The sequence below is a fragment of the Neopelma chrysocephalum genome, unplaced genomic scaffold (assembly GCF_003984885.1).
Source record: "Neopelma chrysocephalum unplaced genomic scaffold, ASM398488v2 Primary Assembly neopelma1_45, whole genome shotgun sequence".
Lineage (NCBI taxonomy): Eukaryota > Metazoa > Chordata > Aves > Passeriformes > Pipridae > Neopelma > Neopelma chrysocephalum.
Window position 1 is genome coordinate 4,434,015 of NW_020897704.1, and position 60,092 is coordinate 4,494,106.

Consider the following 60,092-nt stretch of genomic DNA (forward strand, 5'->3'; position numbering starts at 1 on the left):
TTTAAAGAGATACTGAGACATAACAACATTTAAAGCTGTAAGGAAATTTAAACAGTTTAGTAGGATTATTTTACACTCCCACTCTTTTCACAGATCCTGATTTAGGATCCTGCCAACTACATCAATTTGTCCCAAATGAGTAGTTTAGGTTGCTTAAAAAATCACTGTCAAAGGTACTAGCAAAAGTATGTTTAATACAAACTTGTGAAAGTGAGACTTTAAGTTCAAGGGCAAGGTTCACTATACTACTTACTACATGGACGTAACATACAAGAAGAAAATCAAGTTAGAATTGAGCCAAAACAAATTTACAGAGAGACTGAAGAGGCAAAAGGGGAAGGGAGACTCTCCCATTGGGAGACAATTTGCTTTAGGCATCAGTCAATTTCCATCCTGGCCGTAATCCAAAACAGTAATTACTGGAATTTTCCAAAAGTCCAGTAACAATGGTGCTGTTTCACTCAGGCTCCGATTTAGGTAAAGAATGTTCCAAGATTTTCAGGGGATGACTGATTATCTCTTGTTCCCCTCCTTGGTCAGACAACAGAAGTTCCTGGTATGGACAGTGCCATCCTCACCTTAGCAATGCAAGGGTTCCTGGTATGGTCAAGGGACACTTCATCAGCCAACTCATTACACAAAGGCTAAGGCTTAACAGGAATGCCTGAAATCACAAAGCGGCCCCAAGGATGTATCACCACAACTCGTCACCACATGCTGGAAGGACACCCTTCCTCACAGCCTAGCACATTTTCCTTATTATTACTATTAGGAAAAAAGCGCCAATTATTTAAATAATCAAAATACCTACATTTTAACAAGTCTAGTAAAACTAAGATGAATTGTTTCAGAATCTGTGAAAGAATGTTCTCTTTTGGTAGTTGCAAAAAACCAATTTTGCTTTTAAAAAGAGTCTTTTTATTATTAAGATTTAGAATACTCATTATTCTGGTATCTGAGCTCCAGATGTGCAGCACAATACTTGACACCTTGAAGCTATTTTATTTAAAGGAAAGAAGTCTATTAAACTTCCATAATATTGTCAAATCAAGGCTGCAGAAGACAGTAAATAGTGGGTGCAGTTGCCTGCATATTCTGAATTTCCTTTCTTGCCCCACTGATACAATGTCCTTACTGGGATAATGTGCTCTATGGAAAAGACACGATCACACAAGACGTTGAATACAGGTTGTAGCTACAGCCTCCATTTTTTTTCCACTTCAAGTGTAGACTGAGCACTTTACAGGAGGAGGAAAGACAGAAAGAATTAACAGGGCTTTCATCCTGCATTATCTGGAAAAGTAACACAGCCTATCCCTGAAGCCTGATCAGTGTGGCACTGAACACAGCCATGCATCTGTCTTGGACTACAGAGCTGGTATGACTTGAATAATTAGATTCATGTCAGAGGGCCACAGTTAAATCTTCAAAATGTTGCTTTGCAGTTGATAGGAATGTAACATTCACTAGATAGAGCACAGTATAAACAGCTGCTATGAAAAAGATGTGGAACTAACAGTAATAACAAATGAAACATTAAAAGTACTTGGCCAGTAACTCCTTCATCAACCAGCGACTTAGTGTGACCTGACCTACACAGCACCACACAGACAGATGAACAATAGTAATTTAAGGGGAACTTAAAAATATTTAGAAATAGTCAGTGGAATACTATAATAAACAATAGGAGAGAATGCCACTCTAATAAAGCTTTTACATTCTAAAATACTATTAGAAGTACATACTTTTACTTATGATCTAAATGCAGTCACCTACTAGGTAAGGTACTTGTTTGAAAAAGCAAATACCATTTATTAAGGGAACTCTTGGTGCCATGGCACAGAATTCAGACTTTGGGAGTGCTGAGACTGCTACAATGCAGAAGATACTTCTCAGACATTTGCTACTGTTTTAAGCATACTGTGGAAGCAAGAACCTGTTCAGTGTTCAGCTGAGCACTACATGCTTTGATTCTGGCAAGGAAACCTCTGATGTTTTCTGACTGTCTTTTGAAGGTATTTTTTAAATTTCAACTCTTAATTGCTCATGTCAAATGATTCAGGAATCATCTGCTTCACAGATTACCTCTTTCTCACTCTATTGTTTTTCTTGAGCTCACAATGTCTAATACAATATTTGGAGGGAAGCAGGGAAAGAAATCTGTAATAGTGTTCCCGTGTTCTCTGACTTGATCTACCTCTGATGTGCTCCTTGAGATGTGGTGTAGCCTCCCCTCTGGCTTTTGTAATTTCTTAGTAAGGTAAGGAATTCATAAATCAGAAACAGCCATGACAGAGGTTTATTTTTTTTCTTTTTCTGAGGGAAGAGACTGTTCCTGTAACCAGAACTGAGCATCTGCAACATGGTTTTCATGCAAAGTAAGGCTTAGTTCAACTGTCTGTAAAAGAAAGAAACTGACTCTAAAGTGACTCTGTCATTGCTTCTTTTGTATGCAGTGGCTGATTCTCTTTTTTTGCATACCCCAAAAGACATTTATGTACATTTTTCTGTCATAAGAAAAATGGAAGACCATTTCAACTTCTTAATCCAGAGGGTGGTTACTACAACAGGCTCCCCAGGGAAGTGGTCACAGCACCAAGCCTTTCAACTCAGGATATTTTATGACTCTAACCAATAGCGAACACTGTTTTATCCCCTTTTCTTCATTCCAGCCCATCAGGCCCTGTCTTCATGAAAGAAATGACTAGAAAGCTAACACCTCTGGAACAACCAGCTCTCCCTGTGCATCAAGCTGCCAGAAGGAACTGTTCTAAAGGTGTAAGCACTGCTTAATCCTGTACAATTCCACAGGGTAGGTCTCTCTTCAAACAAGGTTTTCAGTAGCAGCTGTGTAGGCAGATATGAGAAACACTGCAAGATAAGGAGGAAGACAAAGTTGGTTTATATCACACAGAACAACTCAGTCACTCATAAGCAGGAACATGCAGGGTGAGGTGAAAGGGTTAGAGAAAAAATGTAGTTTTAAATGTATAACAATAGATCTAGAAACAGAATCACCCTTCTCCCCATTCATCAACATAAAATGAGTACAAGCTTCTCTGGAACCAGTTTTTAAGACTGTCAGAGACTATTCTTAGTAACTCGGGGAAAAGGCTGTGGACAATATGAGTAACAGAAAGAACAGTTACCAGTGAAAAGAGTACATGAGTTTCTCCAGTTGCAAAATGTTGCTGTTGGATGAAAGACGTTTTGTTTTCTTCACTCAAAATTGTGTACTTGCTCTTTAAACTAAGAACTCTTCTAGAAAAACCAATACCACATATGATAATAGGTATTGGTCATCTGAATTTTGCTGAGTATCAAGTAGTTCATCTTTGTAGAAACTGATGTCAACATGCAAACTATTACAGTTAAAAGATTATTAAATTGTAGCTATTAAGTATCACAACATAAACAGTCCTCTGCTACTTTGCTATGCAAAGGTCATGGAAATACTAATCAGAAGTTCTGGATTGTATCTTGCAATAAAGGAAGCATTATCCATCTCCATTACGATTTCTTCCCTGTTCCCTCAAGAGAGCATGAGCACACTGACAAAAACCAAGGCTGGCAGCAGTGGTTTATGAGATGTGGTATGTCATAACACAATCCTGAAGCAAGACGTCTTTCAGGAGGCAACAACTAGGACAGATCTTAACGAAACAAATTCTTCAGTTGGATGTAGAATATTGGCATTGCATCATCAATGCTGGTATTTTTAGAACCATACTGCAACAACACACATACCATCTATCCTGGCCTGTCATGAGTGAAAGCAATTTAAGCAGCATAAAATCATGACAAAGTGACTGGGCTGCTCAAATGCAGTGGAGTGCTGCTCAAATGCAGCTGTGAGTCACCCTAGACACAATCACACAGTGTAGTCTGGGTGAGAGGTAGTTCCAGGCACTCCATTCTGTCATGGTACAATGAACCTACCCTTATGTTGTGCCTGTCTTTGATGTTTTACCACACTTGCTGTCCTGGAAGCTGCTGTATCTACATACTGTGCATTGCAAAGGAAAGAAGTACAGTGCACACCAGGAATGGAAGTGATATGAGTGGACTGTAAACAAGCAAACAAAAGCTTGATATCTTTTCCCCCCTCCATTTGTTTCTCTGTAGCCTATAGTCCTATCTAAAATGCTTCTGCCTGTTATGGAAAGCCACCTTGTTGTGCAGAGAGTTTATAAACACAGTGTTTAGTTGTCCAACTGTTCCTAAAGTGCTGTGTGGCAGGACTTAATACCAAGGAAAGGACAAGGAATAGAGAAAAACGCTGTTTAATGGAAAGCACAGTGCAAAATGAAGCCAAGAGCTAAACCACCAGTTATTTAATTTTGCCAAAATAAAACAAGGTACTTTATTCTACAGTGTGTTTATAGAAAGAAAAACACATTTTCTATTTTTTTTTTGTTTTGTTTTGTTTTTATTTTAATCCACCACTTAAGGCATTGTTCTGACATACACCATAGCAGATGGCTGGACTGCAGTGGAAACTAAACAAAGGCCTTAAAAACTTGGAGTATTTAAACATGCTTGGCTTAAGGTACTTGACATCAGTTGCGAGATGTTAATGTATCATTCCAGTTCACATTGTAGAAATATTAATGTAACACTCCCATGACAATGACACCACACATATATGTTCTTGGGACAAAACAGTTTTAGGTGGCACTACACAAGTCAGAGAAAAACCAAGAAGCTGAAACAATTATAGAATAAGGAAAAGCTTATGTAAGAGTTCTTCAATATTTTTCTTCTGAAACCTGGAGGATTCAGGCATACAGTTACAGATTCAGGCATATTCTTCTTTGTAGAGGCCCAGTCATGTACATTTTAAACACAAAAGCAAGTAAGTTGCCACTACTGTTTTATACTACTAATTTCAACTTTTTCACTTCTTAAGAAAATAAAAATCTTGTATGCAGAAACTTTCATCCATTTCAGACCATGTGCCTCTCCCTGAGGACAAAAAATGCTTCATTTGCTCCAGGCTAAATTTCTGTTAAGTATTCTTAGTTTCAAAACAGATGAGGACTGAATGCATCTTGAACACCGAAAAACTAGTCACACCTGTCAATTAAGGGGAGTAAGATAAAAATCTTGCTTACCTTTCCATAAACAACAGTTTTGATTAAAAAAAAAAGTAGTATCATCTAGTACATAATACCCATTTAACATTGTATTACATGTTATAAGGGACATATTTAAATCAAATTTCAAGCAATTTTTTTTAATTACAGTGAAATAACCTTAAACAGTTTCCCTTTCCACACCCCCCCTTCATGGTCATCAAATATGTCATCATCGTTTGGGGATACAGAAGATACCAAAGTCAACAGCAGCTGTGATTTAATAATTAATGCTCCGATTCTTCTTATGGGGTCGGAGAAAATATGGCTACATTACATGTCATTATATTTACACAATGTTTTCTTAGGAATGCAAAATCCAATCACACTATGATATCACGTGTTGTTATATTGATCAATCTTTCCAATAACACTAGCTTTAAAAAGTATTGTAATCTGATCCATATCTAGCAAGGTTAAAGTGAAGACCAGAACTTACTTCTGCAGGCATTCCAGCTCCGAGGGCAGGTCACAACCTACATAAACTCTATTCATTAAACTATATTCTAACAGTGCACAAAAACAGGGATCCTACAAGAGAACATTAATATATAATTGCAGTCATGCTGCTCTGTGAAATGAATTTTCAAACAATTAACAAGGCACATGAATGTAAGAGATTTAACATGACTTCTTCAAGAAACAGAACTCTAAAAATGGTGCAAACATGGTGTAACATGGGAGGATGACACCTATAGCTCTCTAATTTACATATGTTACGTGTAGGTGTAGGGGACTAAACTTTCTATTCAGGCCATTTGTGGAATATTGCTTTCCTTCTTATTTGTAAAGTTAGACATAACATCAGATATTAAGAAAAGCTCAGCTTACTCCCATGAAAGGACCATGCACAGGTTCAAAAGGAAACCACCTTCCTGGCAGCTGCTGCATTAATTGGGAACAATCACTTCTGCCACCCTCCATTTAAAAAGTGAAGTAACTGCGTTTTTTGTGAAGAATCTGACTGTGTGAGGTTATTCAGAACATGCTTCCTGGACTTGCAGGCTGCTGGAGAACTTCAGCCTTGAGGCTCTGACCTCTTCTAGAGACAAAAAGGACTATGAGCCTGTATGCACAGAGTACCATTTCCTTTGTGCTTGGAAATCTACTGTGTAGATGCCTGAACTATCTATACTTACAGGAACCCACGGTGTTCATATCTTCCCAAATGCAGACTGAGGACAAAGTACAAACTCTTAACATATTCCAATGCTCCCTCAGATCAGATTAACACACAGAACCATTCAATTACTGTGGCAAATAACACATGCAATTCAAAGATATAAAACCAAAACTTACTTTCACAAGAACATGAGGATTTCCCACGACAATCAGCAAAGCTTTTGCTCTAGTAATTGCTACATTAAATCTCTTTGGGTTACAGAGAAAGCCCAAACAGTATTTTTCATCATCAATTAAGTCTTCCTGAGATCGCACCTGAAATAAATTAAGGATGATTTTAGAAACAGAATAACAAGAACACAACTTACCTAGCCATAGTGTAACTTAATATTTCCTGACTGCAATGATCCACTCAGTTGAATGACAATTCACAATGTGTCTTTTCTGGAAGCCTTCTTAAGCAGTCTCATCAGTGTGCTTTGACTTAGCTTAGAAAAAACAGCCAAAGCAACTAGTGTGCTGTAACTATTGCTGAGTTGTTTTTCACTTTTACTTTGTCTATATTTGAACCTATCTTTAAAAAATGAAAATTTTCATGACCTAAATAATGAGTTCTTCTAAATAGCAGCATAGTACATACCGAGAACTACTTTAAGAGAATACAATGCTGGACTGAAAAGCTATGGTATGAGGGGGAACAAAGAAAGAAAGTAAGCATTGTACCACTGCCCTCAGGAAAAAAAAAAGTGAGAAAATCCCACAGACTCTTCCCTCAAACCACAAAGGTAACTACTCAGTACCATAATTTAAACAGAAAGCAACAGATTTTTAATAATCCAGATTTTAAAGAGAAGAATAACTCTACATGCATGCACCTAAAAATAAGCTCTACCTTCAAACACTGTGACAGACTGACAAAAATACAGCTTGTAATTTTTTTAAAGGCCTATATCTAAAAGGAAACATAGAGAATTAGACACGTATAAAACCACAACAATAAATATACGTACTGTTGATAAGATGATAACTGTATACTCCTGGCCTTGAAACTCTTCTACTGTGCCAACTTTAATGTCTGCCAAATCAATACTTCTCAGAAGAAATTTAATTTTTTCCACCTACCATAAAATAAAAAAAATGTTTGAAGAAATTTAGTTTTACATTTGAGAGTGGATTACTTTAAAACCAAAACAACACCACATATACAAGTATGAGTTTTAACATGGAAATGTCAAAAGGAATGCCTACACCAAGCTTAGCCACCATCCACTACTAAGATTTTAAAATAAAACAGTAATTTTTCCTCAGAAATATCACACTTATTACACAACTTAGAAGATAAAGTACTTCCTACCATAATTTAAACAGAAACCAAGAGATTTCTAATAATCCAGATTTTCAAGACAAGGATAATTTAGCTCCATAAACCCTTTTCTTCCAATGTGCATCATATCCAAAACCATGCATACCACAGATGTGGTAGGGCAAGCAGCTTCCTCCAGCCCCTCAAGAAGACTGTACAGAGATTCCACCTTTACTTACCAGGTGCATCATACAGAGTGAAAGACAGAGGTGAGATATGATCTTAAGTATCCTCACAGAGCCTCATGCACTGAGATTCTCGCATATGTGGGATAACTATACTGCCATCTGCTAAAAGCTGTTTGGAGATTATACCTGAAGTGCTCCAATAAATTTAAGAAGGTATCATGCCTGGCTAAGATGAGAATTAGCGTCAAAGACTACTTTCTAATCAGTGTTCCCACAATACAAAGTGACTTTCTTGAAGCAGACACTACTATCACATGCCTTGCATCACAGGCAGATGAAAGGCACAGTCACATTAAACCATGTGAAATCATCATTTAGGGAGTGTAAGAGATTCAGTCACTTCAATACTACATATAAATATATAAAAAACAAGTAGTAATTGTAAATATGGGCAGGTGCAGACACCTGACCAGATGGATCAGTACAAGCAGAGCTTTAATTTGCAAGTGAGATTTCTTCACAAGGGCTTGGTCTTTTCCTCACACCTCACAGTGTTTCTCCCAAGCCACATATACAAGGTTATAAATACTGAGATGTGAACACCAAGAAGAACTATGTGCACACTCTTCAGGACCTCCTCTGGAACTGAAAGGGTATTAATTTTATTTCTAAAATGAAAGTAAACATCACATTAAATATAAATACTTTTAAAAATAAAGCACAGCATTTGATGTTCAGCATTATCTAGAGGTTTAAATAGCAGCCCAAACTTCAAGTGTGACTACAAGTCAGCTAAGAAGTCACAATTTCTCTAGTCTCTTCTAAGTCATAACAAGGTGACATGCCACCTACTTAACTACATTTCCCTTTTGTTCTGGTCCTCAGTACTGAGACTGACAGAACCAGATTGCTGTTCCAGCTATTGGATACTAAATTCTTGACTTGCCCTCTTTACTTCTAACAACTGAAAAATCTGCTTCTGTCTCCAAATCTATCTCCTTAATAATTTCCTGATTTTTAAAACTAAAAAACCAGTAGAATGACATTATTGTTTTCTTTAACTCTATATTTCAATGGCAGCATCATTAATGATTGATAACACAATGTGTAACATGACACACTACAGTGAAATTTTAAGATATGCCTCCCTGCTTTAACAAACAACAGCCACAATATAAAACCACAAGATGAAATACAGCAACTTTGAAGCTCTTAAGATATTAGACCTGTTAAACATTATACCTGTTTACGATATGGTGTAATCACTCCAATATCTGTCACTGACACTGCAGCGTTTTCATTTTTAGCAAGGTGGCAACAGTACTGCATCACTTGAACTGCTTCAGCTGGATTAAACCATGAAGGACTGTGACCTTCACGAGTTTCAGTGCCCTATATTAGGGGAAGGGAAATGAGATGATGGGGATCAGGTGCAGAAATGTATTTATTAATACATTATTCTTATACATCCCGAATGCAAAAAAGAGTGATGGAATGTTATATATAATTTCTCTTCCTCTCTATACACCCTATCCAATGAACAAGTATCACCTAATGTTTTATAATATTTTTTATACGTATATGAAGAGAATTGATAGGACAACAGTACTTTAAGTGTGCAACAAAGGAGTTAAATCTCAACTAAAGAATAACATGTGTTACCAAGTTGCTTTTGTGCAAGGTAGAAGAGTTCAAAACCAAGCCTCTCCAAGCAGGGGATATTACCACTTTTTACTAACTTCTTAGAAGACTAAGGAAAAACTTTTTTTCCAAGGTAGTATTTTTTCCCCTGCTCACTTAAGCCTTAATAATCCTTTAGTTTTAGAGGATTGTATCCATTTTAATGTAGCAAACTCTCATCAAAAGCAAGCTAAAGGCAGCTGACGGTAACTCCATCTTGGTCTTCTGCTATGAATTAGAACTTGTATCAAAATGTCTCCCAGAACACACCTCAACAGGCAGCTGCTCAAGTTCTTGGCAAATATTTGACTTCAGTAGTTGTTTCTAAAACCAGATGCTCAGGAAGTCACATTACTTGCAAAAGGCAGTTTATTCTTTTTTCATATTCTTTCTAGAATTCATTCTAAAGAAAACTCTTCCACAACATCAGCAAACTGCTATCAGGCCTATATAGTTCACTATATGAACATTTTACATACCTTTATTCCATGAAAAATTAATGGAAATCCCTTCCTGGGCAATTTACCCCAATTCAACAAAGAAGTTACTACTGAAGCGTCTGCACAAACTTCTAGCTCCTTATGATAAAACAATTTAGATGGCAAGGCAAGCAATGCAGAATGTGACCTGTAGTTCTTCGTGAGTTTTGTGATCTGCAAAGTCAAACCCCAAAATCCAAAACTGAAACAGGTAATTCATCAGACTTCTCAGAACACAGCTCCCAAGCAGATACTACCTTACCATCTTCTAGCATTTAGCATTTCTAAAGCTGCCAAAAAACTGTACTCAAGGCAAAAACTGCAGGTTGATCTAAAAACTGGATCAAAGCAGTTTTTTGAAGGACCATCTCTTTCCTCTCCAAAGGAGAAATAAAAGGAATTGAATGTACATGATAGATGAATTGGTCATTCTTTGTTTTTTAAAAACATTTGATCTGTAGGCATATTATCTTTTTTTAAGAGTTTGACTATTTTCATGGAGTTTCCATGGGTGTAACTTGTTATTGTGAGGAAGTCTTGACAGGCAAAAAGGGAGCATCAGAACAGCTGACAGAAGCTGGCCTTAAGACACTGAAATGTATTTGTCTTTAAATGAAAGAATAGTCTTAATGAAGCATTCTAGACAGTAATAACCAGCTTGAAAAAAAATATGTCCCGTAAAAAGGATAACATAGGATATTCCAGTCCAAACGTATCCCTAAAGCCCTCACACTTCCTGCTCTCTCACTATGCCAATTGTCCTTAAGCACTGTATAAGGAACACAACAACAAAAGTTTGCTGTAACAGATTTTAGGAGGAAGCATGCCATAAGAATAGGACGGCATCTTAGGAAGTTTGGCTTTAGCCCTATTTTTCAGATTCAGACAGTAATTTAAAGCAGCTGGAACATCTGTGCTTGTTTATATACTACGCTACCTCTGCCACTTAACATAGACTTTAGGTACTTCACCATACAAGAGTTTGGGGAAGCTATCCTACAGAGGAAGAGATGATAAAGAAACCAGAACAGTTTCTCTTTTTCCCTTCCTGAAACATGACATTTACAAATCCTTAAACAGGAGACTTTATTTGTCTTTTTATGTTAAAAACAGAAGTTGTACTTGTTCATCTGTGGAGAATTAAGTTATGAAGTTATGGTAAATGTGGTCAATGAAGATGAAAAGAAATTTTAAGCTATTATTTACAATTGTGCTTTGTGCACCCTATTTGACTTATTCTGCTTAAGAATAGAGGACCCCTTCAAAGAAAGGTTTTAACATGCTGGAGGGCTCAGCATCCTTACTATTCATACTATATATGCAAAATAATCAAGCTTTTATAAGAACTAATGCTCAAGCTAGACTTATCACTAAGCATCAGGGAGCAAAATGGTGGTAAGGAAACAGCAGGAACCACAATTTCTCCTTTTTTTGATTCAACTGAAAAATGTTAATGGAAAGTTTAACTCACCAATAAAGGATTATATGCTCCACAGGCACCAAAAGCATCCTCATCTCTCAGATACAGCTCTCTTGATGTCAGTCTTTCCAGCAAGGACACACTTAATCCAAAAGTCAGCGCAAGTTTAGATTTTATTACCGGCCCTAACTGCTTTGGATCTCCAACAAGAACTATCTGCATATGCAATTAAAAAAATCCATTTCACATTAGAACAGTGGTTATCAAAACTACCTTTTTTAATGACATACTTCAGAATTCAGAGATAAATTCATATCAAGGATTCTGCTTTCCTTCAAACATCTGTTTGCAAAGGAGGGTTAGCCCCAGGAGAGCAGTATGTTGTTGTCTTAAACTAAGAACGCATATTTTTATTTTGACATCTTCCACACACTGATCCAGTCCTACACAGACTTGTTTTTAACGTAAAAGAACTCGTTTAAGTGTTGGGAATTGATACGGTGCGTGAGTAAGATCTATTAAAAATACTCAGAATTTCATACTCATTACCAGAAAATGGCTGCTTGAATTCTACACCATTCACAAAAATGAAAACAATAAGCCAACTTTTTTCCTTTCAGTAAATGATGTTAAGAGAACTACCTGTCCATGAGCTTCTGAAATCAATCCAATAGGAATCAGGCTCTCCGGTTCACTTGCTTGCCCTGCTTCATCCAGAATCACATGAGTGAAGTGTCCAAGCCTATAATTAAATAACATTAACCTGAAACAGGGCTGTTTTCAGATTAGTTCATTCTGCCACCCTGTGGTTGACCTCAGCAATTCTGTGAACATCCTTGTCAAGTGTGCCAGGCAACTCCACACACAGAGCAAAGACAGATATTTTTAATAGGAAATACAGAAAAAACAACAGTGTAACTTTAATTTTTAATTTTTGACTTTACTTACACACTCTGATATACACAACCACCAGTTATCTTAAAGTGTTGTTTATACCAAGATTAGGATACTTAGAAAAGCTTGCCTTATTTTCAATTTCCTTCAGCTATTGAATTAGAACAATGCACTGTGGTGTAGCAAAGACAACCCCCAAGCTTTGTTTCTACCAAACAGCTCAAGATAGTAAAGCTTCAGTGTCCTTTTACAAAGTTAAAATCAAAATCAGAGAAATCTTTGTTTAACAGCACTTGACATGGTAGTTGTTCACAATTAGTAAAGGTGACTTTGTCACAAACACAATATAATTTTTAGTATGACAATCATTTTGAGCCAAAGTGATTGTCAACAGACATATAATTTCCACTGGTGGCAGAGGAGAAGTTAATGCGTAAAAAATTTTAAGCATTAATCAAGATAATTCTTAAATTTATTATGGAGAAAGTTTCTGCTAGAACATTACTAAAACCAAGTGTTTTGCTCTATTTCACAGTAGAGACACATGCCATGAACTGTACTAAAACAGCCTAAGTTATAGCATGGTCTCTAAAAGCTCTGGGGCTTGTATCATCCGGCTATCTCCGTGATATTCCTATCTATAGTACTCTACCGTGTATCTGCTTGATAAAACAATCCTGCACTGCTGCATGTTGTAATTACTATCCTGGACCACAATGCTTTCTGAATATCATCACCATCTTTGCAGTAAGGTTTCACCATGTCATCAATCTGCTGCAGAAACAAAAAGGTATTTTGTAAAACAAAATGCCAGAAAAGCTCTCTGAAAACTATTTTAGAAGCTGAGCAAAACACACAGATTTAGACCCATTCATACACCAAAACAAAGTAGTACATATGCGAGACATCTGTGCTTTTTTGTAAGGAACAAAGTGCAACATTTACGTGTTTCATGTATATGTAACATATACATGTTATATATCTATATGTATACACACACACGCATATATATACATATATATATACACATATGTATTTATGTGTGTATATATATCCATACATACCTACACACATATATACATATAAATATATATGCATACGTAATGAAGCCACAATGTGTGTGTCCTGCATAAAGATGACAATCCTACTTGTTTACTTTCTATGTAAGTAGTCTCAACTCGGACTGATAAAATAATTTAAAAATTAAATCAAATGAAAAATCCCCAACAATACTATTTGCTGCTTGTAGAGTTAAGCACTGCAAAAAAGATGTTAAGATTCTATGCTCATACAATCAAACTAAGGATTATGATCAACATTTTCCAGTTAATCTTCTGGAAAAGTTAAAGTAATGCAATGCTTTGGATCGTAAGCAAGCCTAAGCAGCCTAACAGCGACTGACAGTTACAATAGCAAATCGGTATTTTAAGATAAAAATATTAAAATGGAAATATTAACTGGCAGGTATCTATAATATTTACCTCTGCTGACCTGAAGGCAGCATTAACTCGGACCATAGCTCCTGGTTTTAAGAGACTGCTTTGATGCAGCCGCAAGCAAATCAGATCTGTTGCAGCATTTGATGGCGCACATACCAAAATGCGACTATCCGATAGAGTATAATGTATCTACGTTAAAGAAAAGCGATATTTAAAAAGGTTATTTAGAGAAGTACCAAGAGCTCAAACATTCCCATTTTATTTCACTGAATAGAAAATCCAGAAGAGTTTCGCATACACGTTATACTCATTCTTTTGCAGTTCAGTAACACTCGTGTTCACAGTCAAGACTAAGTACTCTCAAACCGAGTGTACCCACAGCAGAATTAATTCATGGTTATCATATTAATGTATATCTGTGCTTCATGAATACATTATGCACTACTGGAATCACAAGTTGGATACTGTTCACTGAAGCTTTAAAGACAAAGACAAGAAGACTTGAAAATAAGGCATTCTCAACTCTGTCAAATGCATGTGAAGATGGGTTTTCCTCTTTCATGGAGCTACACAAAATGATCTGAAATAGAGTATTTTGAAAACACCTTGGGAAAAAAATATGATGATACTTACAGAAATACTGTAAGTATATTGAAAAGATTAGAGATGACTGATTTGTCATTCACCACTACCTGTAAAATAGCTTCAATTACTGTTACTGTTTTTCCAGTTCCTGGTGGTCCAAAGAGAATATAAGGTGTTGGGCGACATTCACCACTCAGTATCCTTTTCACTGCCAGTTTCTGTTGCACATTCAGCATCGGATTGAAAAATTCACCAGCTCTCTCTTTAAGTGCCATAGGTTCACCAACTATAATCAAGACATCCATATATTAGAACTTTACATAAATATTTGTAACATATGTAGATTAAAGCAATTTCAATTCACAATATGCTTCTGAAAATTTTTATTTTCCTGAATTTCTCAAAAATTCAGTTTTCATAGAATATAATGTAGAAAATAAGCCATTAATATTTCCAAAGTGTACTGGATCTTTACTGAAGGCCAAAAAAAGATTGTGATTATGTAACCCAACAATCTATAAAAACTACTTCAAATTATTGAAAGTAACTTGAGCATCAAGATCACTTTTTGGTCCTAGAACAGCAAAACTGATCACTAGTAAATTACAACTATTGGAATTTTTTTCTTAATCCTGTCTGAATTAGTCTAGCTTTAGCTTTCGACAGCAGAATCTTATTACCCCTTGGATAGAAGTGCATTCTAGCTAATCTAATCAGTAGTTCTTTAGGCATCCTACTGATACAAAATGACACAATCACCCTTTTCAGCATTCAAGTACACTGATATTTAAAGTCACACTTTCCAAAAAAGTGTAGCAATGATCTCAGCTACCTGAAAAAGTTTAAGCATCTTTGGCAAAGAAGCTCTCCCAGGATGAGAGACAGCATTCCAGTAATTGCAAACTCTGAATATGACCAAAGATTTTTGAATGAACTACTGTAAAATGATAATTAACTAAAAATATATCACCAGATGTTTGCTGCCCCCTCCGTAGAAACATTCAAGGCAAGGCTGGATAGAACTCTGAGCAACCTTGTCTAGTGGAAGGTGTCCCTGCCCACAGCCCAGGGGTTGGAACTAGATGATCTTTAAGGTTCCTTCCAACCCAGACCATTCTAGGATTCTGTGAACTAGCGATGTTGAAGTAATGCACATAAAGCCTCCACAGAAACCTCCCGCTAGTAGTTCTAGAATTTGTCTTTAAAAGACAGAGCACAAAGACATCTTACAGGCATCTTACTCAGCCCTGGCTTACTGAAGTAATTGCAATCCTGAACTGTAATACTTTATATTCAAGTACAGAAAGTATACCAAGTTGGCTTGTTGGCAGAGTTACTTTCACCATATCCTGTACGTTCACCTCCCTTGATGTCATGCCTTTTGCCTTTTTGTTCTTCTTTTTTTTGACCTGAAAACAGCAAGTGAATATAAATGCATTCACAATCTTCTTCACGAAAACTTCTGAAGTTAAGTTTTAATTTTTTCCCCACCAAATACCATTATCCCATTAAATAGAGTATCTACTGTGAAAACAGAAAGATAGGAGTAGTAGAAGAAGGTGCTAGGAATTCCCACATTAAATTTAAGATTTCTAATAGTTTTGCTTCTGTTAACATTAAACATTTATTTCACAAATAATTTGCAGCTCAGATTTTGAAGCCATGGCTGAATAACTTGTTTCCTTCCACAAAAGCATTCACGTTCCATACCACTAAGCAAGATACATGGACACATGCTTCTTCCTTAGCGGACACACGTCCTTTCAGATCGTAGCATGGAAGAAAACTGCTTGTAGGGGATGCAGTATTGGTAAAGTTCTGGACAAGATACCTCAGTCATCTTAATAACACTGATTCCAACTCAGTGAAGTGATGAATATTAAGGGTTGATTACTCCCTGTACAGGACAGAGGTATCATCCAGAGATCTTTGTTGCTTCTACAGAGCCACGATGTCATGGAAAGACTGCAATGCTCATTTTTAGTCCTCCTGACTACTGCCTTTGCTGCTCACCCGTATAGGTACTAGTGACACTTTAGAGCAAGGGGAGGAGCATTTAGGTCTGGAGTAAAAGCATGAGTGGTCCAGGTGATATTCTCCACCATCCTTCTAGTCAAACAGAAAGGTCCCAGTAGAATCAGACATCTTGCAGAACAATAACTGAGAGCAGCAGCCTGAGGACATACTAGCTGGATCAATAGACAGATAGGATGAGTTGAAAAACTGACTGAACTTCTGGGCTTAAAGAGTATTAATCAATAGCTTGATGCTCAGCTGGAGCATATCTGGATGCTAGAACTGTATATGAGCCATTATAATGTTCTGAAGTGGAGAGGCTGAGAGCTTGGATTTTTAGTTTGGCCATGAGAAGATGCCGAGGCATTCTAACAGCACATGATGGCTTATATCAGAGTTACAAAAAATGAGAGACAAACTCTTCTTTGTAGTCACAAATGATATAACAAGGTACCACATCAACAAATTGCAGGTGGAAGATTCATACTTGGAATTAGGGAAAAATGAGTGTAAAGCTGGTTATGCAGATGCTGTGGAAACTGTAGACAAAAATAAAGAATTGTGCCCACTTGATTTAGTGGTAGTGACATTCCTGCTTCAAACAGGAAGAGGACCAGGCAACCTCCTGAAGTCCTTTCTAAGAAAAATTATATTAAGAAAATGTAGAAATCTAAGTGGCAGTTAAGTCTGGGTGAATCTACTCAGAACAGGATGATTACCTTCTATCACAAAATTATTTCCTGCTGCAGTAACAGAACTTAAGCATTTACTCAACAGTAGCTACGAAAACTAGTTTAAGGCAAATCTCACAATTCCCATTACAATCACACACTTTTTTTTATAAGCACTTTCCATTTGAGGTGGGAGTGCTTAACAGTATCAATTATCATAAAATTCTCCATCCCCAGGCAGCAAACAAAACTTCTGTCATCAGAATGCAGCAGATTACAACTCTTTGATATTCCATTATGCAATTCCTTTTTAACAATAGCTGCACAGTAGGTATCTGTTACCAATCTGAATGAAGGTTATAATTTTAAGGAATATTTACAGAATAGATACCTTACTTTCCTGTTGTGAAGATTGTTTAAGGCCATCATCAACACCACAATACTCAGTAGTATTCTGTGTCTTGATAGCTTGTGGTGATTGCAAGACAAGCCTTTCCGGAAATAACACTTCAAATTTAGCAGGGAAAGAGAAAGTAGAGAAATTTGGAAGTCACACAAACACTTTTCATGTTTCACTAATTAACATTACTGCTGATATATTAGCTTACTCTGAGCTGCTAAAATTGGTTTATCAGAATGAATATGGTAAAGACCTGCGTAAAGTTCATATGGATCGTTCAACTCAACCATACAACAGGAAACCAGCACTTTTCAATAAATTCTGAGGTAACAAAAAACATGGCCATTTCATTTGCTATTATTAAAGCAGTATAATTTCTACAGTTCTTACTGGCTCAAACAGTTCACAAAAGTTTGCTTCCATTTCTCTTCCCTGTTATGGCCAACAGATGAAATCATTCTGATGAAATGTTCTATAGATTCAGAAAGCTGCTTTTTGATTTTCAAAACAAAACCAAAACAAAACATAAAAAGCCCCCAACAAACACATGGAAAACTCCTCTAAGAACAAATTACAATGCATTCTTCTCAGTATGCTCTGATGTGAAAGAAATATAAAACACAAGACTCCCCACAAAGAAACTCCTCTAGACAGTTTAAGTCAACCGAAGTGTACCTTTTTCACCCAGGTAGGAAGCTTGCTGAATTGCCAACTGGCATCGCCTGCTAGGAATCCTGTTACCAGAATACAGATTTGTAGATTACAGTAAAATCTTACATTTCCACACTACAACAGCACACATGTACTAGGTATCTGGTACTTTTTGCTATGCACCAGTGCATATAAAAATAAGAGTTTTATATAAAACTACTTTTTTTTTTTAAAGCATCTATTGAGAAATACGCTGCAGAAATGTCAACAGCTTTGCTATGAACAGTATTGATACACATATCCTCTAGCTCTTCAGTGATACAAAGACAGCCTAGTGTTCAATGCTTAGTCTTTCAAGGAACTTCTCTTCAAAGCTAAATTTACAGAGAAGATTATGTAACTCCAAACAGTTAACAATATTCCATGAATAAAACAAAAGTATAAAAGGACGGGTGGTTAACATCAGCTTTTTTTTTTTTTGCATAATCTTGTAACCATAGTGGTATAGTTTTTTTTCTTAAAAATGGAAAAAACCTAAGAAAAATACCCCAAAACACCCTACCTCATTCCTCCTCATTTCACTTTCTGGCATTGGTGTGACAATTTAGAGAGGATTAAGAGAAGAATTCTTTGTACACTGTATAGCTGCAGTCTTTTAACAATGAATATGGTGGCAAAGGTGTGTTAAGGGAAAGAAGTGAAAGAATTGGCAAGATCTTATGTCCTTCTCCTATCTGTATCCACAAAAACAAACAGTTGACAGTCATGTATGCTTTAAAAGTCACTTTACTAGAGGAATCATTAAATGCAGCTTTTTTGAAACATATAAAAACACCTGCATTGAACAAATTCCACATCCATGGGTTCCAAGTTGTAAGCTTTTTCAAAGTCTGCATTAACTTTAAGAGTAACATCTTCATGACATATCTGTTACAAAGAGAAAAAAAATCGTCAAGACACTGATAAAGATTCAGTACTTTAAACACAAAGAAGCATCTCTGAAAGCATGGAACCCCCCCATCACCTCTAAAAAGAACACCTAGATTTATGTGCTATCAACATATTGCATATCTAGATTATGTTACAAGTGCTTTTACAGCAGACGAGCATTATAATCGCAAAAGAATAGGGAAGCCAAAGCCTACAAAAATACAATAAAAATACAAAATGACCACTCAGAATTTAGATAAAACAAAGCTAGTTTACCGAGAAAGGTTAAACTGGTCTGTAACTCCAGGAATTGCAAGCTTCCCTTTTGAAACTTGTGGACCACTGTATTTTCAAGAGAAGATACACTTTGCTTACCTCAGTAATAAAGGCAATGTACTCTATTATATGCCCCGAGTAGACCTGACTTTTCAGTATCACCTTATCACCTAATTGTAAACAAAATTAAAAGGCAACATACTGTTACAAGGAATAGTGTAACTTTTCCTGCAGCATATAATTTCTTCCTCTTTTGCATGTTTAAACTAGGAATTTGCAGGAGGTTAACTTCAGCAAAGTTGCTGTATCTGTGACTACCTGTTCCTAAATGCCATATGCAGTTGTATACTACACTTTAAAAGGCAACTAGTATCGATGACATCAGACAACATCTCCTGAAAACAAATCTTCATTTGAAATTCTGAATTTAATTTTAACGACTTTCCCAGCTTTTGCTATATCTACTGTCTTCTAAGCTATTGCTACATTGCACAGTTTATTTTTGCTGAAAGCCTCACTGATTTTTGTACATAAAAAATCCTATTGGAACAAGTGTAAGAACAGACACATGCAATGCTGCTTCAGACAGCAGCCACTGCAAGACTGAGCCATTAACACAGCAGTTCCCCTGTCTAGTAGCCTAAATTAATAACTTTGTGTTCAAATATGTGAAAGACTTCTTTAAACAAATGAATAAGCAATAGACTGAAATTGTAGTGAAAATATGGATCAACATGCCGTTTGGCTTTACCTCACATTAATTTCTACCTGGAACCAGGCGAGGTCTGCCCTCTTCTACTCCTGGCACTTCCAGCACTAAAAAGTTCCCATTCCTTTTCAAAGTAATCCCACTCATGCTGAAACATTTTAAATCCATTTCTACATGGATCTCTTCAAGCCACAAAAGAGTAGAGAAGTTTGCTTTATAATTATCTAGATTGAGACGCTGAAAAACAAAACAGTATACATTATTGCTGTACAACAAGATAGGGAACCCACAATTACTAACATTATACAAAACAGCTTTCGAAACGGACTGCACAGCAACTGAGTTGCCAATTAAGACACCTTCATACATGTATCCATACAACAGATAATACCTTAAACACCCCCAGTAGTCAAAGCAAAATCAGTATAGTCCTTGGAGCACAGATAAAATAGCCAGTCAGCTAAAGAGTTAACCAAGTCTCTCCTTACTACAGTGGTAGTTTCAACATCTGAATTCTGGGGCAGTCTACAAACTGATTTCTATGCTCAGCAATCCTGGACAGCGTAAAATCTAAGTACATGGACAGAGATGGCTGAAGAAAGAGAGAGTCATGTCAGTCTTGCCCCCAGTTGATGCTAAGTTAAGGCAAGTTTCAACAGAAACACTTACATAAAAAGTATTTTCTTATATAAACCTACACTTGTATACCTCTGCTAGGAGGGGCTGAAAGGTCAGTATGTCTAACTTCTGCTCCACACATCTTCTTAGTTCATCCGGTATGGTATAATGTGGGAGAAAGTTTGAACACCACCTTCTGTTATTTCTAAAACAAAAATGTATGACATACCACTTAGCTTTCTCAAATTATATGTGAAAGGCAGCTAATTAACATGCCATATCACCAAGACTATAAACCCAAAACGCATGCACACAGAGGACAGACCCAATGACTCTTTCAAAGGGACAATTGAGAAATCTGCTGTATTGGGAAGACAGATAAACAATCCTCTACAGAGATGTTGCTTGGCACTGTAGGGAGAAAAATCATGTGGCCAAAGCTCAGTTGGAGTTGAAGCTGTTCCAGTACTGTGGGACAAAAGAAGTTTTTAAAAACATGTCAATGGCAAAAGACAGTGCAGAAACAACACTGGTGCGTTACAGGATGAGGATGGTCACCTCACAGAGACACAGACAAGGCAGAGGTGTTTAACACTTTCTTTGCCCATCTTCAACACCAATGAGGGTCTAAGGGGGTGCCAGTGCCCTGAGCTGGAGGACCATGACTGTGAGAATGATAAGCTCCCAGCTGACCCCAAACTTGTGCACAATTTGCTCCTGCAGATGGATCCTTGTAAGTCTATGGAGCCTGACAAGATCTGTACGAGTACTCAGAGATGGCTGATGTCATTGCGAGATCTTTCTCAATGATTTTTGAATGGTCTTGGGAATCTGGAAAGATCCAGTTGATTAGAAGCTGGCAAATGTTGTCCTGATTTTCAAGAGGGGCAAGAAGGAGGACCCTAGAAACTACAGGCCTGTCAGTCTCACTTTAGTGTCTGATAAAGATATGAGGATTATTTTTCTGCAGGACACCTGCAGGACAACACAGTCAATGGTCACAGCTGGCCCAGGCTCATGAGGAGAAAGTCCTGCTTGACCAACCTAATTTCCTTTTACGACAAGGTAACCTACCTATGTGATCAAGGGAAGCCAGTTGATGTAATCTTTTTGGATTTCAGTAAAGCTTTCAACACTGTCTCTCACAGTATCCTTCCAGACAAAATGTCCAGCAACAGCTGGATAAACACATCATGTGATGGGTGAGCAACTGGTTCATGGGCTGAGCATAGAGGCGAAGGGCCCTGAAGGGAAGCCGTATAAGGAGTGGCTGCAGGTCACTTGGTCTGTTTGGTCTGGAGAAGAGGAGACTGAGGGGAGATCTCATAGATGTCTACAGCTTCCTCGTGGGGGGAAGGGGACAGGCAGGTACTGATCTCTTCTCTGTGGTGACCAGTGACAGGACCTGAGGGAATGGACTGAAGCTGTGTCAGGGGAGGTTGAGGTTGGATATTAGGAATAGGGCCTTCACCCAGAGGGTGGTTGGGCACTGGAACAGACTCCCCAGGGAAGTGGTCATGGCAGCAGAGTGCCAAGTGTTTGGACAACAACCAAAGTTCAAAAAGTGTTTGGACAATGCTCTCAGGCACAAGGTGAGATTCTTGGGGTGGTCCTGTGCAGGGCCAAGAGTTGTACTTTGATGTTCCCTGTGGGTCCCTTCTAACTCTAGCTATTCTATGATTCTAAGTGTTCTGGTTACAGATTACTTGAAAACATTCTGTTTCTGCTTTTTCAGTTTAGGTATATTTTTATAACTAAGCAAATTTCATAAGTATAATGGAAACTTATTTGCAAAAGGAAAACTTCTTAATGAAAGATGGGAAACATTAGTCAGATATAGACGTCAAAGTTGTATAAAGAACTAAGAAACTTATTATCCCAGAAACCTATTTTCAATTTACTATCTTTTTTCTTAACAACACAGTTGTTACTTGTAGATAACTAGGAGCCATGTTTTATCTTATTTATTACCACACTATACATTAGAAAGAGATTCTGTTTGAAAAATCTACAATGAAATCAAGAAGTTATTTACTAAAACAACCTCTTCTATCTGCAGTCTCCAAAATCATCTTGTTTACAACACATGCATATATGTAGCAAACATATAAACATGTACAGACTCTCCCAGTTTCACATTTTCTTTTTTAGCATTACAGAACAGATATAGCAATAACAAACAGAGCAGTATTACCTAAGTATTATCTTTTGCTCTAATTCACAGTACCTTCTGTTTTTAGGGCCAGTCACTGTTGTCTTCCTTAGCTGAGAATCTGCAATAATTTTAGGCTTTCTTGGAGAAAATGGTTCCACAGGTGCTATAAGTAATTCTTCTTCGTTTGTTACAGTGGCTTCAATATAGCGTCCAACAGTAAAATCAGAAAAGCCAAGTAACAGGAGCTCTTTACTGTGCCCATGATTCCTTCAAGTGAACAGAAGTTACGTTCTTAAAACCAGCATGGTCACACTTCATTTTCCCCAACCATAAGTATTTTTTAAAATAAAACTGCAGATTCTCATTTCAGTAACATAAAACTGCTAATTTAGGGTAATTCTTCACACTTACTTGTGGGGTGAAGCCCCACAATAAAAGTTTAAGGTAGTGCAAAAGTTAGGCCGTGTTCCATGGGAGCAGTGGAGCTGGTTAGATGGTTTCCATGGACACGGCCTTGGGTTGCAGGGAGTACAAGGTTAAGACGGTTTGATAATGTGCAGGTGCTTGGATTCCTGGGTGTTGTTGTGGGAATATGTTTGTGTTGTGTGTGAAGTTGGCAAACTCAATAAAGGCTGCCTGCTGCACTGAGCAGGCAGACATCTCGTCTCACTATCCTTGTGTGTCTTGTGTGTCCTTCTTTTCCCCTCGGACCAAGACCTCACGACAGGTACCCCACGACACTTACTCCCCACTCAAGTTCAATCTAGGTATCATAAATAATCAAAAAACCCCCAAAACAAAACAATAGCAGAAATCTCAACTCCACAATTTCATCAAAACTTGGGTAAAGAGCAAAATCCCTTCATTCAGTAGAGTACAGAATTAATACTTCTGTGAACAAGGAACACCTTGGAATTACTGACACTGAAAAAGATGAGCCAAACAGTTCCATCACAGGAACCTGAAGCAGAGGAACCTCTTTAATGTTTGCAGCAACAGCTTTGCTGCAGCTTGCCTCAGAACTGAACCCTAACTGTAAACATATGAAATGGATAAAGTAGGAAGGATGCTTTAATTCTGAAAAATATATTTTATATATGTAAGTGTTCCTTGGGGAGTGACAGGGGGAAAAAAACCAGAGGGAACAGTTTCCTCACACTGGTCTCTAAGAAACTTAAGCACTACTCAGAGTCCAATTCTCTCCTACTAACTACGTACTCCAACACTGTTACCATGTGCCCAAAACAAATGCATCCCAGAAGGATTCCAGCTTACTCTTTGGCAGGAGTATCACTTTTTGTACTTCTGCCGGCTAACACTACCTGTTCAGGTTAAAACTATAGCCTGATTCTCTGTGCTCATGCTGAACTGTCCAGATTTATGGTCTAAATGTGCAGTCTCTATGGTCTCTCTTAAGTGGCCAGCAAGCTCTTGTTACCTTCATGTGCTGCAGCCTCCCATTGAGTTTTGTGTGGATTATTCTGTATTAGAAGATTCAAAGACTTTGTGGCCTTCACAAATTTACAGTGAACTATAAATTATTCTTTCTACATGTCTTTCTCCACAAAGGCAGGCCATGCCTTTAGCTTTAACTTTCAAATTGCAGCTAAAACATCCTCCTAAGAAATTTTCTACCCCTTGCCTCACTATTTAAAATAAGAGAAGTAGTGTGAAAATTAATGCAGTGTTACTTTGATGAATGAAACCACTTGACCTTGTTTTCCTCTGTCTAACTTTTAAATTATCATCCTAAGACTCAATGGCTGTGGAACACACCACCTTCAGCTGAAAATAACTGAAAAGTACACAAATGTAAGCTTTGCAGCATGAGGTTCCTACTTGAATTCTGAAGAAGCTCACACAAAGCCACTCTCTTAAATAAATTAATTAAATATTTTGTACAGTATAGTATTTTTTGTTTTTCAAGGGTTTTTTAATATCTGCAAACCACTTCCTCTATGAATTACTCCTTCAATGAAGAAAGCTGTTTCTTTCTTATTTCAGCATACATAACTTGAATTTCCCATCACAGAACAGGAAAGCTTGAGATCAGGCATGTAGCAATACACGATACTGAGACTGAAGAAATGTATCAGATATAACACAAAAATTCCCAGGAAATCTGCAATAGCTCTTGTGCTCATAGAGCAATGGATTTCCTGCAAATAATATAACCATCTGTTATGTTCACATGACTGTCATTTTACAGACATTATCTACTCCCACTATGTTACTTCATTAACTATTACTATTTTCTTTCAATAAAAATCAGAATTGAGCACTAAAATGACAAAATGAATTTCAAAATCTAATACAGGATAACTTGCTAATATATGTACTGGCTTACTTTACACTATACCATCTACTAGTTTTGACTGGGGTAGAGTTAATTTTCTTCATAGTAGCTAGCATGGGGTTCTGTTTGGCTTTGTGCTGAAACCAGTGCTGATAACACAGGGATGCTTTCATTGTTGCTGAGCAGTGCTTACACAGAGTCAAGGCCTTTTCCCCTTCTCGTACTACCAACAAGGAGGCTGAATGTACACAAGAAATTGGGAAGGGCCACAGCCGGGACAGCTGAGACCCCAACTGACCCAAGGGATATTCCAGACCATATGGCATCACGCTCAGCATATAAAGCTGGGGGAGGAAGGAAGAAGAGGGATGTTCAGAGCGATGGCATTCATCTTCCCAAGTCACTGTTACACGTGATGCGGCCCTGCTTTCCTGGGGATGGCTGAGCACCTGCGCGCCCATGGGAAGCGAAGAATTTCTTGTTTTACTTTGCTTACGTGTGCATGGCTTTTGCTTTACCTATTAAAGTGTCTTTATCTCAACTCGTGAGTTTTCTCACTTTTACTCTTCCAACTGTCTCCCCCATTCCGCTGTGGAGGAGTGAGCGAGCAGCTGCGTGGGGCTGAGCTGCCAGCTGGGGTTAAACCACGACACACCAAGAAGAGAACAACACCCAGAATAAGGAAACTATTAAGTCTCTTTTCATTACTTGTTTCCATTGTATTGGTTAGAAACAATGGAAAGAAATACTTACACAGCTGTGCATATGATCACTATGAATGTTTTTCCACCTGGTGGTATCACAGTTTCTCCAGTAATTTTGCCGTGGCTTATTGGTTGCTCCACATGTTCTCTTTGCTCACTTCCTCCATTTTGTAGATTTTCATCTTTCACCAGGGAAATGTTTTCTTCAATCCTTGATAAATTTGTATATTGAAAATTCATTCCTTCTGTAGTAAACATATAATAACAAATTTTGTTACCACAATTGCTGTTGCTAACATAGGCAAGTCTTCTCAAACAAACCTACAGGTCTCCTGAGGAGCTAACATTCAGCATTCAAATGTTAATATTTCACTGTACCTGGAATGACTCCATTCTTTATAATGGATGTATTGTTCGATGACTCATATGTTGTTCCTCCATTGCTGTTAAATGAATTAACTCCATCTTCTGAGAGGTCTTCTTGACTTATTGGAAAAGATGGCAGATATGCTTCTGGACTGTTCTCACCTTTTTGAGGAATCTGAACACTGAATTGTTTGTCTTTCACCCATCCAGCTAATCTGCAGCTGATTAAGGACTGTGGTACACTCCCTGTATTCCTAGAAGTAGTTATGTGATTAGCTACATAATTAAATGCATAGTGAATGTTCCTGAGAAGTTTAATTCTACCTGAAGTCAAGTACAATCACCTGCAGGTTAGTTCACCATTATTTCAAAACTGCTATCAGAAAGAAATTGCACTGCTGCTTCTAACTCATGAGGACTAGAACCTCTACTTTATGTTAATATTTCTAGGTCACATCAACTACCATAAGAAGCATACAGAAATACTGTGTATAATAAAAATCTATGAGAGCTTAAAATTCATCAGTAGGTAACTAATTCTTAGGGAAGAATATAGGGCAACAAATAATGAGTATTCAGGTGTGTCTTCATTTAAGACTTTATGCCCAGATGTGAAAGAAAAAACACAAACACAAAAAATAGAGAAAACTACCAAAACAAAAAAACCTCTCAAGGATACACCAACATAGTTCTTTGGCATCCAAATTTAAAAAAAATTAGAAAAAAAATCTGGTCTGCTTTTAATACATGAGTATGTAACAGTCCTCTTGTTCTAAGGTTTTTAAGATGGCAGTGTATCTGCAGTTTAAATTGAACACACTTACAAGTAAAAGGATTTACTTCAATTCTTATTCCAGGAAAGATCTGACTAGGATTGAAAAAAGATATAGGACTGGGGAGGGTTAATGCACTCTCTGCAGTATAAATCCTCAATATCAAAAAGGTTACCCTACAGACATTAAATTTAATGTTAAATTCTCTTTATTTCCATAGTACCTGGAGATTATTTGAAGATTAAAAATCACAAGGCTCCACTACAAGAGGCTTCTGTCTGAAAGACAGGTTTACAGACTACGAAGTGATGGAAAAACTTCAAACAAAAAGAAAGGCTTACTCTATCCAAATGATAATTCTTTTAGATTCCCCCTGCTTCAGAGTTCCAAAGTTAGTCATTCTTGATATTTTCAACTGTCCTTTATCTCTCATTAAGTCTTCATAAGGCTCATCTGTATTACCTCCACTAGAGTGAGATTGTCTGTAAAAATAATTTTAGGTAGCAATTTTTAAACACTAACAGACTCAATAAATATCTTTGCTTCAGCACAAGTTTAAGAAGCACTATACAAAGGCATAGTCACAATATTTAGAAAGAAGAAGGTGGGAGAGTTAATTTTTTCTCAGCCACTTATACTTCCAAGGCAATTGGATTACCTTTCCTAATTTAAGCAGCAACAAGCTTTTGTCAGCAGCACAATAAACCAGCATAAAACTTTGGACACGACTGAAATGATTGAGAAGTTAGCTAATCTTTGCTGAAGAGCTGAATCAAACAGTGATTGAAGCCATTATGGATCTTCCTGCGAGTTGAAAAAAGACACAACAAAGAGCAGTTCCTGAGCAAGAGTCATGTGTAGGAACTGGAGCTTAAGTGATAAAATTACTAGACTGGAAGTGTTTTAACCCAAGCACTTGCATCTTCTGCTAATTGCTCCAATCTGAAAACAGCAAACTGAAGAAATTAAAAAACATATGAAAACCAAAAAGCACCCTTGAAAACTTCAATCACGCATACTACCAAAAAAAAATATCTGTGAAACCAGTCACATGCTCTTTCCAGTCTGAAACACTGACCACAGCTCTAATCTCCTTCTACCTGTAGAAACAATTTTTTAAAATTGTTTTTACGTTGCAATTAAGAAACTATTCATTTAGATGGAGCGGTATGGAAATAACTCGAAAATATTTTAATAATCTCACCAATATTTACACACTCTAAGTATTCCTGAGTTATCTAACATACTGAAGTAGAAAATGAATGCAGCTGCTCTTCATTAGCTACATCAATTTACTAGCCAAGCCCACTAGATGTCTCCCCTTGCAGCTTAAGCTGCCTCAATTTTTTGATATGGTAGGATGTACACTAAGCCTGAGAAATCAACCCTAAGGTCTACTTTTGTAATTTGGCTTTAGTAATAATTTTCTGTATAAAATCCATCATTAAAAACAGGTCCAATTGAAAAAATATGTGAACAATTTGTACTGTTTTGCAAAATGATGTCAAGACTTGAAGTTTCAGCTAGGTACAATCTAAATCTATTTCATCTGTTATCGTCAGTGAAAACATCTTATTCCATTCCTTGTAGATCCTTTGAAAATGTGTACTGCCCTTAGCTATATTTCCTGGAGATCTCTCAAAGGCAAGTTCTCCCAAAGACTACGTTTGAAAGATATCACAATGTTCTTTTGCTCTCCCCCTTGGACTTTGCAATTGGTTGACAATTTATTTTTGGCCTGCAGAATCAGACTCTGTAATCCTACCAAGGCCTTAGCATGGCAAGTGATAGATTTTACAGGTAGCAGCCCTATTTATTTAGCTGGTATTTGTTTTTCTCAGGACAGACACTTAAATTCACAGGTCAAACTCCAGATCTTTGCTGCAGAACTGCTACTTACTATTTGCCATTCTATATCTGTGAAGTTGATTATTTCACTAAATTTTACTTCTTCTCCATACTGAACATCATCTGCTTTTTCCAACCTCTTCTGGAATCTCTCCTGATCCTCACATCACATGTCATCTAAAGTACCTGCAGAACCTCTCAGTTCAATACTTGCAAGCCCAATTAATCTCTATTACTCAGATTATTTGACTGTTCCATTTAGGACAGATATTTCAGCAATCATTATAACTTAAGCAAAATGCATTAAAGAAACATTCATTTTATATCAGTTTTACTGAGAATGGTTTTCGAACAGTCAAGTCCCCACTAAAAGAACACAGATTAGAGGAAACAAGGTAAGAGCATGAGCTTGGCATTTTTCTAATAAAGCCATGCAAAACTCCTGCTCTGCCAAGCAATATCGCCGAGCTTAGCTGCTAGTAGTTTTGCTTCTCTAGTAAGTATAGATGTCCTCACCTTCTGGAAAGGGAAAAAAAAAAAAAAAAAGCAAGGGCCAAATAATAACACCCTCTGATTTTTCCAATGATCTATCATGCCTTCTAGACAACTAGGGAAGAATTCATAGTATTTCTCGTTTAACAGATACAATGAAAGTAAGCTGCATAATTACACTACATCTCTAATTGTTATAAAGGGAACAAAATAATGAATATTACCCATCCTCGCTGACTGGCACCAGGCAGAGAGCTCTCCAAATATAACACGACTGACTGCTTTCCACCACAATTGCATTCACTAGATCATGTCTACGAGGTGAATAGCCATCAGGAAGTCTCAAGGAATCCAAAGTGAAAAATATACTCTCATCTACTGTCCCAGTTCTTCCACAGATGCTGGAAATGCGAACCTGTAATAGTTTGTATTCAGTGCTACTTGATATTATCTGCTTAAGCTGACAGACATAATAGCATTGCGTATTGCTGTCCTGTGAAACAGGCCTTCTAGCATTAACAAAGCTGCATTCTGAACTTTCAGTTATTCAGAGGGAGTAAACCTAGATCTGTAACCTGTGCTTGTCTTTAGATTTAAAATTGTAAAGAAAAACAAGTACTTCAGATAAGCATGAAGTTCCACTTAAGTGCATAATACAATATGTACATTTGCCTTAATTACAATACCTCTCTTGTGACAGATCAACTTACCTAATTTATACTTCAGTACTAGAAGGCACAAGAGGAGAAATATTTTCCTATGCTTGACATGCAAATATTCAATATATACAGTTAAGACAAAGACAATAAACCATAGACCTAATATATGCACTATTAGAGTGAACAGATACTTTCATTAAAGAAGGAGACAATGGTTGTTTTTAAGCCAAAACACTTGGAAAAATTAAACATAATTAATTCCACAGTCATGACTTCTTAAAAAGTTTGAAAATCCACACATCCTCATTATAACCAATAGTAAGCACTCAAATCAACAACTGATGATAAGTTAGTTACTCCTTCTGTTCAAACCAAAATGTGTACACTTTTTCAAAAAGCCTTGTTATTCTAGAAACAATCCCACAAATGGATAAATTGATACATTTTATCTTTTAATTAAAGATGTATAACAGAAGATCTACCAATATTCCCAACTTAAACCAACTTCAAAACCCCACTTCACACAAGATTCCTCTTGCCAAAAACAATGTGCAGAATGTTTACCTTGTTTACTTGCTTATATCTCAAAGGCCTTACAGCAACTGCTTCACTCTTCCATGTTGTCAAATTAATAAAATACTTTGCTTGCACCCAATCACCTTCATAGGGTTTGAAATCTATATAAAATGGAACATTTCTTAAGTTTAATTACTATTGATACTATTTAATTACTATTAATATATCGATTTACATTACTTCCCTACAGAACTAGTGTAAGTTAAGTAAAATCCAGGACAATACATTATTCAGATCCACTGACTCCAAACTTCACTTCGCAGTTCCTCTCCCCATAGGTTATGCCAAACTACATAAGAGATGCTGGTGGAAAAATACACCTGTTTACATGTAACTTATGCTTACTCAACTTTACACAAGCCGTGCTCAGTGCGAATGAACAGGTAGCTTTCTTCACCCATGTATGGGTGTTTCACTGCACACACTCTTTAGAAGTTACTCGGGATCTCAACTGCAAGTTTATCAGAAGATATTTCTATTGTACACACGAAAATATTAAGAAAGAGGAAACAAGAAAGCCCCTACACACCTTCCCAGACATCTTCCATTGCAAAGTAAGTATTCTGATTAATATAGCCACCATGCTTCGAGAGAGAGGTAATACTGCCAATTAATGTTTTGTTATTTAGTTCAGAGGCATCAAAAGTAGGACTGAAGTCTTCTTGTGTATCCTGGATGGTGTCTATCTGTTAATATAAAAATAACTCCAACATTTAAACAGCTGATACTTAGAATTACATGTTAAACATATATTCCTACAATAAATATCAGAATTTCAATTCCTTATGGTAGCAAAGCTTCTTATTAGACAATTATTTAGTCACTGTAGCTGTTACTTTTTGTACACAAAAACAATGAGTAGTAAACAGTAAGTACCTTCTCCTTTAAAAAATCTGCTGTATGCTGCAACGCTGATAACTACTATCATTACACATTGATTTTTCAAATCTTTCTCAGGTTTCCCTTGCTTTAGGCCTACTTAAGAATTTTCTTCATATTGACAAGAGAATCACCCTCAGCAATGTGACTGTACACAAGTAGACCTAGAGCTGATCACTGTTTCAGAAAGCAAAAAATATGTCTCTAAGATAGTGTTTATAAACACTTTTTCAGATTGACCCTCAGTTGTTCTTCAATAATTTGAATAAGAAAACTCCTAGAGCTGCATCTCACAGACTCTCTATAGCACCACCTCAAATCTAAGTTTACAGAAGTCTGGTCCAATCTGAACTGTACTATGATGCTAATTTTTATATGATTTGTTTTGTTGAACATAATCCATATTACCATTTAAGATAGTAATAAATAGCCTATGTCTACCTCTATTTCAGCGTTTTCAAACACTACAGTTAGACTACAAATATTTAGCTACTGTTTACTCAATCCAGTGATATTGAATTTAAAGAACTATCATTACCTGATATTCCTTTTGATAACATGAGAACTTACTGTAAAAAATATAATAATAATTAAAAAAATCTATGTTTTGCTCCAGTCTGACAGACATACCTTCACATTCAGCAAGAATATCTGAGTTAATTGGAAGGTGACAGTATCCGTGGTAAAGCATCATTTTGTACAGTATTTAATGATTATACTTGTCAGGAAGCTAAATTTTCTCCTCCGATGAGGAGTTTAAAAAGAGACTTAGCTCTTTGCCTCTGTCCTCTAAAAAGACTACAGTGTTTGTTCTTATCAAACTCAGAGTGAGTCAAGTTTGTGCAACTACATGGAAAGTAATTTAAGACATCAAAAACTATAGAATGAGTTTAGGTTTTTATTCAAATACTTAGAACAGACTTTGAAGAAATGAGCTTTTTCTTCTTGCTTACTGAAATCAAGACTGCTCTTGGACTTTGACTTTCTATGGAGTCCAGTCAGCTTTTGGCATAAACTCAGTTTTCAGCTTTTCACGCAGCCACAAACTACATTGCCAACAGTCTGAGATGCCTGTAGGATTATGCCTCACAAACAGTAATAAGATAAATCACTATACTTTTGAGAAAAAGATCTTTCGAAAATGCCATTATCTAGAACACACAGCAAAACATCCCACAACTGCTAAACCATTACACTTGTTTTGTAGATCCTTATGTAGTTTTTCAGTTGCCAGGTTTATGTGGTTTGGAGCAACAACAATATTTCAACAGCATGGTGAAAGCTTTCAGTCAGAAGGAAAACAAGGAAGAAAAAGTAAGATTTAAACTAATCCATTGTCTGACTGTGGGTACTATTTCACCAAATAGCATTGAGACTGCTTGTTGGACAAACAATATTTAGTTTTTACATAATAAATTAATTTCAATTTAAAAAGAAGAAACAAAAGGAAATATGAAGAGACAGATTTTCTTACAAGACACTAGGTGTTTGATAACACTGGAGCTGGTAATACTTTAGAAACAAGACTTCTCTTTCACTTTCCTTTTGTGTTTCATTTTAAATCACACAATAAAACTCTCTCCCCACTAACAGTCTTTCGCCAGTTTTATTTAATCAATGAAACTGCATTGGTTTCAACATTAAATACGCTGAGAAAAACTCCCCTCAAAATTTGTGACAAGGTATAATCAAGCTTGAAATAGATTTACAACCGAAGTGTTAAGCAAGCAAAGTATGGGTATCTCCATTTTTATTACTGTCTGTAACATTAACTTGCCAATTTTTACAACAGGGAACTTTATGTTCTTACTCACTTCTGTGCAAAAAGAGTGAACTTGCGGCCCCTGCTTTTATGTTCTTATGCATTCATATAACAGTAACATAAAACTGACTTTGAAATTCAGAAAAGTTATGCACAGATCCGGAGTAGCTATGACTAAAAAATTCTGATGCAATTATCTCAATCAGTAGTTTCATATCCCCTACATCTATACCTATATTCAGAGAATCATTATTAAACATAATTTTAAGGGAGATGGAATAAAATAATAATTAAAAAAACTGAAAAAGAACTCATCTCCACTGGGAGAAGGGCTGGCAATTTCTCCTATTTTGTAGAATTTGTGAGGCCAGAACTATAGCAACTTCCAAAACAAAGCCTCAAGGTACTTACACAGACTACTGCTTATCTTCACCTCTTACCCTGATAGCCTTCAGGCCACCCGATGTTTTATCTTCTTCCACTGTAGCAATAACTTCTTGTCCAATGGCCAGCAACATATTTTTTGTAACAACATCCTTTGTGAAGACTATCATGTCATCTATCATCCCATAATCATGGCAAAGTCTTGTCACTACTCCTTGTACTTTTTTCAATTCTTGATCACCTGCATCAAGAGGAAAAGTGTTGATATAAGCCCAAATCACGCGTTTACAGAACTATGCAACAAGTCATGAATGCTACCTCAAGTGCTATTCCTTCTATCAAAAAGCCAATTAAAAATAGCAACAGTCGCCAACTAATTACTCTTACACTTAAGTCTTGAAGTCTTATGGCAACTTATTGTTTCAACCAATTAATAAAGGTAGTTAAATACAAACTATATCGTAAAAAGCCACATTTTTAAGCTGCATTAAAAAAAACCCCAACAACATAGAATATCTTGAGTTGGAAGGGATCCATGAGGATCATCGAGTCCAACTCCCTGCTCCTCAGAGGACTACTTAAAACAAAACGATATGACTCAGAGCATCATCCAGATGCTTCTTGAACTCTGACAGGCTTGATGCCGTGACCACTTCCCTGGGAAGCCTGTTCCAGTGACTGACTACCCTTGCAGTGTGGAGCCTTTTCCTAATGTCCAATCTACATTTCACTTGGTGCAGCTTCATTCCATTTCCTCGTGTCCTAATCCTGCTCCCCAGAGAGAGGAGATCAGCACTTCCCCCTGCACTTGCCCCCTTTGAGGAAGGTGTCAATTGTGATGAGGTCGTGCCTCAACCTTCTCTTCTCCAAGTTGAAGAAGCCAAGTCCTCAGACGATCCTCATAAATGTGACCCTTGAAGCCTTTCACCATCTTGCTCATCCTCCACTGGATACATCAAACCATTATAGTTAAGGTACTGAGGCATCCAAAACTGCCCACAATATTCAAGGTGAGGCCACACCAGTGCAGAGCAGAGCAGGACAATCACCTCTCTCGACCAGCTGGTGATGTTTTGCCTGATGCCCTCCCAGACATGGTTGGCTCTCCTGGCTACCAGGGAACTGCTGACTCATTCAACTTGCCATCACCCAAACCCCCAGATCTTTTTCCACACAGCTGCTCTCCAGCCTCTGTAGGCCTGTCTTTTTTCCCATTTAGGTTGCAAAAGACCTTTAAGATCAGGGAGTTGAACACTGTTGAGTTCAACACTAAACCATGTCCCTACGAGCCATATCCACACAGCTTTTAAACTGCTCTAGGGATGGGGACTCAACCACTTCCCTGGGCAGCCTGTTCCAATGCTTGATAACTCCTTCAGTGAAGAAATTTTTTCTAATATCTAATTAGATATTAGGCCACTGGCCTTCTTGGCCATCTGGGCACACTGCTGGCTCCATGTTCAGCTGCTGCTGACCAGCACTACCCGGTCCTTTTCCACTGGGCTTCTTTCCAGCCACTCTGCCCCAAGCCTGTAGCTCTGCACAGGGTTGTTGTGACCCAAGTGCAGGACTTGGCACTTAAATGTGTTGAACTTCATGCAACTAGCCCATCGTAGCCCATCGATCCAGTCTGTCCAGATCCCTCTGCAGAGCCTTCCTACTCTCCAGCAGATCAACACTCCCACCCAGTTTGGGGTCATCTGCAAACTGACCGAGATGCCCTCGACCCTTTGGTCCAGGTCATCAGTGAAGAAAATATCCACAGCCTTTCCCTCATCCACTAAGTGGGTCACCTTGTCCTTGAAGGAGACGAAGTTGAACAAGTAGGACCTGTGTTTCATAAATCCATGCTGGCTGGGCCTGATCCCCTAGTGTTCTGCACATGCCACATGATGGCACTTAAGATGATCTGCTCCATAACCTTCCCTGGCACTGAGGTCAGGATGGCAGGCCCGTAGTTCTCCAGATCATCCTTCCCTTCCTGTAGAAAAATATCAGATTTGCTAACTTCCCATGTACTGGGACCTCCTTGCTTAGCCAGAACTGCTGGCAAATGATGGAAAGTGGCTCAGTGAGCTTTCCTGCCAGCTCCCTCACTGCCCTGGGGTGGATTCTGTCCAGTCTTGTAGGTCTGTGTGTGTCTAAGTGTTGTAACAGGTCACTGCCCATTTCCCCTTGGATTATTGGGGCTTCATTCTGCTCCCCATCCCTGTCTTCCAGCTCAGTGGGCACTGGTCTTGCTATTAAAGACTGAGACAAAGAACGTATTAAGTACCTCAGCCTTTTCCTCATCCTTTATCATTGTTTCCCTCCATACCCAAAAAATGATGGGGCTTCTCTTTAGCTCTCCTTTTGTTGCTACCATATTTACAGAAACTGTTTAGTTGGGTTTTGACCTTTTTAATTTTCTCCAGGCATAATAACCTTATGGTACCCTTGCAGTCATCTTGAGTTGCCTGCCCCTTCTTTCAAAAGTCAAGCTCTCTTATTTTTTTCCCCAGAGCTCCAGCCAAAGCTAAAGAGCTACTCCCAAAAGCTCTGGGGCACCAACTATTTTCAAAGTTTCCCATAGTAAAAGAAAGTTCTCAGCACACTTTGTATGATAAATCTAACATATTTAAGATTTCTATACTGAAAAAGCAGGAAGATTAAACAAGCTGCACAAAATAATTCTTCATTTTTAAAAAAATATTACAGTTAATACACTTCTGAACTGAGATGTGGTGTTGTTTTCCTAGAACCACAGGAGCTTCTAGTTTTCTGGATTATAAGTACTATCTCCTTACATATCACACAAACATGCAATCAACTGCATTGCACTGCAACTTCAGGCTTAAAGCTGAACTGAAGCACGCTAGTTTAGGCTTTAAACATTTTATTAGCTGCACTCACAATCAAGAAAAAAGGAAAGGAATCTTTTTTTGCTTTGAGCATTCATAAATATGAAAAGGCACTTTTTTCTACATTGAACAATCCTACTAAAAGCACTTGAAATGTCTACCATTTTGGAATATGAAAGAATACACCATCATCTCCATTCTACAGCCCACATAAAATGAAGTTTTATTTATTAAGACAGTAGCACAAGGGAACTTGTGAACCCAAAGCATCCACCACAACACTCCTCCTACACCGTAACCTCTTCTACGCAGGAAACAGTGAAAAAGTACTTCTGGGAACGCTCCCACATTTCTGTAGTCAAAACGCTGCCTTACAATATTCTTGTTTCCTTTCTTAAGGAAACAGGTTCGCACTCAGCTCCACTCACGTGACGGACGAGAGCACCAGCGCCCCCACGGCTCTGAAGCGCACCACGAACCCACAACCGGCCCAGGAACCCCTACCTGAGGTCGCCCATCTCTCATCTTCGTCACCCGCACGTCTCCAGAAGTAGGAGAGCGCCTTAGAGAGGAGGCAGAACATCCCGGAGCGGCTCAGAACGGAGACAAAGCCTCCGGCAGCGCCTCCGGGAGCACACGGACAACGCTCGCTCGCGACGCCGCGGACCGAGCTCTGCCCCCGCCGCGCCTCGAGCCCCGCGCCGCTCGGCCAATCGCGCTGCGCGCTCACGGTCACGTGGGAGCGCCCACGCGCCTCGGGCACGCCCGTTCCCGCGGCTCCGAGGCGGCGGCGCCGCTGGGTCCGGGAAGGGGCAGATCTGGCGATGGGAGCTTGGGCTCCTCTTCCCGGTCATCACCGAATGGTGGCACCGTCGACAGGAGGGAGGGTGAGAGGGCCTCCGTCTGTAGCGTTTCAGCTGGCAGGGCTGTGGGCATGTTAAAGGTGGTGTCACACGTGGTTACCACAGAAAAGCTTAAAGCCAAGCGGAGCATGCAGCCCATTGCTTGCTCGTGGTGCTGTCGCAAATTGTGCTCGTAGGCTGTGACACGGTTTCAGTAAGTGAGATGTCCTGACCAGGGAAAACCCAGGGGCAGCCGCTGAGCTGAGGGCTCTCTGTGCGCTTGTGTGGCCCTGGGAATGAGCCAGGCATGGAGCCCATCCGGTGAGATGAAATGGAGTGCGTGGGAGAGTTTGCGTGTGCAAATTGCACATTGTGGGATCGCTATTCTCTCAAGAGCAGTGAGTTTCAAAATGATAGGGTAAGCTCTAGAACATGATAAATTTGCCTAACAGAAAAAAAAAGTATTTTTGTCATAATATCATAAATGCAGGAGCTGCTGTGGTGCTAGAGGAAATAAAATTTTAGTGACTTGCTTACCATTTCCATAGTTCATATTTTTACCACTTCACACAGTATGCTTCAGGTATCTTGTATAAGCCCCCTTTATATCTTGTTTAACAAATACTGTTTCACAAAGCATAGTTCTTGAGTTGACGAGCTCAGCATCCCAGTAGTTTCAATAGGAACTGCCACATAGGACTGCTAGAGGAGGTGGTTTCAGGAACTTGAACAAGGCAGTGTATACTTTTATGGGAAACGGTGGCTGTTGTGGAAAGGCCAGAGTGATTCATTGCATTCTGTGATTTAAGTTCTGTCACTAAAGCAGCAGTTGTCTTTGGCAACTTTTTAGTTTCTATTTATATGGTTCACTCAGGATTATTTAGGCAAAGAAGGTCCAGGAATATATTTCAGATTAACACTTTATAGAGTTCCATACAGTTCCTACAGCAGAATAGATTCTGGTTGCCAGTAACTGCGCATGGGTTCCAGTGTCTCACTCTGAAGTAACTGAGATGATGCTACTGGGAGGAGAAATGTGTATGAGTATCTGTAGTCAGTGATGTTTTTAGAGAAGTGCTGAAAGAGTGATAGTCTCTTTTTGATACATTGATTTAAAGAATTTTAGGTACTCTTTTCTTTCACTGAGATTCCAGTGGAGTGCAGGCAGGGGACTGTTAGTTGTCAAAAATGTGACAGATGAAGAAATAGTTTTTTTTTGGAGAAGTAGTTATACATGCAAAAATACTCGCCTGAAGATTCTGTAACTTATAACAGACTTCTCAGGCTGTGCTTCTTGTAATCTTATTGCAAGAGAAAAAAACACTATTCAGCCTAGATGTCCTTTAAAATTGTACCATGATGTGTTTATGACATACATAAAACTAGAAGAGTTTTAACAGCATACAATGAATAGTTTGTATGCTGATGAAACCTGTTCAAACTCTTCAAGTGATGATTCACGTGAAGGACTAAATCCAAAGAATTTTATAGTATACTGGGGGAGTAAGACATCCACTTGAAGCTATTGGACCTGCATTTTGCTCTTGGTTCAGTACATGCCCAAACACATGAGCTAGGAAACAAGGACCGAAGAATCAGCTTCAGAGAAACAAAATACATTGAAGAGCTGCTCTTAAAAGAGCTGAAAATATTGAACAAGGGATACAGGTAATGAGCTAGAATAGTGTAATTAAATATTGTGTGAAAGAATAAAAATGTAGTGCAACTAATAACTCATCAGGAAAATGAAGAGTTGGGCAGGACGGTAAACATAAATTTCACCTGAGCTTCAGGTGCTGGTCGCATTTTGATTTGGGAACATGAGTGTGAGCCTGGGTTCAGTGCTAGAGAAACTGGCCCAGGATAGAATGCTTTTTTGTTAATTACTGATAGCAAAAGTAGGACTATGAGACTTCACTTATAATTATCAATCTCTTTTTTGTTTTTTGTGGTTACTGTGGGGGATGCTTGCGGTGCACAGCCTATGGCAAATGACGAAGTATCTGCTACAGCCGCTTCAGGCAGCTGAATTTGTTCAGTGGTAATTTCTGTGATGGAAGTAAGTAGTTCTTCATAGCTGCTCACGATTTGATTTGATTGTCATGCTTTTGAGATCTTTTGGCCTAACTTAGAATGAAACCACTTAATTTGTAAACCCTTTTCAGAAGCCTGTCGTGTTCTCTTGGAATTGTTCTACTTCCTGTAGTCTTTGTATAGGTTTCCTAGCCATTCTTTAGAATTAGGAGGAATCTCTGTACAGTATGTTTGTACCTTATTTAGCATTATAAGGTTTTGGGTTGTGACTTGGGCTCTGGTACCAGATCTTGCCTTGTCGTTGTGTATACACAAAAATGAGACTTCTTATGGAATCAGGAACATGAAACAAAGGGAACCTAAAGTAAGGGCCCCCAAAAATATTTAGAGTAGAAACTGCAGTGTGAAGTTCAAGTGTTTTTTGTTGATGCTGAGGCCAAGTGCAGAGAATACAGTAGATATGTGGTGATGCTGAGGCCAAGTGTGGTGAACCTCTGTGCAAAAAGGAAATGGAAAATACTGAGAAGTGCACAGGAAAGGAGGCAGGAAGAATTTCACCATAACCAGAGAAAATACTGTAGTGCCACACTTGAGAGGGAGAACTTTCAGATACAATACTGGCTGAAACACTTGAAATGGTGAACAAAATGTTCTAGGGTTTGAACTCTGCTCTATTTAGTGGTGGAGGACTTTATAAATTCTTTTTATTCAAAGAGATTAGATCAAGTAAATACCTGAATGTCTCACCAATTTTGTGCAAAAAAAAAAAAAAAGGCCTTCTCCCTAAATTGGTCAAAAGGGTTAAAATATGATCCTCTTTTGTATCTATGGTAATTTGTGTTAGAATACATCAGTACCTAGCATTCATCGAAAAAGCGTGTCAGGTAAGCACTACCCATTTTCCATTAAACCATAGTCTTTGGAAAGTTGCAGATAATGGAAATAGTGGCATAGTGTTTGCTCCATGAACAGAGGAACAGAAAGGCTTAGTTACTGAAGAACAGTTTTGCTTGACTGCATAGTCTTATTTTCCCTCTCCTTTTCTACCAGAGTTTACAGCTGTGTCTATTGCTGTGTATGGTGTAATAATTTCCCTGTTTATTAGAATGTAACAGTTGTTTTAACAATTATTTCAGTATTGGCTGACATTATGAGAAAATTAAAATCTACAGTCTGTACAAATTGAGAAGTTGCACTGTTCAGAAGTTTTTCTAGCATACTTTAAAGGTGATGCCCTTCAGAATACTGAAGATTTAATTGTGTCTTGGTTACAAGAGTGTTTAAAGTTTAGACAAAAGACCCTGTCATTGCTGTAGCTGTCAAGGTGCCAACATCTTCAAGATAAAAACATTCTCTTTTTTCTTTTTTTTTTCTTTTCATTGCCTAATAAGCAGGAGGACTAGATCCAATGTACCCTGGCCATTGCATGTCACTGCTGCCTGCTAGATTTAAAATATGTTGTTTAGTCAGCTGGGTGTTCTGTAAGTACGAATGACAGCACGATTGAAGTGTACAGAGTTTATCTGAACACTCCAGAGGTTAGTAGAAAAAGTTGAAGTAGTGTTTTACAGTGAAGATAATAGTCTTGCTGGATTTCTAACCTGTAACTTTCGAACCTCCTAACTTGTTGGGATACTTGAATACTTGAATTTTTATCTGTGTTTTTTTCTGAATACTGCATTGTAAGTATCTTTTGCTCTTTTGAAACAAGAACTAAGTTGCTGGATATTGTGATCACTGTCTATTATAATAGCTAAAACTGGTAAACTGTGAGGAAGCTTTTATTTAAGATACTAAGTAAGGAGTAGTACTCAAATAAGAAAAGACACTTGAAACTTTTTTAATTTGTTGGTCTGATTTGGAAGCAGCCCTATGAGATGTAGTACAGTCATTTTCTAGTGTGTTCTGTTAATTAAAATTCAGGAGGCATTTTCCTGTTCCCTGGCTTAACTGAAGTTCTTGCTGTGCTTTTGTTCCATATCTGAATAGATGTTGTTGAAAGCCAAAGTGTAAGGGAGAACTTTTCAAAGCCGGCATGACTCACTGAACGGTGAGAGTATCACAAAGTGTACAGGCAGCTGTGTTCACAAGGCTGTTTTAAACTGACAGTTAACTTTTCAGTGGAAGGTAAGCATGAAGGTTTTTAACTGTTGAAAAATCTGAAGTAACTTAATTCTAATATAATATACTCCTCAAGGTATTTGAACAGTTTGGCAAGCTGTGAGGTGAACAAAAAAGGACTGAGTGAACAAGAGAAATGATTGATACTAGGTAAATTAGAAACAGTTTGCTGTAGCTGAGTTATTGTGAGTATATGTGTTCATCGGACTCATAGGGAAGTCTGTCATTTTAGATAGCTGATAAAAGGTGTTAAAATCAAATGGAACTTAATATTGAAACAATTTTAACTGTCTTTTCTGTCCCAGAGTTAAAAAAAAAAAAAGCTTTGGTTGTAGAGGTAGCCTCAAACTAAACATCTCTAAAAATGGTTCTTAGATCTTGAAGTAAAAGTCTGTTGAGGTATCATAGATATACAAACTTTCATTTTATTGCTATTTATACTGTGTTATTATGAACTCTGGCTGTAGGATGTATGCAAGGAAGTTGTTAGAAAGCTTGCATATTTTGAAATGTAAATACAGCTAATAGCTAAGTATTGCTTTCTTTATTTTATCGTTAATAGGAAAAAACTTAGTTGAGCACTGATCTGAGTATGTGAAGGAACTAAAGTATATATTTTTTCTCTTTCTTCATAATTTCCATGATTATTATTTAATTGCCTTTGTGAAGTGTTATGACCAGGGAAGAAGGTTACAGAGAAGAATTTAGCTATGACAGGATGCCAACTTTGGAGCGGGGAAAACAAGAGAATGGAAATTATATACCAGATATCAAATCCAGTGACCTTCAGTTGTCCAAAAGGCTGCATCCTTGCTTTAGTTACAGAACATGGATATTTTCTTTGCTGATGGGAGTAAGTACTTTAAATGACAGAAAATTAAAAAATGTAACTGAGGTCTTATAGCCCAGTATCTTTCTGTTTCACATCATTTGGGGACTCAGAATTTCATCAATGATAGTATTGAATGTAGATTTTTGTAAAGAAAAGAATATATTTAGCAAATTTGGAATGTAGTAATTCATTGACTACTGGTATTCTTTGGATATTTTTTCACTAATCAGAGAGGCTATATGAAGGCTTATTTTTATCTTTAATATTAATCATACAGCATAAGCAGAGAATAAGTGTGGTAGTGGTAAATATAGACCCATGTGTATGTATAAGCAGTGCCTTTTGGTAGAGTATATAAAGTATGCTGACCATATGCATTCTTTTAACATATTTTTAACTATTAAATGTACTGTGGCTGCCATGATAGCATTTTGGCATTAAAAATATATGTGGTACTTAATTGCCACATTCATGTTTCAGGGTTCAATAGCCACGTAATTACTTGATGTAATAGTTGTGTAGTGAAGTATATACTTTGTTTCTTACATGAATGTCAGTGATTTGAATTTTTGTGTCACTGCTAGAATCACAGGACACTCATCTTGCATGTACATCATATGCTTCTCCATGTTCTGAGCCAAGTTAATTAAACTTCATTATAGCAATTAGAATTTGATCTTTTCTTTTCCTGTCAGCTTGTGTGTTTTGAAGTGTAATTTTTATTAAGAGTGAAAAATGTCTCACTGTTAATATGGTAATTGCTTGTTTTTGCACAGTGAATAAAAGTACTGCCTTATTTTTGTGGAAACAGCTGAACTTTTTTTCCTTTCTGCCAGTCTGCAAAGCTTAGATTTCCTTTCAGATGTACTGTCACATAAAAAGAGAGCAAAAGAAGCAATGGCTTTCTTTGCATGACATTTTCTCAAACTTAATTGTCCAAAAGGACAACTGTCTGTAATTAGATTATTCTTTTTTACTGAGTTATTGTAAATGATTGGAGATGCTAATATTTAATGATCATTTCCTGAAGTCATACTATCAAGAAGAATGAATTTTATGGATAAATGAAAATGCAATTTTATTAATAACTAATCCAATAAATTCCAACTAGATTTTTCTCCCAAGTATTATAGTGGTTAATCTCTATCAACTCTTCTGAGGGACAGTGTCCAGAAAAGAAAGTCTGTACACTGAGCAACATAAGTCATAGTGAACAGGACAGTCTACTTCAGGAAGCAGTTGCAAAGTGTAGAGTGACATCAAAGTGGCTGGCAGTATGGGCTGGATTTGTGCAGGAACAATTCAATGAGCTTCAAGCACAATTTCAGCTTGTGGTTTATGAATATTGCCCTTCCTGTCTGCCAGAATTCTGTGTGTGTGTGTATTTATACACATGCATACGCTCTCCTTATTTTCTGTCATGAATTGACAAGGACTTTTTAAAGATCCTCCAGTAATTTTTTACCATGAAAAAAATGCCCAAATAAAACAAAAGAACTATTCTGTCTCTTATCTTCTCCAGCCCCTTCAAAGAAATGCCTTCTCAGGGGAATGACAAGGAAAACAAAAAAAGTGTTAGTAGGAGACATTGATCATTTATTGCAGTGTGTGTAACTGTCATACTTATGAAATAAAAAGAAGAGTCATCAAGGGAACAGGAGGAGTTGAACATTTATGGGTGTGCTGCTGGATGAAAGGAGGAAGAGAGTTTGGAGGGATGCAGGAATAAAGGTGGAAGGATCTTCATTAATGTATCCTAATACTATTTTTGTTGTTGTGTTCTAGTTGGCAATTGTGGAGCTACCCATATGCATAATGAATGTTGGTGGAGTCAAGCAGAGAATGCAAAGTAGAGACTTATCTGAGGTTTCTGAAACATTTTTACCACTGAACAGTGCCATTACCTTTTCAGTAGTTTTCTGAGGTATTTGACAAGTCAGGGCAAAATGCTTGATTCTAACGTGATTATATTGTTCAGTATTAGGTCTTGGTAACCAGGAAAACATCTTCTTCAGAACTCAGCACGTTTTGATGCTTTTCTTCAAATTTATTCACTCAAAACCTGCATTATTAAATGTCCATCAGTAGCTTAATTTGAAAGGGATTACTGGTTTCTGACTTACTTTTTTAAAAGGTTTTATTCATATAAACCTATCTTATTTGTTGCTTTGCAGACTTGCCTCCTTATTACTTCTGGATTTTCACTATATCTGGGAAATATTTTTCCATCTGAAATGGATTATTTACGTTGTGCAGCAGGTTCAGTAAGCATTCTTAATTATTTGCTGTGACTGTTTGACAGCAGACTCAGTAGTATATAATGTTTGTGGGTTTATGTCTTTTATTTTGTCTGTCTTTTTTTACTACTAACTTTCTTCTTGGCAGATTTAGTTCTGTTTAACAGTTCATTAAATGAATTTTCATCCCATGATTAAAAGAGTAACAGTTGTCATAAAGGCAACTGGTTTTTGCTACCATTTTTTGTTAATCAGCTCACCACTGGCATGTAATATTACTCTGCTTGAACAGTTTTTCTGTGCTTGATTTTAAGAAAATTTGCATTTGTATTTGGGGAATTTCCTGGCTAAATGCTATCAGAATGTATTTCAGATTGTATTTCAAAGTATTAATTTTTCATTTTATTTTGCTATAGTATCTGAGTACTGAAGCAGACTAAAGTTGCTCTGTGAATGAGCTGTCACTTAGGTTTCCACTACAGGTGTTAAAATACCATTGAAGCGGTTTTTGAAGTTAATATACTCACAAGGGTGTTATTCTCTGCAACAATAGTGTTAGTTACTGAGAAGTCTCTTTTTCTGCCTCGAATCCTGTCTCTTTGAGCTTTGTATTTATTGAGAATTTCCAAAGATCTGATAGATGCAGACAATTATCATGTTGGGTTTGAAAGGCTTGCTGTGGGTGAAGCTGTGTACATTTGGGTGTCTGTACGTCAGGAAGGTGTTGGAGGTCCTACTGCAGATAATGGAGTCAGTGCAGTTGGAAGAGCTTAGAGAGCTGTAGAGCCAACTGGCCACAAAGTGTCTAGTTTAGCATGAAGCTGAATTGCTCTCTAGACTTTTTTAGCCATGTTGAATAGTAGTAGTAGTAGTAGTAGTAGAGTCCTGTAGTGTTCTAGAGACTCTTGGGTATCCAGGACAAAAAAGGATGTTTTAATTCTGTTAAGTAAAGGTCATTTAGGTATTAAAGAAGTGCTTCAAAGAATTTTACATGTCAATATTAATCTTCTTATAGTGTTCCATTGTCAAGCCCTCAGTGTTCAGATGTGGTGGGAAGATAATTAGAAATGTGGCACTTTTTACACGTTCATTATTTGACATGGAAACATTTTTAATAATTTTAGTATGTATTTGTATAAAATAGAGTTGGATCTGTAATGAAACCATACCTATTGTGGTGAGGAACAGCTAAGGGATAGAGAAATTACTTTGTGAAACTTTTCACTTATGCATGATTTGTCCATTTAGCTTTGACCTCAAGAATGAAAACATAGTTCCTACTGAACACAGTGGAGATTCCTGGCACAATTCTTAAACTGTAACTTGACTCAACAGATTTTCACAAAGTTCTTCAGAACTGTGTTGAGACTGGGCAAATTATGGTTTACTCAACTATGACGATGTCTGTTTAAAAGTGTGCAGGCCCAGTTTGGGAGTAGCACTGTTTTTTTTCCTGCTCAAGGATCCCAGGCCTTCTAGAGTTAATTTAAACTAACAAAGGCATGAAATGCCTCCTGAAAGACTTTCTTTGTTTCTTTTATTCATCATATTGTGCTGGGTAGTTAGTCAAAATTGAGAGATATGGAAGGTATATTTAAACCTCCTGTAATCATCAGACACTGATTGTAATTAGTGAACTCAGACAAGAGTGACACGTTTTCTTCAGAGTTTCTGATCTACTTGTCTAAGTTAACTGAAATATGAATTCAAACACATAAAATAAATCTATAGAAATATATATAAAATTCTTTGTACAGAGTATCCCACTATTCTTCTCTTTTAATTTTCCCAGTGTATTCCTTCAGCAGTTGTGAGCTTTGCTATAGCAAGGAATAAAATTAATGTGGTAAGTATGAGATTTTATTGTCAATTAACCCCCCTGTGGTTAAAATGAGAGAGAAACCTATTCTGAAACTTTTTTTCAGATACCAAATTTTCAGATTCTGTTTGTCTCTACGTTTGCTGTTACAACAACGTGTTTAATTTGGTTTGGATGCAAACTTGTCCTCAATCCATCAGCTATAAATGTAAGTTACCAAAACAATTACTAATTTTACTATATTTATCTTTGTTAATAGAAAGGTGGGGAGTGTGAGGTGGCTAGAGATCACATGTAATTACTTTGTTGTCAATATCCCAGTGTTCCTACTTGGTCTGTGAGGAGACATCATCTAGCAGAAACTTTACATTTCTCTTTGCCCATGTCAGTTACCTGCAATAATATTCATAAGACATCCTTGGTTATATGATTTTAATTCTTTTTGCTTGCCTATTGCTTGTCCATACTATGTTGTAGATTATTGAAAGAAGTAAGTCAGAATAACTGTATGCAAAGCTGGCTCTGAAGCTTTTTTTAAACTTTTCTGTCTTAAGAATAATTAATGGTGCTGACTTGCTTTCCTCTTTGAAAGATACTTTCAGTGAAACAGGCTCAGTGTTTGGCATTTCCCTGCCAGCTGTTTTCTGTTACCCATGTGGTACAAAGAAGAAGTAGAATACCATCTCTTTAACTGTTCTTTCATAATCATATGTATTTTCCCTTCCCATGGGAAACTGTGCAAGAAAGTAATACCAGATCTTTGAATCACTGCCAGTAGTTTAAAAGCAGTAGGACTCATAAAAAGGATAAGTTTATCCAATTAAGTCAATTCACATTTAACACCCTCTCTCCTTTATAAAGGACCTGGGTAATTCCTCATTAATGTTACTCATATATACATATATATATATCTCCACAAAATAACTTTAGATAGATAAATGGAATGCAGGATACAAGCCATGCCCTAGACTGTGACTGTGTGACGCCACTCTGGGAGGGTGCAGTTCTGTAGTTAGTTTGCTATCAACATGAAGGATGGGATGTGTAAAAGATCCAAGCTGCCACTCTGTTCTGTTTTTAATACCTGGTGCAGGTTCAGAGCAGATTGCATCGAGGTTGTGTTAATGTAGTACTTTCTACTCAGTTGCACTTGCACGTTCCTTAGTCACAGAAGAGGATTAAGGACACAGCTAGTTTGGTTCTCTGCATCTGGTGATAGATTTTATGGACAGTGGTAGTTATAGAGGGAATTTTCTTTAGATTTTAGAAATCTAACATTGAATCTCTCCATTGTTATAGATGGTATAAAAAGGTACTTACTTTTAGCTTTAGCTGTACTTCTTTTTAAGAAATAAATGCAAGAAAACTAACTAAACTCTGAAATTGAGGAGGAGATATTTTTACTTTGGTCTAGGGGTATTGAACTGCTTTTATGAGTGGAAGAATCTGGCTGATACTCTAGACATGTATCAAAAAATACTAGAAAGATAAAAATCTAATTTATTTACTGTTACTTTTTCAGTTTCTATTATTTACTTCTTATACCTAGGACTAAGTGAGATAGTCCATCAATGTAGTTACAGTGCTTTCTGACTCAAACCTGTATATCTACTTGTCACTGCACTGCCAAGTGTGATGTGTGGCCTTGCCAGCTCGCATCAGTACCAGCACTGTGTCAAAACACATCTAAATTGTGGGAATTTATAGTCTGGATTAAATTGTTCTGTGGGCCACGCATTTGACACCTCTTCTTTTGCCAAATAATGCCTATATTCTTCATTGTAGCACTTTCTCTAGGAGTTTACCACTATGGCATTTATTGCTGTTTGTGGTTTTAGTACAACTGTACAGTCTGTTGTGTACAGCAAGGCACATAATTCCAATTAAGATTTCCTGAGAAAGGGTGAGTTTCAGTGCCCAAAAAAGCCTCTCAAATCTGCCACTTACTATCTTTTTCAAAAAACATGTGCTGCAAGATACATGTCAGAGAAAAACTGAGATCTGATCATTTACAAAGAAGGTCTGGCATGAGGGAACAATATAATTCTGTTCTAAGTCATTGAACAATGGTTTGCTTTAATTGCATAGGTTCTGGATGGAGGCGGTTCTCCCTAAACTTCTGGTACTTTGCCCCAATGGCCTGACTGAACTACTAAATGTTTTCTTGGGCTGTCAGTGGAAAAATACAGTGATTTTGAAGACAGGAAAGGGAGATCCACTCTGCCTAACTTGTGTGCCTCTAGGGAATTTTCAGTCCATGTAGAGTAGGTATCTACCTCTTTTCATAAGAATAATAAGGAACAGAAGAAGAATGTTAGGTATTGCATTCACTTATTTGTCTCTTGAATATGAGCAATGGCAGCATCCATGTTTTTGCACAATAATGTGGTCTGTTAGACCTGCAAGAGTTATGAAACCATGAAGAGTGTTTCTCAATTCTCTGCTAACACTAAGCAGGACACAGAACTAGAATCCTTGGCCCAGTTCTTTGGACTGTGTTTTAGTTCATAATCCAGTATGGTATTCCACGATTTGGGATTGCAACATAGGAGTTGGGAGCCTGTGGCCCTCCTTCCCCTAAGAATATTCCATCATTTGCTGCCGTGTTCTGGTTTCAAATGGGAGGTCCTGCAAAATGCAGAGGTACCCAGCAATCATTACCTTGTCATTAACTGCTCTTCTGGAAGACAGTTAATATTCAGGCATAATATTTCCATAAATGAAGTAAATGTTTCTTTCTTAGGTTAAGCATTCTGTATATTATGTAGGCAGCTAAATGTTGTTCTTGCAAGAGCCAAGGAAATGATTAACAAAGTATCTAATAAATAGATATGTGTAGATGTCACAGAAAATAGACAGCCTGCTGGATCCTGCTAGACTCAGCCCCGTCCTTATTTTTAATATGGAACATGTAACTCACTTATGTTTGGGATTTTACTGACAGATAAATTTCAACTTGATTCTACTTATTCTTCTGGAAATCTTCATGGCAACTACTGTGATCATTTCAGCTAGGTCTACTGAAGACTGCTGTACAAGAAAGAAAGTAAGTACCCTTAAAGATTGTGTGTGTGTGTGTTAAAAAATATTCCATTTTTCCTCTATTACATACATTGTTAATTTACTGGCAACTGCAGTGTATAACTTTGCATGCTAAAACTAGATTTGAACAATAAATAAAAGTACCATACTAAACAGTAATTACCTCTTCTATCTTTTAGGAGTGCGGTGAGCCCTCTGCAAAATGACCTGTTGCAAATTATACAGCACAGGTTTTTTGAATATCTTATGAACAAGCATGGCAAATGCTTTATTTCTGTTTTGTAAACCAAAACTTAATGATGTGTGAAACATTAGAGTACTGTGACTTGTATGTATGCAAACAATGCCATTTTGAAGCCTGATGCGGAGAAAGTATTTGTAGCATATGCCAATTTAGTGGTATCTGGACAATGAATCTTGGCTTCAGAATTTGGGGCTATAGATAAAATCTGGGACTAAATTTGTTTCTAATGTAATTGATGTGGTCTGACACTGTCAAACACCGTGATGTGTCCTGTTACCTCTTATGGGCCAACCAGATGTTGCATACCACTGTTAGGATCTGCAGGGGGTTGCACAAGATATTAGAAAGAAATGTATTGCTTTGTATATTTTTGGTCATGACTTTTTTATTCCCGTCTAGAATACTGCATATGACAGTGCCATTGTTTTGAGCAACGTCAGCTTTCCTGCTCGAGTTCTGAAGTCGTATTCAGTAAGAAAAGTGTTGCTTTCTTTCGTTAAATCATTTTGTTATTTCATCTTTCTAAGTGCAAAGGTTCTTTAAAGTCAGGAAGAGATCAGTGTAGGTAAGAGCTGAAAGAATAAAGACAGAAAAGAGAGATATATCTTAAGATGTTTCCTTTTAGAATATTGCAGGTAAGTAGCTGCCATTTATAATAGGAAGGAGACTACTTAATGACTTTAGGATAAATAGTGTAAACTGAACTGTTGTTCTGTGAAGCTAATAAATGAAAGCATAAATATGTATAATGAAGCTGATCTTGTTTTCACTTAAGCCAGCTAGAGTTTTGCCATATTTTAGATGTGAAAAACATCAACTTTCTTCATAGCCAGTAGCATAAATGCATTTTATTCTTTCCAATGAGTTCCTGTCTATATGCAAATAGGAAATTTTGCATTCAAATACACTGTTAATAATTTGTGCGCTCTTCTTTGTTTTAGGTAATTGAGGTGATTATTGGAATTTCATCAGTATTTGGTGGAATAATTGCTTTGAATATGGATGTTCTAATCTCAGGTCCATATCTCTCAGTAACATTCTTTTGGATCTTAGTTGCTGTAAGTAGTGCAAATGGAAGATACTGTTTTAAAACAATGTCTTTAATTCTTTTTCATTTTTCCCCTCTCTACTGGAATATTTATTTGGCTCTAATACTAATTGGCGATTGCTGCTCAGCAAATGAATTAGCACTTCAACATACTTAATATATTTATGCAATATTCTTGTTCTATTTCGATTTGCAATACTTTGATTCTATTAAAATGTTCTGATGCATTTTCAGTCTTCAATTAAGTAAAATGGAAATGAGTAATAAAACAAGGGTATTAGAAATGAAGTGTTTTGTCAAAAAAGTCATAGGTTTTAGAATATTTCAGGCTGCAAAATAAGAAGTTCAGTTTAGTTTCAGTATGGTAGAATCCTTAGAACATCCTGTTTAACTTTTCAGTCTTAACTGTTTTGAAAACCTGAGTGTATGATTGGTAACACATCACTAATAACAGCCTGTACCCAGGAGCAGTGGATTCATAAAAGATGCTGTGCCACTCTGCTTGCCATGAATGAACTGATTGAGAAAGAAGACAAAGAGCATTATGTTTATATATGGTTAATGTGTCTGTAAAATCCCTCATCATGAAGTGTAAAAAGATTATAAACAAGCTTTTCAGCACTCAGAATTCCCTCCAAAAAAAGAGCTGTGACTGGTGGGAATTACTGTAACTCAGTTGCAATTTTTGTAATTTTCAAGTAGGTAAATACTTATTTTGTTACACTTTTTTGTTTAGTGCTTTCCAAGTGCTATTGCAAGCCATGTAGCTGCTGAATATCCAAGTAAATGTCTGGTAAGTTTGTAAAATTCTTGGATTTTGTCATTAGAGTGAAACAATGCTAAGAAAGCCTGCCTGTGATAGTGGGCACTACTCAAGTTTGCTCACTTGTTTTTAGCTGCTTCTACAAAATGTGAGAGCAATATGTAGCACAAGTGTTAGCTGATATCCCTGAAAAGAACTCTGGTAGGTCCTTTGGAGGCTTAATTCCACCAATTCTAGAAAAGAATTCAAAAGTTTGTGGTTTGAGGTTTTTTTTTTGTACTGTTTCCTTCTATAGAAAAATGACATGCCTCATATTGTATACCCAGAAGTGCTTTCAGGCTCCTGAGCTGAGATTCTCTCTATTACCTTCTCCTTTCATTATGAACTGTGGTTTCTGAAAGAAGATTAGGTGTGCAGGCTGCACTGGACCTAGAACTTATTTTAAACAAACTCCTCATCTTCATGACTAGCAACAAGGACTAAGAACATTCAGTGGAGTGCATTTATTCCTTGAATGTCCCAGATGTGTAGTTAAGGCTCCATAAAACATATGTTCTAAGTAATAGTCATGCAAACATATTTAAGTGAGTAATGAAGCCTGACCACAACTGAAGTTAGAATATAATCCTGTGGGGTTGATATTTGAATGAAACTAGGCTGCTGTTGTATGGCAATAAATTTGCCTGAAGGCACTCAAATTTATTTGCATAAGTTTTTTTTAGGTTGTAAGTCTGCAATATCTGCTGCTAATTCTCATTATTTCATATAAATTGAAGAATATATGATACCTCTATACTGGCTCTCTTCCTACCAATACTGGTATTACTTCCTTTATGTGCATATGAAAGGCACTTTTTAAATAGAACAAAAACATCATCATCATCATCATCTGTATTAAATGAAAAATGAGTTACAAAACAACAGTGTTTTGGCTAGAAACTTAATGTATTTAAAGTTTGCTTCTGTATTTCCACGAAATGTGATAGCTCTAAATGTTTGTCTCATATGTGTAATCTTATGCACCTTTACACACTTCTGTTGTGCTTAATTCAAGGAGATACAACTCATAAACCAGTGTTTTTAATTCTAATTTAACATTTATTATCTTATTTTTAGGTTGAGGTCCTGATTGCCATTAGCAGTGTTACGTCTCCATTGTTGTTCACTGCTTCTGCATACTTATCCTTCAGTATCATGCAAGTGGTTGACATCTTTAAAAATTATCCACCTGCTGTTAAAGTATGTGTTTTTATGCAGTTGAAAAATTAACCTGTATCTATTGCAGTAGTAAGACTGTAGCAAGGAATGAATTAGGGAGATTATGAGGACAAGGTGCTGCATTACAAAGATTCAATAATATGTTATAGAAATTATTCAAAAACTCTTATTTAACTTATAATATAATTTAAGTATGTTACTTCTATTGGCACCCTGGAATTATAGGTTAGAATAACATCCTGATTTTTTTTAAAGACACAGTAAAAATAATATGCAATATGCTGGACTCCTCGAGGTTTTTATAAATGTGTAGTATTTAAATTAAAGATTCTAGGTTTACTTGGAGAATACATTTTTCTGTTTCTTAGGATGTTTACCAACAGTTGGGATTGTAAGCTTACATCTGGATACATTCAAAGCCGGGATTGGGACAGAGAAGAAAAAAGTTTACAAATTCAAAACATTTCAATATGAAGTGTTACCCTTGCATTCCTCAAGAGCTTTCTAGGACTGTACCGGCAAAGTGTTTAGCAATCCCTGATGATGTTCAAAGAACCATTTATGGGCATTAGACTAGTGTCAATAAGAGTCTTTACTCTTAGTATCCACTAGTCATTAAGTAGTCTTGTATTTTTAGAAGAAAAGCTTGAAAATATTTATTAATTTGATAACTCAGGGACCGTGATCCTGTTCTGATACTGGAGGAGTATAGGGTATTGTTGGACCTGAGAGAGTGACCACAGCTTACCTACTCTAAGTAGCTTTTCCTGTCACACGTGTTGGAGACAGACAACTGCACTATTTAGACAATTGTTGTGACCCTGCAGAGCACTTCTTGCATTCTTAGTCTGTATTGTGTCTGGATACAGCAAGAGTGGGCTGCTCTGCACGGGAGGGTGAACAATGGAGCAAGAGGTGACAAAGGACAGTAACATCATTGGCAAGGAGTGCAGTCCTACAGTACCCAGAGAAAGAGAAAAGCAAGACTTGTCCAGCCATGGTAACCAGGTTCAGCCAATGGTTCAGTGGTTGCCAGGCAAGTCCACAGTAGTGAGGCAGATCCAAGGTCATCTAAGAATTCAGGTCAACAGGGCAAGGTCAGAGCCGGCAAGGCACAGGTTGAGGCCCAGACATAGCTGTGACATTGCTTAGGTCGAAACCAGCAGTGAGGTGCTGTGTTTTAGTGGATGGTTTCCTAAGTTCTCTTCTATTTCTAGAGACCATTTGCAACTTAACATTTTCTTAAAAATTATCAATCTCTTCTACTTCCAGCAAACTTAGACAGTAAAATTTTAGTTGAAATTTCATGCTGAAATAAGCTAAATTATAATTTGAGTTAAAAAATCTAGATATGAATCTTTAAGGTTATGGAGGTGGGAACATTATAAAATATTTTGTTCAAGTAGTTAACAACATATGTCTATTTTCAGCAATCTTATGATGTACTCCTGTTGCTTCTGATGTTGATGCTGCTAATTCAGGCATGCCTTACTATTGGAACTGTAATACAGTGTGTAAATTACAAGACAAAAATGAAACTACAAGATTCGTCATGGACAGCAGCACAGGTTAAAAAGCAGGAATACAGAACAACAGAAGTATGTATTTATACTCATAAAATTTGAAAATATGTATTTTAAAAGATTTTTTCTGCTAATGTTTTGTGGTACTTAATTCAGATCCCAATTAAAAGCTGCTCTGTGAAACTGTGAATTTTGTAATGAAGAGATAATATTTTGCTGGTTAGATGGTAACTGTGACAAGTTGTCAATCTGTGACAAATCCTGTTATGAGAAAAACAGTAGTAAGGTTAAATCTCCCTTTTGTTCTTATTTGTAATGTGGGCTCCCAATTACAATTACAGACGTGATCCATTATTGTACTCAAATAAAATGTTAATCCTGCTCCACAGGATGCAGATACATAATCACCATTTATATGTCAGAATGACGTCACAGAAAAGATAATGGGCCTTGCATGACTCTTCTCATGAGGAGAGAGGCATCTGTTAAGAAAGAAATGGATTTAGCTCTTCCAATGCAACCAGAAGTTGTGGGCTATGGAATGAGAATACTTGATGTAGTTGTACTTGTTCAAGGCCTTCTGTAAGGTGGTGACTTTACTAAGCCGAGTTAGTTCACTTAAATTCCCTAAACTTTGAATGGGAAAGTTAAGAACGTGGAGCATAGGAACATCAATGGTTAAGATGAGTGAGTGGCTACCTGTGCTGGACAGTATGAAGCAGTGAGCCCAGCAGCATGCCTGGAATTCCAGGTGTCTCCATGTCTTAACTACACTACTAAAGCTGGTGATACAGATTGGAATTGAGATATCCCTCCATTTCTTGCCTGCACACACATGTTCCAACTATTCTTTCAGATACATATTTGGCACATTGTTTTTTTTAGAGCATGGTGGTACTGTTGCCACTCTCCATGTAATCATTCAGAACTTGAGCCCTATTTCAGGGATTGGAAGATCTCAGCTTTCTTCAGCCTATGTACATTAACTACATTCATCTCCTACCACAGCACTGTAGCCCTTAGGCTTTCCTCACCTCTGCTGTGCAGAGCCAAGCACTGTGTCGTTAAAGACTGAGAGAGTAACTCATGCTTGCTGCATGGGTTAGTGCTAGAAAGAGTGCTGGATTCAGTCCCTGTTCTAGGAAGAGCGTCTTCACTGAAACAGCACTGGATAGAAAGCACTGGAAACAGGGACTGAAATCAGTTGGTGTACAGTTGGTAATGGAAAGTGGAAGCTGTGGATTTATGTCCCCTCAAGCTGCTGAGGGCATTTGGTGTAGGTTGCTTATTTTCTGGATCTGTGTCCTGAAAGTTTCATTCTCTATAAAAGATGAAGCACAGCAGCATTTCCACTGCTTCAAGTCACATTTTGGAGCATAGTCATGTCATAGCTAAACAGATCTCCTCTGGGCATTATGTATAAAATTATTCCTAGTTTGTGAGTCACTCAGAAATTGGATGTGAATTAAATGCTAAAAGGAGCACTTTTTCCACAAAAGCTACACTTTTTTGCTTAGCTTTTAATATCTAAACACATGGGTAATGTTACATGAGAAGTTTTATGTCCCTTTGGCTTCTCAGAAGTCCGTGTTCTTAGGCAAGCCTTGGTTTACTTGCATATATGTAGATAAATCTTGCTTCATTTGCACCACATGGGGCTGCTTCTGATTTTGGGATTAGAGATTCAGGGTTCAGTCACATATTAGCAAAAATCTTGAAAAAATGTTCAAAGTAATGTGTTTAAAATAGGAATTAGGCCAAGCTTTTTTGACCCAAATGTCTCAAGTACTATACAGTTCACAGTATTATATTTTATACCCTAAATGTAAACTCTACTATATACAAAACCATACAATTTACAGTGTTTTGAATATTTTAATAGCTCTGGCTGTAACTATTCACATTTTCATTCTCCTGGCTTCTCTCAGGTATTTATTTTCTTGAACTCCAAGTTTTTAACCAAAGCATTTTTTCATGTTTCCATTTGTCTGAAATGTGTTTTCTTTTAGGTTTCCAATAATACATTAAAGGATTTTGACAAGGATAAAGCCTGGAAAGCAGTTGTGGTGCAGATGGCTCAGTAGTTTGGATTCTACAAATGCAGCCAGTACAGCACAATCCAATACAGTAAATCAACTGTTAAGGTTTAAAAACTTTTCAATTTTTAAACAACAATATAGTTACAGCAGCAAGAGCCGTGGAATAACACAGTAAATAATATGTCTTCTAGTAGTTTTGAAATATGTTGATAATATTTTTAACAAATCTGTCTTTTCTGTTGGTATCTGTAGTCTAGTGTTGCTTTAGAAGATACCTTTAGAAAAAGGTGACGATTCACATGGATTTATGCTGATGGCAAAGTAAAATATTACAATATGTAGTAAGCTTCTTATATTTGCAAGAGATTGTTATAACTGCAGTTATGCAGTCAGTGTGACTGATAAATGCTTTTGTAAAGTTATGAGTACAAGTCATAATTGATGTTTTTGCTTATACTTCACTTTTGTAGGAGTTGTAAAGTTGTTCTGCATCTTATTGCTTTTATATAAATAAAAGTCTTTATTATGTGGAAACTCGAGAATGTGGATTGACATTCTAATTGGAGAGGTGAAAACAGAATATTCTTTCCCATTAAGCTTCAATTTCTGGACCGTTAAAGGGGGAAAAGGCTTTTTCTGAGTGCTGGGGCACAAAAGCAACCAGCCACGACAAAAAAAAAGAAAGCAGAGAAGCAATCAGCCAAATAATAGGAGATACTACTGATATTAAAAGAGTTTTTTTCACATATGAAAATGCATTTTTAGGTATATTACTTTTAATTTATTTATTTTTCCTAACTACCTTTAAAACTTACGGAATGTAGCTGCCCTGAAACAAGGACCATCCCCTATACAGATTGCCTTTTCCTTCTGGCTAAACTGTGTGTATGATTTCATAGATTCCAAATGCTACTAGAATTTCCAACAACACTTAACTCCATTTAATTTAACAAGGATTCTTTTGTGATTTACTGTACTGTGACATATAAATCTAAATTACTTAACAATTTAGGAAAGCAGTATCCCTAGCCCATTTGATATAGCATATGCACTCAGACATAAAGAGTCTGTGCAATGCACCTGTTGCGACCCATCCCAGAAAGGGGTGGTTAACCCAGGTTCTTATTAATGAATTCCTTGGGGTGGATTAGAGTGAAACGACACTGAATAATCAGTGTTTGAAAAGATATATATGTAGGGTTTATTTTAGAACAATTTTGTTTCAAAGGTAAACAGGTATGTTGCCATTTTAGGTGTTATCATCTATATCTATCATCTATAGCAATATGGTATAAAGATAACCTTTAGAGAAAATGCATAAGAGAGAGAAAGGGAAAGACAGTATAAGGGTAAGGGAGAGTAAGGGAAAGAAAAGATGAGAGTGGAAAAATGTAAATAGTCACTTTCCACGGGGTCCAGCAATGAAACTTGGTAGTTGCAGCTTCCGTGTCTGTCAGTTGAAGTGGTGGTCTTGATCCGTTGTGGGTGGGGGAGGGAAGCCCACACACTCAAAGAAGTAATGAGTTATTATATCCATGGATAGTGTCATGGGCCATGCCACGAGCCTCCAACGTCTCCTGGGCATGCGCAGTTCCTGTGAGGGGCATGGTGAAAGGGTTTTTCCCACCTTTTAGGATTGGCGGGGGGATGGGCTTTGATAGGCCATGCCATGAACCTCCAAAGTCTCCGACAGCCCAGGCCAGATGTGCAGAGTTCATGGGAAGGGCGTGGTAAACACGGCTCTTCCCTCCTTTTCAGACTTGACACCTTCAGCAGCACTGGCTTGGGTCAGGGGAGGGGGGAGTGGGTCCAGCTGCCTAATCCCAGCCTGCAAAAGTCCACTGGCAATCCTAGAATGCTTAAATCATTAACTGTTTCAGTCTCTGACACTATCTGTGAAAAATTTCCCTTGTGTTCTGTCAAATACTCACTTTGAATGTTTTTCATTCTTCTCAACGGGCAAAGGATTGAGTCTCATGGAGTGAGATGTCAGCCCAGGATCCATCGGCTGGTGATCCCTCAAGAAATAGCGAATGTGAAACTTGCTAACTCCGAGAGGTGTCCCAGCTCAGAGGGAGATTGCTGGTCACAACCTACTGCACCCCAGGAGAGCTCAACGAGTCTCTCTTGAACTGCTATTTATAGGGTCTCAAGAAATTGGGCTTTAGTCATAATAACCTTTCATCTTGGTTGCACTTCTCGTTCTCACACTTTGAAAGTGTGCGAACAAAAAATATTATTCCACTTGGATTGTTATTCAGGCAAAAAAAGAAGTTTCCAAGGATGTTCATTAAAAAAGCAAGGAACTCATTGAAAACATTAAAGTCTTGGAAACAGACAATGTTTCTGATAAACTCAGAGGAACTCAGCCCAGGTGTTGTCAAGGTTGAGGCCTATCAAGCATTTCTCTGACCATAGTGTGGCCTAGTGGGGGGCAGGAGGGATGCACCACCATATGCATGAGTCCTTCCTGAGCTAACAATTTGTCTAGGAAAAGCTAAGAAAGTGAAGGGAGAAATTGCAGTTTTAAGAGCATATTTTGATCCTCTCTGCTACTGCAGGCAAATTTCTTGCAGCATCTTGCCAGAAACAAGAACACGCAGTTGACTATTGGTATATATTTTTTTGTTGTTTTCAGTAGTAATTTGTCTGCCCCTATATTTGTAGGGAAAGCAGCCAAGGAGTGAAGTAAAAGTGATAGAGCTGAATGGGCTATGATGAGTGAGATTCATGCAGAAGGAAAACCATGCTTGTTACCTTTAAGCAATGAAGAAAGAAATGCCCATGCGAACAGTTCACGTGGGCCAATTACTTCCTAACCAGTGTTTTGTTAATATCCAGTTATAACCATCAAATAAAAGCAAAAACTGCTTTTCTTACTTCCCTTTTCAAGACAGGATAGGTCTGCAGGTACAAAACACTTCCCAGTGTTTTCCTCAGAGTATTTTTTAAAAACATTTATTTCCTATTCAACCTTTCTCTTTAATTCAAAAATTACAGCTTCTTTATTCTTTTCTGTCCCATAAAGATAAACTGTTTCTGGAGAAAAAAAAATTACAAAACGGATACTAATTTTTCTTTTTAAATGATTTTTCCCTTACCTGACTCAATTTTTAAAATCTGTCGTGGTTTAACCCAAACCAACAACTAAGTGCCACATATCTGCTCATCTGCTCACTCGCTTTCCACAATGGAATAGGAGAGAGAATCAGAAGAGTAACAGTTAAGAGTAAACAACAACAACAACAAAAAAAAAAGCAAAAAGACAGTTCAAAGCAAGTAATTCATTCATCACTTTCCATGGATTGGCAGGTGTTTAACCATCCCCAGGAAAGCAGGGCTTCATTCGTGTGTAGTGGTTACTTGGGAAGACAAATGCCATCACTCCAAACATTCTGCTTCCCTTTTTTTCCCCCTCAGCTTTATATACTGAGCATGACATCATATGGTCTGAAATATCTCTTTGGTCAGTTGGGGCCAGCTGTCCTGGCTGTGTCCTTTCCCAGCTACTTGTGCACTTCCAGCCTCCTTGCTGGGGAGGTGAGGTGAGAAGCAGAAAAGGCCTTGACTCTGTGTAAACACTGCTCAGCAATAAGAAAAACATCCCTGTATTCAGAACAAATACAAACCAAAGCCTCATACAAGCAGCTGTGAAAGTAATTAAGTCTATCCTAACCAAACCCAGCATGTTCCTAATCTAAGAAACACATTTTATATAAATGCTTGGTAGTGGCCATTTCCTCAAACAAAGGGCAGAGTGTTTGGTTTTAAACAGGCCCTGATCTTTTCTCTGCTGTTTACTGTGAACCATGGAGGCTGAAATCCAGATATCCAGAGTTTGTAGGGATTTGTACCAGTTGTATGTTCTGGAAAGGGAGCATAAGGATTTTAAGCACTCTGTTGAACAGGGTGATTTGCTGTTTTGTATTGCATGGTTTTGTGCTTTATGCCATCAGACTTTGGACATCCAGAAGGAGCTTGGAAATGTCTTCCCGCATTACCAACTCTGCTTTCCAGCAACTACAAGAGGCCAAGTGCTTCTGCAGGAGCTGAGTTGCTAGAGGTTGCCCCAACATTTCT

At 37.4% G+C, this 60,092-nt stretch overlaps 2 protein-coding genes across 5 annotated transcripts; one reads left to right on the forward strand and one right to left on the reverse strand.

Annotated features, from left to right (window-relative positions):
* Window positions 1–4,427: 4,427 nt before the first annotated feature.
* On the reverse strand, window positions 4,428–36,936 carry MOV10L1 (Mov10 like RISC complex RNA helicase 1). 3 transcript variants are annotated; one of them, XM_027679229.1, is made up of 27 exons: window positions 36,755–36,936; window positions 33,467–33,651; window positions 30,915–31,071; window positions 30,374–30,486; window positions 29,375–29,565; window positions 27,152–27,292; window positions 26,050–26,291; window positions 25,721–25,916; window positions 22,744–22,938; window positions 20,607–20,721; window positions 19,958–20,135; window positions 19,289–19,359; window positions 18,819–18,910; window positions 18,008–18,066; window positions 17,324–17,439; window positions 15,558–15,654; window positions 14,353–14,531; window positions 13,703–13,849; window positions 12,874–12,995; window positions 11,970–12,069; window positions 11,379–11,543; window positions 9,908–10,081; window positions 8,991–9,140; window positions 7,268–7,375; window positions 6,435–6,572; window positions 5,575–5,666; window positions 4,428–5,076 (listed from the first exon to the last, which is right to left on the reverse strand). In XM_027679229.1, the coding sequence occupies exons 1-27, from the start codon at window positions 36,831–36,833 to the stop codon at window positions 5,067–5,069; spliced, it is 3,612 nt and encodes a 1,203-aa protein (XP_027535030.1). In that variant the 5' UTR covers window positions 36,834–36,936; the 3' UTR covers window positions 4,428–5,066. The 3 variants fall into 3 exon arrangements, with proteins under 3 accessions (XP_027535030.1, XP_027535031.1, XP_027535032.1); XM_027679230.1 differs by lacking the exons at window positions 30,374–30,486; window positions 33,467–33,651; window positions 36,755–36,936 and having other exon boundaries at window positions 30,915–31,066; XM_027679231.1 differs by lacking the exons at window positions 18,819–18,910; window positions 19,289–19,359; window positions 19,958–20,135; ... (8 more) ...; window positions 33,467–33,651; window positions 36,755–36,936 and adding an exon at window positions 18,546–18,781.
* Window positions 36,937–41,115: 4,179 nt separating this feature from the next.
* Window positions 41,116–56,549, forward strand: MLC1 (megalencephalic leukoencephalopathy with subcortical cysts 1). 2 transcript variants are annotated; one of them, XM_027679232.1, is made up of 12 exons: window positions 41,116–41,253; window positions 41,917–42,100; window positions 44,254–44,343; window positions 46,109–46,162; window positions 46,242–46,343; window positions 49,080–49,181; window positions 49,821–49,892; window positions 50,363–50,479; window positions 51,206–51,262; window positions 52,349–52,471; window positions 53,881–54,048; window positions 55,983–56,549. In XM_027679232.1, exons 2-12 carry the CDS (start codon window positions 41,921–41,923, stop codon window positions 56,055–56,057), a joined length of 1,140 nt encoding a protein of 379 aa, XP_027535033.1. In that variant the 5' UTR covers window positions 41,116–41,253; window positions 41,917–41,920; the 3' UTR covers window positions 56,058–56,549. The 2 variants fall into 2 exon arrangements, with proteins under 2 accessions (XP_027535033.1, XP_027535034.1); XM_027679233.1 differs by lacking the exon at window positions 46,109–46,162 and having other exon boundaries at window positions 46,257–46,343.
* Window positions 56,550–60,092: the final 3,543 nt, after the last annotated feature.

What these genes read in the sequence shown, in the direction of transcription:
- MOV10L1 (XM_027679229.1), bottom strand. Translation starts at nt 36,833, where the DNA reads ATGTTCTGCCTCCTCTCTAAGGCGCTCTCCTACTTCTGGAGACGTGCG. An exon ending in GATATAAGCAAGTAAACAAG is followed by an intron (nt 29,566 to 30,373) that starts GTAAACATTCTG and finishes AAACTATTACAG; the next exon opens with GTTCGCATTTCCAGCATCTG. An exon ending in GTGCCAGTCAGCGAGGATGG is followed by an intron (nt 27,293 to 29,374) that starts GTAATATTCATT and finishes TTATTTTTACAG; the next exon opens with ACAATCTCACTCTAGTGGAG.
- MLC1 (XM_027679232.1), top strand. Translation starts at nt 41,921, where the DNA reads ATGACCAGGGAAGAAGGTTACAGAGAAGAATTTAGCTATGACAGGATG. An exon ending in TATTTTCTTTGCTGATGGGA is followed by an intron (nt 42,101 to 44,253) that starts GTAAGTACTTTA and finishes GTTGCTTTGCAG; the next exon opens with ACTTGCCTCCTTATTACTTC. An exon ending in GAGTTCTGAAGTCGTATTCA is followed by an intron (nt 49,893 to 50,362) that starts GTAAGAAAAGTG and finishes TCTTTGTTTTAG; the next exon opens with GTAATTGAGGTGATTATTGG.